Source organism: Lycorma delicatula, chromosome 12 (genome assembly GCF_047948215.1).
Source record: "Lycorma delicatula isolate Av1 chromosome 12, ASM4794821v1, whole genome shotgun sequence".
Taxonomy (NCBI): Eukaryota; Metazoa; Arthropoda; class Insecta; order Hemiptera; family Fulgoridae; genus Lycorma; species Lycorma delicatula.
The window spans coordinates 12,966,171-13,038,259 of record NC_134466.1 but is presented as its reverse complement, the minus strand read 5'-3'; the positions used below and the strand labels follow the sequence as shown (position 1 = coordinate 13,038,259).

Genomic DNA, 72,089 nt, shown 5'->3' with positions numbered 1-72,089 from the left:
ACTTAGTCATAACTTCAATCTATTAAATTCTGCAACATTTCTGCTAGAAATTAACTCGTGGTATTATTTTTCCAGTCGGTTCTCCATTTGTGCAAACAGTTGGGTGGCTGCATCCTATCTAGATTACAACTGATCTGGCCAACAATTTTGAGTTTTAAGATATGTCTCACAGAAATATTTGCACTAGTTCTCTCTCTATTACCTCCCGCATTCAAATACTGTTTGGGAGGATTAGATAGTGTAGAGGGCTCTTGAATTATAGAATTTATTAAATACCACATAATTTAAACACGTGCATAGAATTTTAACCACAGGGAGCAAAAAATATTTTTTTTCATTGCTAATTCTCTTTGTTAAAATTTGTTTTTATTGTATTCCAACATTTAAAAAAATGTTTGTTACTACATCACTCAATTTTTTTTCTTTTGTGTAAAACAAAAAGTTTTTACAGATTTTGTGATTGGATTCTGTTTTTATAAAACAATTACAAGAAACTGAGCTGTCCGAGTGTTCTCATCATAACCATAATTTTATTTTTTTTTTTACCCTAAGAGTGCTATGCTGTCATATAACTGTATAACTGTGCTATGCTGTCATATACGGTTAAGTCTTTATATAACGAAATCAAGAATCCCAGAAAAAATTTGTTAAATAGAGGTTTACATTAGAGGTAATAAGAATTCAATCTAATTTTTTTATGAATGTTTTATCCTGTTTTATAATGAATTAAAATTGAATACAGTTTTTCTTAATAGCGATATACAAAAAAAAGTGTATATTTTATGTTGTGCATTACATATTAATTATACATCCTGTATAAAATGTAGCATTGCAAAAATCCAAAATGCGGATTTAAAAGATTGACGGTTGAAGATACAAGAGTTTGCAAAAAATCAGTAGACCGTACTCGCATCTTACGCGAGCATTTGGATATAGATAGCTATCGGCACAATGGGTGCCGCGTTTTTAATGGTTGATCAGAAATGCAGACAAATGAACATTTCTCAGCAGTGTTTGGACATGTTCAACCGTAACTCGACTGAATTTTTGCAATGTTTCATTACTGCTGATGAAAAGCAGATTCATTATTACTGCCCTGAGACAAAGCAACAGTCTAAACAGTGGGTCGAAACCGATGGAAGGCTCCAAAGAAGGCAAAAAGTATTGGACCTGCAGGAAAGTCATGGCCACTGTTTTTTGGTATGTTCATGGTGTAATGTCATTGACTACTTGGAAAAAGAAAAAAAACAATCACCGGAGAATATTATGCGATTGAAGGAGGCCACTAAAAGACCAAACGTTCACATTTAGGCGAGAAAAAAGTGCTTTTTTACCTTGACAATGAACCTGCGCACACATTTTCTGTTGTTGCTGCTAAAATTCACAAACTGCGCTTTGAATTGCTTCCACATGCACCATATTTAACTCAGAGTGATTATTTCCTGTTCCTGAATTTGAAGAAATGGCTTGGTGGGTGAAGATTTGCATCAAATGACCGAGTCATAGCCAAGACAGATGCCTAGTTTGCAGAGCTTGAGAAATTGTATTTTACTGAAGGAATAAATAAGCTGGAAAAACGATGGACTAAATTTATTACTTTAAAAGGACTATGTTGAAAAATAAAAAAAATTTGGTAAGAAATTTTGTTTTCTTCCTTAGGTCGCAAACTTTCTGAACCGCCCTCATATGTATACACTGAACAATAGAGGAAGTATGTGTTAAATGTTTTCTGAGTATTTTTTTTTGTTATGTCTATGTACTGTAGACAAACGAATAAAAGTTTGCACAATAATATTAGTGCTCTGGATTAGTTGATGGATTTCAGGAAATTCTGCTACTTTAATATGTAAGCAGACAGTAACTGCACAACACATATTTAAATTTCTGTTACGGTTTTATTGTTAATGGCTTATAAGAGAATCTTGGAAATTTTTGCTTTACCATTTCAGTAAAAATAACTTGTCATTCTTGACTGTTTTCAAGAATACTTTGTGTTTGTATACATTTATAATTTCAGTGCAGAAATTAAAAGAATAACTATCTTAATAAACTCACAGAGATGTCCAAAATATTAAATTTAGTGTCACTGTTAAAAAACATTTCATAAAAGTTACTCATGTTGTATGTCACCATTTTGTTATATAGAGGTATGAATACGTTAAAGAGGTAAATTTATACTTAGTCTTATTAAAATGTCACAGTGCAGAAAAACAATTTGTAAAATCAAAGTACTGACTAATTTTTTGGATTTTCACATAATGAAAAAAACTACAGATTTTAAAATCAATAAACAGGCTATCTCAATAATGAATTTATTATGTAATAATGAAATTACTCTTAAAAATATAATTGATAAAAATACATGAATCAGAGCTGCTTTACTAGCAGCTGTAGTGGAGGCCTGTACTTGTTTGTAACAAACCCTATAGAAATTAACTTTTCCAATTCATTGTAATGAATGGGTAAATTTTTCAACCCTGCATATATATATATATATATAGGTACATATAGATATATATATATGCAGGATGTCCCTGCCTATGGAAATATGGAGAAACTTTCAGGAAATGTTCTACTGGGGAAAATAATGGAAAAAAATTCATATAAACATAGCTAGATTTCACCCTGATTTCAGCTCGACATCTGTGCTAAATAAGATTGATTTTCATTAATACTAAAATAAAATAAATTTTTAAATTGAGAGCAATGTTTAATGAAATTAAAAATGAATAGTAACTGTGTAATAAACATTTTAATATTTTATTTTTGGAACACTATTTTTTACATTTTACACCATTATCAATAATAAATAAATAACAATAAATATATTAAAGCATACATGATATTCAATTATCAGTACAATTAATTTTTAAGGTCACCACACCAACCATCTCAACAAAAGTAAAATAAACAGAAAGACTCTTATAATTAAATCTTAAATAAATATAACCAGTAATACATATTACATATCTTTATCAAATTCATGCAAAAATAGCATTATTAACAAACTTCATAACTAATATTTTTGTTAAGTCCAATCATGTTTATGTATTATAGTAAAAATATCACAATTACGAGGGTTTTTTTTTCAAGATCCGATTGGTCACGACATTAAAACCACAATGAAAATAAAAAAAATTTTTATTTGTTACAAGTACTTTACACAGTTACGCTATTTCTCTATATAGTCTCAAGCTTCTTCACTGCAGGAGTCCTGGATGACTCGGATTTTCTCCTTGTAATCCGTTACCACAACTAGACCCTTGCTGGTCTCTTAAGGCCGTTTTGGCTGTCACAAAGGGCAGCCTGTAAGTACTTCTTGACATCGACATTTGTCTTGGTGGAACCCTCTAGCTTGTTGACAAACAACACCTCGGGTTTCTTGGCCTGGCTGGCCTCCCTTTTACCACAGACGACCTCAACATAGCGCCGGGCTGTTCTGGGGCAGGAATTGGCTTCTGAAGCACTTTGACCTCCTTGGGCTTGGAGGCCAAGGTCTTGTACCCCTCTAGGACAGCAGAGAGGGCCTCTTTTAATTTTCGCTAATTGAGGAAGAATTTTCTTCCTTGCACCTGAGCCCACGCTACCGGGGAGCTCCAGAAACTCAATGAGTTTCTGGAAGTCGCCCAAGGGTGCCTTGATCAACGGGACAGAACTGCCGGGTCTGTCCTTCGCTTTCTTAAAAGCTCAACTACAGGATTGGGTTTAACCTGGGTGGGTGTCCCTGTATCAATGTCGGAAACCTTGTCCTCCGACAAAGTCGAAGGAACAGGCTCCGGCTTCCTCTTCCACCCAGACTTCTTTACTACAACTTGGAATACTGCTTCTTGCATGGCTGAAGATTCCCTGACCTGACTAGCCATGACTAACGCTATTCTCGCTGTCTTCCTCCTAGGTAAACTTTGGGCAAGCCCACAGTTGTGACGACTGCCCACAGCAAGTACGGGCAGCTGGGGACCTAAGATATTCCCCTGTCTCTCTTTGTATCTCTTAGCAGCTTCTGGATCAGTTATAAAATAACCACGGATTATGTCCCTCGTTCTGATAAGAACACAAGTAGGACTAGCAGGAAGAATTCCCTTACTCGTTAAAGGGGGCATACAACCAGAAGTCATTGCCACCTCTTTGCTGTAAAATATTTCACAGTGGTATGTATATATATATATATAATAAATATTATAAGTTATAAGTTATTTTATATATAAAATATTTCACAGTGGTATGTATATATATATATATATATATATATATATATATACCACTGTGAAATATTTTTAAATTAAAAGTAATTGATTTTGAGCCGGTACAGGTACAAAATTTATATTGAAATATTCCAATACAGAAATGTTTATGTACTTAATGCAAATGAAAATTATTAAATAATTAAAAATTTTTTAATAGCAAAATTTAAATAAGTTAAAAGTTAAGTAATTTAGATAAAGACATAATTATAACTAATTAATTACTATTCACTTTCTAAATACCTGTAGGTATGCTTTCAGAAGATCTTTTCAGAACCTATGTTCAGAACATATGTTTTTATAGTGTAGTAGATGGAAATCATTTTCAAACGGCTGAAGACCCCATTCAATATGAGGATAAATGGTGTGCACATAATCAGTGTTGTGTTTGTTAATTTCATTTGTTGTTTTTATTTACTGATTTCTTTAGCAAATTATAAAGAAATATACTAAATTAATAAGCATGCCAAAAAAGTATATAAAAAGTAAATAGATAAGTAAAATAAAAGTATTTGATCACACACTTATAGAGTTTTCTAATTAAGATAAGTGTTATGTAAGTGATACCACAGTGGTATTACCTAAGTAGCACTAAGTGATATTATATAAAACTTATCTTAAATAACAGCTTCACAGTTATGCAATGATAATGATATATCTAGATATTTAGAAATATTTATAAGTTAATTTATTAAATTAAACCAATTATAAATTCATTTTATCATGCTGATATAAATGATACTGTTATGCTAATTTATATTTTTAGATTCAGAAGAAATATTTGTAGGTTGTAAATGTTTCTTAACCTTCACAAAACAAGCTGAGAAACAAAAAACAATAATTATAATTTACAAATCTACAAAATATAATATATTATAATTTAAGTTCTAATCGCAAATTGAATATTATTATATGATTTTTAATGCTAATAATATTTCTATAACATCTAATTTACCTAAAAACATATGCAGCATATTAATTCTTAAAATATAATTAAGGTAAAAATCAAAACTAATGAGAATTTATTTTAAATATCTTCAATTATTTACTTATTCTATTCACAAATTATTTTTTACAACATTTATTATTAAGTATTTATTATTATAAATTATACATAAATAAAAATTAGTTCAATTAAACTATTTACCCAAAAATGTATCGCTTCATAAACACAATTAAATAAAATACATCTTTTAGATACAGTAGTTTCATTTAAAAATTGTTTATTTTTTGTGTTTAAAAATCTGTTTATAATGAGAAATTGCATAACTATATTATAATAATTATACAAATTATAGCACAATTTCTTATATATTTGTATGTTAATAGTTAAAAATATAAGTATGCTTTGTTTATCTGAATTCAAGATACATACATTTATTTACAAAAGAATATTACATTAGTGTAATTAGTATGATGCATGTATTGGATATTATGTTTACATATATATATAAAACACCTATGGACGGCTTAATAAAAAAGGTGCTTAATTAAAAAAGCACCTTTTTTGTTTCTTTATATGCTTAATTAAAATTTTATGATAAATTTATTTAATGATATATAACTTAGACTTATTATTTTTTTAAATTTATTAGTACTATGTTAACAATTATAAATTGTTTTATATATAACTTGTATTTTTTTATTTATTACATGTGAATAGAGCTTTTGTTGCATTTAAATATATATATATTTTTAATTTATCGTTCTATATCATCTATTTTTAAATTTCTTATTGGTCATACGCAAGTATTGAGTGATTAATATTGTGCATTTCAGTGTATTCATTGCAAAGTAGATAAATGAAATCTTTCCTGATCACAGTTATTCTAACAATTCAAAACTTTTCTATTTCATTTTAAAAAACTGTCCATACATAAAGCTAGAATAAAAAAAGTTGTCAGTAATTATTAAAGTCTAATACTTAACTAATAAAGACGATTTAATAATAGTAGGAGCAAAGTAGCCTATTTAACAGACATTTTTTAATATGCTCATGGTTCTTCAATGTGGGAATAGATTAAATTAAAAGAGGTGGAGATAAATTAAAAAAAAAAAAAATCAAATTATTATTTTGGGTAAAGGATCTAGAATATGAGATTAAGTAGTTTAAGAAAATAGATAAACATAAGTAAAGGAAGCAAGTGACAATGAAAAATAGACATGAGTGAAGGTTCACTATTAGGAAAATATTGGCTTGCAAGATATGCAGACTTAACCGATAAATAACTAAAGGCTAAATCAATATTCATTATTGTCATTGTTAAAAACTGAGAAGAATATTTTATACACAAATAAAGCATATGGTAGACTGATAATGTAGACATTAAAATCCAGTTTAAATAATACAGCTAGTATGAATGTATTGGATATGCAAGTTTAAATGTCTCTTAAACAATAATTTTAATTTTATCAACAATTTAATTAAATTAATATCATATTATTATTGTTATTAAGCGTATAATATTATATAGTGTCTAGATGTTACAAATCTACTCAAAAAAACTTATTTCAACATTTTTCAAATTTATATTTCTTATGTGAATCTTATTTCACTGGCATTCTTTACAAATATATTTTAACTGCAACATGTTGTTTTTGGTAAAGTTAGTATTTTTTTTTAAAATCTCGTACTGTTTAAGAGTTGTAATATTACAAACTGTGTGAAAAATCTGCATATTGTGTTTTGTGTTTAATGTCTTTGTATGTATCCAATTTTATGAGGTAATTTGAAAACCTGATTTTGCTGTTGGGAATAGAGCTTGTATATATATGTTCTTTTATTTGTGAGTGAATGTTTGTTGATGAACTACGCATGTAATTGGACGTGTAGAAAGAAGTATGTACCATACCGTATACCACAAAATTTTCAAAAACAAAATAATGAAAATCATAACTCTGATCCAATAACAGAGGAATGAGTGAAAAGTCATTACTTTTCAGCCATTTGCATTTTGTTTCAGAGCAGTGCATGCTCTGTCAAATGTTTTCAGTGTAGACATTGCATCTACACTTCCCTACTACTAAATTTCCACTCTTGTTGAATTGTGTGCACTTGTTCTTTATAAGTAGCCATTGCCACAGAGTCATGTGCACCTGCTATGTCAATATATTTAAATAATCTACAGTTAGCATGAGCTAATAAAACTAACAGGAAAAGGATTTCATTTATTTGTGAAACATGTCATCATTATATTATGTATAATTTATAAGAGATGAACAGTGTCAGTACAATATATAATATTATATATCAGCTGAAAGTCAAAAGGTGTTACAGTGTGTACGTATGTGTGTGTGTTATTATGTTGAACAGTTATTTTTATAAAATGAAAATGTGTAAATAGTGAAACATAAAGACTTTTTTAACTATTGTTTTGTAACTAAAAACTATTGTTTTTTAACTATTGGTCCTTGTATAAATTTGGTTAATTTATATTCTTCAGCTTAGTATAACATTATGATAGACCTACAAAAAGTAACAGTTACCCTGAAATCACAAGGAGTTTGTTTTCAATAGTAAGAGTTTGTTTCATTGTTTTCAATAGTAAGTATCATGGGAGATTCAACTGGGTAAAAAAACAGGTTCTATCTGCAAGCTCACGAGACAGTAATTGTTGGAACAGCTGCCTCCTTGGTGAAGTTTGACAATCTGATAACTTCACCTGCAGAATTTAAAAACTCCAAAACAAGTTCAACCCCTATTCTGAGTTGCTCAAAAAAAAACCCACCTGTTGTGACAATGTTGAAAAGTTATATGTAGTGCTGCAGGTCAGATAGAGAAATTATGTATCATTATCATGCCCATGTGCCCAAGAAGTTTCTAATATGCCTGCCTAGTAGTAAACATATATCATAGTTATAGTACAGATATTTAACATTAAAAGCTGCTATTGAAATTTACTAATAACAGCAACATTACCCATAAACAAAGACAGTGGTAACAAATTGTCACTTGCGTATATTAAAAAAGACCAATTCTCAATTGGAAAATCCTCATTAAAAAAAGAACAATAAAAATGAAGGAAAATATCCCAAAATTTTGAAAATATTTTTCTTTGATAGATTTAGCTAATTAACAAAGTGTTTTACTGTTTTTAAATAAAATTAATAAAATGACACTTTTTTTTCAAAGAACTGTACCTTTGATAATTCTTAATTCTTCTCTTATAAATCATTTTACAGTTTTCAATGTAAACTTTAATTAATATTTTACTTTTAATTAATATTAACTAGGAAAATATATTTAAAATTTCTTCATCAATCTACTTTACAATAAATCAATAATTAAGGTTATAAATCATAATTTAAGATTTTGACTATTCTTATACCATAATATTATTTATTAAAAATATTAATACATTTTCTTACATTTACAAGATTATTTTTTTAGTTCATAACCTTAATTTGTAATAATAAAAGTTGTACAATTGATGATTATATAGTATTCTTAATAATAATATATTTTTCATAGTTACAGTATATACACAAACATTATTGTATATTTTATATTTATTCATATGTTTAAGTATTGCATTATAAAGCTTTAAAGATATTTGTATTATATTGTGAAAATATTGGTGTTTCACGTTAACATAGTGACTTTGTAAATTTAGGTAAACAAACTCATCTTACTTACAGGTTTTTTTTTACAATTATGAATATTTAAATATAATAATAATTAATACCTACTATTAATAACATTTTTATAAATCATATTCTCTTAAAAATATAGTACAGATTGATAAAATATTTATAGTTAATATTATTTTTTTTTTTTATAATTAGAACTTTGGTAGAACTGACAAGTCTATATTGATTGGTATTTTATGAGTAATACATAAAAAGTTAAATTAAAATTTATATTTACATAAAAATATACAATTTGTTGTTGTAATGAACAAAATACTGATGTACAAAAAATCACATGAATTAGTACAGTAATAAAAATGAGTAATCAAAAACCAGTAAGAGAAATGCATTTGAAAATGTATAAAAGAATAATCTCTAAGTTAACTAAATAAATAGCAGTGTGTGTGTGTTAGGCAACATATCTTTATAGTTACAGTTACTTGTTGCGAGACACAAGTCACTCCTAAAAATTACAAAGCCATTCTAAAAAGTAACGAGTACCCTGAGTCAGGCTTATTAGGGAAATGACAAATGAAGTGGTTTTCCATTGTCTTCTTCACAGAGCATAAAATACTATTGCTATTACCATGCCAAGCACACCAAAATTAATATTATATTCAGCTGTATAATATAATAACTTCTTTACTCTTTTGATCACAGGGACAGACTAAATGGAGGAGTTGGCTTGGGATGCGTCAAGCACCGGAAACTGGACCGCCAGACTGATCCCACAGGTCGACAGATGGGTACAGAGAAGTTTTGGTGAGGTAGACTTTCATCTATCCCAACTGCTTAACGAACATGGTGAGTTTGAGGCCTATCTGCACCGATTTGGCAAGTGAGCTACGCTGACATGTAGGTATTGTGATGAAAATGATATGGCCGAATATACAATCTATATTTGTAGCAGATGGGACCAGATTTGTCAAAGAATGGGACTTCCTAATGTAACACCAGAAGAGACTGTCCCATTTATGAAGAAAGGTAGAAATGAATGGGATCAGGCTACAACAATGGTCATGAAAATACTAGGCACTAAAGCAGAGGAAGCTAGGGAATGGGATGGTGAGTGATCTGCAGGTAGGGATTTCCAAGGGCAGCCTTGCTCATGAGAGGATGGTTCACTGAGGTGGGCTGCTCTTGACGACTGACCAAAGATCCTCATGTTCATGGATAAATAAAAGACCGTAGTCCCGGCCGGGTATCTCCCTCACAGGTGGGACCTGGTTTGAGGCTTGGCAAAGAAAAGACAAGAGTCCCAATCTGCTGGGTGAGCGACCCCCATGGGGTACAACTTTGTTGGTCTCAAGGGTTTGAGGCGATGCACCTGCTGAGGTTGTGCATTGTATTCGAAGCAGGTCCATCCAAACCTCAGTGGAAAGGAAAAAAGGGATACAAACAACAAAAAATAATTTTTTTTATGAAATAGTTTCATTGTATAATGTTTATATTCCAATATTACCCATGTGTAAATGTTTAACTGCGTATCTGACTGCTGTGCTACAAATAATGGTTCAAAATTAAAGCGTACACAACTTTTTTTTCTAAAAAAAAGTAAATAAATGATAATCTTACATCATTCTTTTGAATTTTTAAATGCTTATTTTTAAGCACATTATTTTGATAATTAGTAATATTAAAATATATATTTTTATACAAAATTATTGAAATTTTCTGAACATTTAGATGTTTATTAGCACTGAATTAACAAACTGTTGAAAAAAATGAATAAACACATTTTTGTTTTAGCACCTTTGTTTGATTGTATTCTGGAACAGACTGTGTGATTTTTGTACAAAACCATTTATCTTACAAAAAATAAATGGTTAGCAATAACATAATTTAAACAAGTTGTAACTTAAATTTTATTTTACAATTTGTTTCAAATTTTACAAGTCCCTCTAAATACATAATTAAACATTTTTTGTATTAGAAAAACAAATGCTAACATAAATTGTGTCACTGATGTATTATTTCAAATTATTGTAAAAACCCCTTTGAAATTATTTGGCAAAGAAAGAATGAAAATGTTGGTACATTCATCTTTGTTACTGATGCAGAAGGCATCAGTAACCCGATTCAGAACTGGCATAACCCAATTCAGATTATTTATAGATGATAATTTTAAAATAATTTCTAGTTAAAATGGATTTCTTAGTTGTGGTAAGATCTTTCTTTATTCCTTGCTTGAATCATTGTAAAAAGCGCATTATGACTAATATGCAAAAAAGTAAAACAGGAAAGAGAAGAAAATAGAAATAGATGCTTTTTTGTTTATTTTTTCTGTTATATTATTAAATAAATTTTATTTATTTTTTTAGTGCAATAAAAGAAATAAAAAAATTATAAATATATACTATAGTAACACAATAGCATTAATAATATTGGTGTTACTTACATCGGTACGAATATCAACCGTTCTCATTTTGCTTTAATATTCTTGAAATTTTGGTCTTTCTTAGGTTTTGCCCTATAGAAAAATCAAGTAAAATGTTTTTGCTTTATCCACACCAATCCCAATATTTTCTCTTAATACAGTACAACAATTTTGATTAAATTAATTAGCACAGTATAATTAATTCAGTCAGAACACAGTCTTAATACAACACATTCCTTTCATTTTTTATTTTTTGCCATTATTTAGTTACTACTCACTTGCTCCTGCTTGCTTTTCATTTAAAATGATTGCGCATATTTGAATTTATTAATTACACAATTTAATTTATTTTATTTTATTAGTTTATTAATATTAATTAATAAATTACAATATATTTAACAATAATTTTTATAAGTTAATTTATTTTCTTAATAATTAATTTTAATTATTAGTTAAACATAATTAAATTTCATACTTATTATTATCATTTTTATTATTAGAAATATTTCCTGGTCAGACATGGCACTTTCACATGCTACAGAATTGTATTTTATCTCATCCTCTGAAGCATAGAACTGAAGAGAAAAAAATTATCTCAAAGACCTACACTACAAATTCTGATAAAAACTTGGCTTTGATGGAAATGGTGAACTGAAATAAGTGCGCAACTGAAAACACAACTGCTTGTATGAAAAATTCCTCGCAAAGATTCTTCCAACATATATTAAAAAAATTATTGCAAGCCATCAACTCCTATTAAGGAATTCTGTGACTAAGATTATGATCTTAGTTTTTAATTTTTAATATTGGCTTTAGAGGTTTAATATTAATATGAGTATTTTAATAATAAAGAAATTTGTATTTAACACTCGTAAAAAAAAAATCAACTTTATACAAAATTAAAATAAAATTTTTATAGAAATTAAAATTAAATGTTTAAGTTACATGAAGAATAAATATTGCATATAATTTCTTAATGGTTTCTGATTAAAAAATTAATTAATTTAATTCTTGAGAAAATATATAAAAAATAAGTGTAATACATACAGAAAAAATTAAATTTGATGTCATGACTTCAAAATATTAATAAAATATAACTATACACCATTCACTTATACTTATGTACAAGTAACCAATAAAACGACCAACTAAAATTGTTTGGTTAGGTTTCATTGAATAACTACAAACAAGAGAAAAATAAATTTTAAAAACAAATGTTTGCATAATGTAACGTAAATTATTTATAATAATAATCTACAATACATGACATTCACTCTCAGATTTCAAGATACATACTATTTATTTACTTCATACAATAGTTAATAAGTAATAGAAAATTATTTAATAAAAGTTTAACGTTTAACATGTAAACAATTTTAAATGCCATACATTTATTATTTTGTAGTTTTATATCAGTAATGTGGAAGTATTAATTTGTAAAAATCTGCTTTTGAATTATTTTTCATAGCTTTATAAAAACAAATTAGTAGTTTTCTTAGAACATTTATTTAAAAAAAATAATAAATTGATTGTAGCTAGTAATGTAAATACTTAATTTATAATCACCAAAATTATGGATAATTTATCAAATGTATTAGTTAAGCTTAAAAAAATATATAATAAAAGTAATAAACAAAAGAGGCTAATTAAAACAACTATAAAGGTGGTCAAAATCATCATACTGTCATACAATTTAATTACAAATTTTAGACACAAACATTAAAAATATTAAACAAATTGTATTGACATAATCTATATATAACATACTCCACACACACATGTTCGCGCGCACGCAAGAGAGAAAGAAATTAAAATAAGATTACAAAGTGTACAGTTAAGATATTTATAAAAGAGAGATATTTCAGTACGTTATGTAAATTGTTGACCTTTCTTAATAATAAACTACTGTAACACTTTATCAAAATAACATCAGCAGTACAAGAGATGCTGAAAAATACAAATTTAAAAAAATGTTCAATGATTTTTTTTTCTTTTATCTGTGGTAGTGTAGTTCTACATTATTATTTACTCTTACTTAGCAGCTTTTAGCTATGGTCCAGGTAGTACCTAACTGCCTAACATTCAATATAGTTAATTTTTTTTGTTTTACGTTTATTCTTGTCTGTGTAGTGCAGCTTACATGACAATTTCACTAATTATTTATTATTCAACCGCTGTAGTTTTCTTTACTCTTCAAACTACTCCAAAGGTTTCAAGAATCACTAATTAGACTTAGCATAGTTTTTGGTTTTATTACTATCATTCTTAATTAATCTTTCAGTTTTGTTAGGATTTCCCCGGTTGTATTTGCTACAACTGGCATTATCTACCACATCCCACACCTTTTCTGCAATTGGCTGATATTTATTAAAACAAATTAGAAGCACGGAGCCTGTGTCACACATGTTGCTCATGAACTCTTTAGAAACCAATTTATTAATGTTCAGCAGTGGCCTACAATGTTCATTACTTCCTTAGTTATTTAACCAGTGTTTTATATAAATCCTTATTTGGCATACTTTCCCCCTGACAAGTGAAATTTGAATACATAATTTTAAGGGTGATGGTATCTAAAGTAAGTAAAAACACTCAATGCAGTAATACAAACACTGCATTGGTTTGTATTAAATTTGTTGTTTAATTAACCCTTTCTAGATTGAGTGTTTAACATCCATTTTGATTAAAGCCTAAATACCTATAAAGTTCATGCTTGTGTAAAGTTTTAAACCAGGATTCTCCATACATGAACTCATATGCTGTCTGCTAAATCCATTTCCTACACCTTGTTTCAGTTATAAACACTTATTCACTCCAAATTTCATACTTTCATCAGTAGAAAAATGCTCCATATTTGTTATGACTTTTCAGATCTTTTCTTCATACTGTGTACAATTTAGATTTTACATTTATAGAGATGATGTGAAAGGTTTTGAGGTTTATGAAACTTTTAACAAACTACGTCCCTTACTCATAGATTCAGAATCTTCAAAAAACGGGTGACAAAATGAAACAACATAGTATTTGAATATCTCTAACTCCACTTTCCCGATATGAAATCCTTGAATTCTCACATTCATTAAATTAATAATACCACACACAATAATTGTTGGAGGTTGTGCTGGATATGAGAAATTCAATAATATCCTGGACATGGTTTATGGTTTTTATTATTGTTCAGAATTTCCTTGACAACAGTTAACTATTATTTTAAATTTATCAGGAAAGAATATATGGAAACAATTGTTGTGTAATAATGATAGCAGCAGCAACAACAATAATTGTATCAAACAACAAGCTTTAAATTATTAATCATCTGTAAATGGAGATGTTAAAGTTTTTGAACAAATGTCTGAAGTCCTTGGAACAGAAGATGAACTTAAGTTGGGTTGTTCATTCCTTCAAGGTGCAGAACATTCTCACAAATTGGCCCCTGTGGGTGATGAATTTAAAATGTATCACATTCTGCTAATAGATAAGTAAATCTATAAATAAATCAAGTTAACATGATGATGGACTTACGATAAATCAAGAAGATATTTATTAAAACAAATTAGAAGCACGGAGCCTGTGTCACACATGTTGCTCATGAACTCTTTAGAAACCAATTTATTAATGTTCAGCAGTGGCCTACAATGTTCATTACTTCCTTAGTTATTTAACCAGTGTTTTATATAAATCCTTATTTGGCATACTTTCCCCCTGACAAGTGAAATTTGAATACATAATTTTAAGGGTGATGGTATCTAAAGTAAGTAAAAACACTCAATGCAGTAATACAAACACTGCATTGGTTTGTATTAAATTTGTTGTTTAATTAACCCTTTCTAGATTGAGTGTTTAACATCCATTTTGATTAAAGCCTAAATACCTATAAAGTTCATGCTTGTGTAAAGTTTTAAACCAGGATTCTCCATACATGAACTCATATGCTGTCTGCTAAATCCATTTCCTACACCTTGTTTCAGTTATAAACACTTATTCACTCCAAATTTCATACTTTCATCAGTAGAAAAATGCTCCATATTTGTTATGACTTTTCAGATCTTTTCTTCATACTGTGTACAATTTAGATTTTACATTTATAGAGATGATGTGAAAGGTTTTGAGGTTTATGAAACTTTTAACAAACTACGTCCCTTACTCATAGATTCAGAATCTTCAAAAAACGGGTGACAAAATGAAACAACATAGTATTTGAATATCTCTAACTCCACTTTCCCGATATGAAATCCTTGAATTCTCACATTCATTAAATTAATAATACCACACACAATAATTGTTGGAGGTTGTGCTGGATATGAGAAATTCAATAATATCCTGGACATGGTTTATGGTTTTTATTATTGTTCAGAATTTCCTTGACAACAGTTAACTATTATTTTAAATTTATCAGGAAAGAATATATGGAAACAATTGTTGTGTAATAATGATAGCAGCAGCAACAACAATAATTGTATCAAACAACAAGCTTTAAATTATTAATCATCTGTAAATGGAGATGTTAAAGTTTTTGAACAAATGTCTGAAGTCCTTGGAACAGAAGATGAACTTAAGTTGGGTTGTTCATTCCTTCAAGGTGCAGAACATTCTCACAAATTGGCCCCTGTGGGTGATGAATTTAAAATGTATCACATTCTGCTAATAGATAAGTAAATCTATAAATAAATCAAGTTAACATGATGATGGACTTACGATTAAATCAAGACACTATTTATCGGTCTTTTAAATTTTGTAAATTTGTTTGTTTTATAATACATAATTGAGATATTAGTTTATGAAATTAAGTGTTATATGGAGCAACAGATTTCTTCTTAGGAATTCAGTAATTCAATTGCAAATGCACTTCACTTTTTGGACTTGAATTTAAACAATTTGCAAACACTTATACAATACTGGTGTACATAAATAATGTTCTGTTCTTTAAGCTAATGACCAAAAACAGGCATAAATAATTATTACTATGCTTCTTTCATAGTGCAAATTATGAAGAGATGCAGACACCAAAAAATACTGATAAAAATTAAAAAAGTAACTAGTTATGTTGTATCCAGTTTTAAAGTAGCTTAATTCTGAGAATTTATGTACATGGAGAGTGTAACTAAATTTTCAGTCTCATTATTTAAATTATATATTAAAAGGAAAGAATGATATTAAAGCTTATAACCATTCATTAAATAATTTTCTGTTAAAAAAGAAATGCTCAGGGTTTTGAGGAAGAAAACATTATTATGAAAATGAGATAACCTATCCTGATGAATGAACACTGCATTCTCATAATTGCTATACCATTATATCCTTGGCTGAAAAGTTACTAAATCTAAATATCTGTTTGATACAGACACTGAAAAAAAAATCAACAACTAAATCACCTTAATGTTACAGAATTTAAATTTAAATGAAGATGAATAGACTGTGAAATAAAATTGAAATTAATGCATTACTAATTTAATGGAAATTGAAGTGAATAATATCATATATGTGTAAAACAGAAGAACGTCCCTCAGCAGAATCATGGTACAATAATTTTAAAATCCTTAATAGTAACTGGCTACAACAAAGGGTAGTGTTTCTCCATTATCCCAGATCATGTGACATCTTATAGTTTCTTGAATTATTGAGAAAAAGTGTCTTTAAACTCCTATTTATTACTTAGTGTTGGTGCACTTGTTTTCCTGAGTAGGAAGTCAAGAGTGAGGCCAAGCTGGATCGGTTTTACTCTAATTCTATTTTCTCCTTGATAATGTCTCCAAGTCATCGCTTTATTGTCGACTTTTTATTAACAATACATACTGCTTTGGTCATCCAAGGATGTACAAACTTCAGGACATTCACGACATGTACAAAGAATACACCTGCCTGTTGATATAGGTAACTCAAATTTTTTGAGATTTCTGAAATACCAAATCATTTAATCACTGAGCTAGATAATTCTTAGTGTTAATAATGTTACAAGAAAACAAAAATTGCATTTGGATGAAAACAGTTGAAGAAAACTGAATTTAATAAAAATTATATGTGATGACTGACTTCATGTTAATGTCATGTAATTTTTTTTAAAAACGTAGTTTAGAGGAAGTAAATAGCAAGTGTTCTATACAAAGTGTTTTTAATAAGGTCAATGTTATGTATTAAATGAATGTTGGAATGAGTAAATTTGTTACAATACAGTAGTGGTTAGGTAAAAAACAATTTTACAGAAAGTTAAAAAGTTAAAATATTCCAAATAACTAAATCATATCACTGTGGCCTATACATCAAATCATAATAAACATCTAAATATTTTTAATTAATTTAGTGACTTTTAACATAACCCAATAAAGTTAAAATATGATTATTTTTGCTCTTATTGATTAGACACTTATACCATTACACTTTCTTCTGTAGCAGTTTGAGAAATATTTTGTAACAGTTTGAGTTGTAGAAATATTATGTTTATGTCATAATAAAACACAAATGAAAGCCTATGAAATCTTATCGCCAGTTTTTTAGTACCTGTATTTGAATTGACAAAGCAAGAAAAAAGAATTATCACAGTAGTTAACCTGCTAAAAATAGCTTTAAAAACTTATATAAAACTGTATCGCAAGCTTTCTGAAATCAATGGTGATAGGTGTGCAGTAATTTCTGTTAATCTGATCACCATCACCAAAAGTTTCAGGCAGGAAAAAAGATGGCTTAGTTTTTACTTACTTTTTTTAAATTGCTTACAAACAAATCTCAACAAGTGTATTTTTAAAGAAGAAAAGAAATTAACATTGTACATGTTAATACACCACAAGACTGAATTAAATTTTTTTTAAATTCAATTTTAATAAACAAATTGCACCATTTTGATAACATAATATTACCTAAAATAACATCTTTTTAATTGTTTAATTTTATTAATAAATTATTAAAAAACAATGTTTAATTAGAACATTAAACAGCGACTGATTATTATTTTTAGAATTCATTTTAAATTTAAAAAATATCTATGAAAGTAAGATTAAGAGGGGCTTTGGTTTTTTTTTAATAAGAACCAAAAAAACATGAATATGTTTATGTTTTATTTTATTTCTGGCAAAAATTATTTTGCAATTTTATATAACTAGATTTATTATCTATAATTTGCTTTTATAAATTAATTTTACTCAGAAAGAACCAAAGGATTGATGACAGATCAAAATAACCAGTTGATTGAGAATAAAAACTAAAATGACTTTAAATGTAAAAATATACTATTTTTAATAATATGCAGAGCGAGTCAAAAGTATGGAAAGCCCCTCAACAACTTTAAAACTGCTCCAGATAGAATAATGTAACTTTCAGAATAAGGTATTCGATCAACTACTTTAACTTTTGATGAGAAACTAATTTAATTAAAATAATTTAAAAGTTAAATTTAATTTAAAAAAAGTAAAAAAAATATTTTTTAACACAAAACATTGTTTTTGTTCCAATTTAATGAGTAAATAAATAAAAATACTGTCACCTAATTGTGTCGATCAGCTGATCATTGATGGTCTTAAAGAGTGTTTCATTACTACACTGTTAGTTTATGAGAATTTATTGGAATCGGTTGGCCGATTGATTTTGTCTACCTTTACCATATTTGTAAGCCACTGTGGGTGGTTATTTATGTTTTTTTACCTTATTATTTTTTACTGAATTAATTTTTGTGTGCTACCTGCTAACATTGTTATCATGTCACTTAGTGAACAAAATAGGGTCTCATTTTTAATGAAGAGGCGCTTTGGTGATATAGTTAGATTGTGCAATGAAGTTTGTGAATTGTTACTAACGTTAATAACGTATGTTAATCGTTAATAATGTAGTATTTATTGATAATTTACAAAGATCAACCGATCATATTAATAAGAAAATAAAAATGATTATATTGTTTCTTCTTCAACAAATGGAAAAATATCAGCAAACTGAAATCAGCAGGATTCAAAATGTTGCATTTAGCAGACTTAACCGATCTATTCAATGCATAGTAAGCTAAAATATCATTCGGTAATAAATAGTAAGGAAATATTTTTTGTTCACAAAATAAAAGTGAAATCTGTTTTATATAGAAGAGGATACTAGTATTAAATAATACTAATTGAAAATAACAGAATGTTTTTGAGGTAACTGAAAACAAAGAAAGTCGTATAACCAGAAACATGCACTTTTTCATAGGGCAGTTAACACAAGTTACTTAATCAACAATGAAGTTGAAAATCATATAATAAAAACTACAGCCATATTAAAAAAAAAAATCACAAACATTTTAAAACAATTTATTGAGTTATTAGTAACTAAAATGGGTGGTTATTTACAGATGGTTCTAAATTATTATTATTATATAATCATGAACTCATTGTGCATTTCTAATGATGAATTTCTTGAACTCTCTTACTTTTAATGCTTTATAATTAAGCTTTGTAATATAACTCTTGATTTATCTACAGATTGTATATTTCAGTATTTCATTTTTTTTTTAACTTACCATAATATCATTGACTTATGCAAGTAGATACTTAATTTATCATCTTTAATATTCTTATATCAGAACTTTACGACAAAAAGGCGTTTCTTGCTAAGATGTTGATCTAAATAGCAGATCAATAGCACTTCTGTATTTATTTCATCCAAGTTCCAAGTTCAAATCCCTGTCAGGATTGGCAGTTTAATAAGTACAAAATAAATCTTTAAAAAAAACAAAAAAAACAATAGGGTGACTAAGCATTACCCTACTAGCAACAAAAACAAATAAATAAATAAAGTTCTTATTTTGTTTAATCTAGAAATTCAGCTAAAACATTTTCATTAAATAGTTTTTTGCTTTTCAGGCTAACTAGCTGCTGATGGATACTGTTTATAATTTGAATGATCGGTGAACTTCTTAACAATTGATATAATCTCAATTCATTTTGCTAATCTGGGGAACAAATTGTTCTTGATATTATTCAATTATTGCTAGTTACAATTCCAGCTGCTATCTTCTTTTCCACCACTATACAACAAGTCTTTGTATATTCATTAATCTGACACTAACTTTTTCATTTTATGTATATCTTTTTATCATGTCACAATTGAATTAGCTATTAGACTCCTCTAACTACTTTACTGTCTTATTATTTTTATTTGTTTATTTATTTTTTTTTTATGAACAAGGTAAAGTAAATTTTCATAATTTTTTTTAAATTGTTTGAAAAGTATTATGATGCTAGTTTTTCTTAAACTGAAATGATTACAATAAAAAAATAAGCAGTGGTTACTTTAGTAACTTTAATGAAAGTTCATCAAAGTTGTAGCGATCACTAAGGAGTTGTAGATTTCTATCAGTAGCAGTCAGATTCAAAGTAAAAATTCATCTGTAAATGAACACTTATGTTTGTAGGTATCTCTTTTAGTGACCTAATTTTTTTTAAAACTTCATAAGGTTATGCATTTTCAGCATTCACCCTATCCCTGTCCAGCAACTAATGCTGATAAATTAATTCACATCCATATGTCTGTAAAAAAGGAAAAGCCTTTGAGAGAGGAAAAACATGGATATTATTATAACATTACTTTTTGTAATATGTAAAATATATACACGGTAAACTATTTTCTTTATAAGTATTGTAATTTTCCAATTCTTGACTTACTCTGGAAATTAAAGCTAATAAATTCCACACATTTTCTAATTTAAAACTGTATTTATACTCTTCAGTCCTCATCCCTTTGTAGTGTGAAGTCTGATTTTAAATTGGATACTATACAAGAGATTGATTAGATTTAATCGGTTAAATGGTAGAAGCAAATGCAAAATTTCACTCTAGGTGTAAAAACCTAGAATATAGAGTGGAATTTCACAGTTGCCTGTCTACATGTCAACAGAGGAAAATGTAGGTGGCACTGATAATCATGAAAAGTACCAAAATGATATAAAAATGAACTATACGTCAGGAAATTGCAGTCTTATAATCTGTCAGCAAACTAATGAACCTTCTGTTTTCTAGCTATACATAGGATGTATTAATGATGATTGCATTAATCAATGAATGCTATTCAATTATAAGTAAAATAATTGACCTAATTCTATTTACAATTTAATATAATAATTTGCCAAAATATTTGAAATCTAAATAAAAAACATTTCATTGGTAATGCTGTAATAATATGATATATATTTAATTTTAAGAATAACTTATATTTAATTTTCAGAATACATTTAAAACTGATTTCCTGTACTTATATTAATGATGTCATTGACTTTTATTTAACCAAGATTGTGTTATAATGAATAAGACAGCTGTAAATAATGATAATTTTTACCTAATTTAAAAAATATTTGATTTGCTATTTTGGTATGATGAATGAAAAAATGAGATTCCACCTTATTTTAAGAGCTATCTAAAAAAAGTTCTAAATATTAAGAAAGTTTTTTTATCTCCAAAATGTTTTGAGGATAAAACAAAATCTTATAAATAGCAGAAATATTTCTGCACACACAATGTATGAAATTATTGTGATAAATTCGGTTTTCTTTCCACTTGACAGCATTAAAATGATAAAAGATCTAGTTTTACTCTTTGACTGAACAAAAAATGAACATGATAAAAATTCTTAAAGTTGCAAAATTGTAAGCTGTAATAGGTGTAACTTAGTACAAACTACTATTCAATGTAGAATGTATATCATATTTTGTAAATTTTTAGGCCTTTATAAACTTTAGATACCAGAAGGAAAAGTAATTGTTTATTACAACTGGATTTTAATCTGTGGTGGGAGATTTTTGAATAAAAATCACTAACCATTAGCACATTATGTATTCTATTATATAAAATAATTAATTATTTATTTTATATTTTTATTTAATTTTTTTATTTTTGTTTCCTGTTTATAAATCTGTAGACGATTTCACTGGAAAAACCTTATAATAACAAGTAAAAGTTATTAACTATTATTTTTTTAGAAGAAAGTGTTATCCTTATAAAGTTAAACAATAAAATAACTCATTAGTTTAAAAATGTCAACACAATACAGTTTAAAAATGTTTAAATAATATTTTATTTTACCTGTTCCTGAATGCTTGTTAACTTATCTTCCAATCTCTGTAACCTTTCTTCAAGTGTATCATACCGTGAACTCATATCTGACACAATCTCATACACTGTTGTTTGAAAAAATAATTAAACAAGATATACATTAAACAATGAAGTTAGATAAGCAATATTCTACATCAAACAATAAAATTAAAAAGTGAAAATGAAACTTCAACTTTAAGGATAAAAAAATAAATATTTGTTATTTATATGTTATATAAATTATGTAATAAAAAGTGTATCTGAAAAATTATTTTGGGATTCTACATAACAAATAATGCTCAATGAAAAAAACTGATTTCCCATGGAACCTGAGTGCTATCACATCTGACACTATACATATCAAAGAGAATTAATATTTGGACTGGACACTGTATCAACCAGATGCCTGTAATGAAAGCATCGCATTTCTGGATGGTTGTAATCTGGCTTGCCACTGTATGAAATGATAAAATATTGCACTCTTTTTTTTCTTTATTATATGTCAACCGAAGTTATTTTATACTCAAGTGATTCAAGGTCATCCAGAAAGTAAAAACCATTTTTGTTATATTACAAATTTATTGTGTTTAATACATACATCATAAGCTACATTTTTTTACACTACTTTTTCACAATTACCTCCTAAGTTCAATCACTTGTGCAATCATGGCACTATTTTTTATGACGACATCAAACAACTCTGCTGCCAGTCCATTACCACTCATTAACAGCTGTCTTGATGTTGTCAACACTTTGATGGTGGTTCCCACCAAAAAAACTTGTTCAGTTTTGTAAACTGGTAGAAATTGCTTGGACCAAGATCTGGATTGTACGGCGTATGATCAAAAACATGCCATCTGAAGCTTTTGAGAAGTTCACAAGTTTTTTGCAACATGCATTGTCATGAAGAAACATACTCCTCAAGTCCTCGATGGTGCCCTTGAATTGCGTGATGAAGTTTCATAAAAATTTCCTTAAAATCAGCATTAACTGTCTCTTCGCGAGACAATCATTTTTGGTGATCCAAAAAACTGTGGCCACCACCTTTGCGTTGTGACAGTGTTTGAATATTTTTGGCTTTGAATACGATCGAGAATGATGTCACTGAAGTGACTGATGATGCTGTGGACCATGTCCTTTATGCTTGTCCCCGGAAGAAGGCTAAGCGTACCAGAGTTGTTAGGAAGCTCAAGAGAGTGAATTTCTTCTTTGATCTGTGAGTCTTCCAGCTGACTCGCAGATAATGGACTGTTGTGGCTGGATTCCTCAGTTTCCTCACCCTGAACAGGATGACTGAAGAGGTATAGTAGATCCCAGCTGGCTAGGGACCACCTGAGTAGTTGATTGGCTGGAGGTAGGCATGTTGATATTGAGACAGGGTCAGTTAGAAATTAGTGGTGATTGTTACTAAATGTTAGCTGTTGGCGGAACAACAACTGCACTGCAGAGGGTATGGGTTACCATGCAGTCGCGAGGTGTAGCGTTGTTTTGACGAGGGCAGGTTTTGATTGAGTAGACATCACTGTCGGCGGGATGGTGACTGCACTGTCGAGGCATGGATCCCATGCATCCATGAGGTGTAGCGGCATCTCGATGATGGTAGTGGACATTTACTTTCATAGTAAATGTCACGCAGGTCTCTGCGATGAAGCTGAGTGGGAGTAGGAGGTCTGTCCACCTCTCCCTGGTAGACCAGACTGGAGTCCACCCACAAATGAAACTAAGTCAGCAGTATGAACTGAATGTTGAGTTCAATAAGGGAAGTAGGACTAAATTTCATTGTTGTGAATAACATTTTTGGTGGTATGATATTATTCTATTGGTTCGATTTTGAGATATTTACGCACAAATTGGCTCTGTAAAATGTAGAACTAGGCACAGGGTTCATGCTTCCGTGAACTTGGTTAGCTAGTTCAGAGGGAAACGATGTAGAACATTCTAGCTGTCCTGATGAGGCCTGAAGCGAAAGCAAAAGCTGAGTTTAAAAAGCACCGATGCAAATGTCTACCAAGATATTTACATTGGTGACATCCCAACGAGGCCTAGCTTAGCACTATGAGATGTACAAAGTTAGAGGACGAAAGACAACTCCCATTAAAGCCCATCAGGGCAAGGAATGGGGGGGGGGGGCTGGTGTGTTCGTAAGGCAGGTGTCTTCCCCTATGGGGTTGGGATGAAGTGATTGACGTTTACAAGCAGATGTGTAATACGAATCCCACGTTTCATGATCATTTCTATTGCATCGCTCCAGGAACGACAGAGCAGCAGACATGTGATGCGTTCTTTCTAGTGATTGTCTATCAACATTCGTGGGACCCTTCGGGCAAAAATTTTACTGTATTTTAGGTGTCAGTCATAATTTTATGTAACAGAGATCGTGAACGTACAGAAAATTTATTACTAAGTTCGTCTAACACAAAACACCAGTTCTCTTAATATATCATTCAGTCAGCTCTTTCAGCTGTTTAATGAGAGTAAGCCATCCTGAGCATTGCTTGTCATGAACAATGTTTCCCTGCTGGAAATCAATGACACTATTTCTTTAAGTTTCCTTAATTCATTACACTGTCACCATATATGGCAGTAATTTGACGACGAATTTCCACAGGACTTTGTGCATTCAAAAATCGTACGACTGATCGTACCTTACAGTTGGCAGGATTTTCAACTTTTTCAATTCATGATAAATACACACAAAATCACTCATTGTTACAGCACAGCTCTGAGATTTCGTACAGCGCTAGCAAAACAACTGAGACCAGCTGGTCTTGACCCATTGTTATCAGTGAAGCAGTGTGCATATGACGAGGCAAACTATTCTTACTTTCTGGAGGACCATACTACATGAAAGTAGAGCTTTCATGTAGTATGGTCCTCCAGCTTTACAGCTTTATAATAATGTGATTTTCTTAGAGTGTTTAGTTGATTTAACTTATTTTTCATCTTAATTATTAAATTATGTATGAAACATGAACATGTAATTGAGAACATATTGTTTGACATATAAATATTTGAGAACAGTATATTTAGAGCTTTTCTTTCAGCGATACTTTTTTATATATGAAAATGTAAATGATAATATTACTTCAGACAAATATAAATGCCAAGTAATTTTAAGGAACAATTAAACAATTAAATTTATGTATTTAAACAGAAAATATGAACAAAAACATTTTTAAATAATAGAAAGATGTTTAGTGTAATAAGATAGACACTAATAATGACAACTATATGCAAAAATTATGTCCTATTTTATGACAAGGTGATGATCAAAGAATTATTATATCAACAGTTTAAGCACAAGTTTTATTTATTATATGAACAGTTTCTGCTGGCTAATATTTTGTAAAGTTCTATGAAAATAATTATGGAATCTGCTCAGGCTCTGGCTGCTCCAGCCTGAGCAGATTCCACAAGATAAAGGAGCTAGTTGCCAGTCATATGTAGAGACCTACTAATTACCAACCAAACAATATGATAAATGATTGCTTCCCTTGAAATTTTCTTTTTACTTAGTGCTCATGTGTTAGTCTGAGAATACATTCTTATGTGATACTATGCACATATTATTTATACATATACATATATATATATATATATATAATTTATTTATTTATTTTTTTGTTTTTGTGAGAAAATAAGTTCTATTTTAAAAATATTTCAATTTCAGTTAATTTCTTAAAATAGTAACAATTAATTTTGAACAAACATTTAGAATAGAGTACAAAAATGAAATAACAAAAATTACATGTTAATAGAAAAAGGCATGTTAATTAATTTTGGCAGCCAGAATATACATAGTAAATATTGTGGATACATTTATACTAGCTCCCCATCGCAGCTTCACATGCGCTATTTATTACTTACATTTCCCGTAGCAGTCTATCTTTTTATTTTATGTTTATTAGTCACAGGAGGCAGGTGCAGCCAGTTCTACATACAGTAATAGTGGCAGTGGCTTTGGTGGTTGAGCCACAGCACCGCATATCTTCGCACCCCTTAAAAATATCAGAATTTAAAAACCCGAAAATGATTTTTAAATATATATCTGAAGAGTATTTGCAAACCCAGATCTACTGAAAATCTTGTTTACTATAGCCATGATTGGGAAAATTTACAATCATTGTTCAAAAATTTTTTTACCTTTCTTCATCCCCTTTCAAGGTTGAATTTCAAAAATCTAGAAATTGGTTTATTGACATGAAGATTACACTCACCAAAAATCAAATTTATTTCTTCATTTGTTACCCAGAAATTAAAAAAATAACAGGGTTTCAAAAAAAAATAAAAAATAAATTTTAACCCTTGAAACTAGGAATTTTAGATATTCATAATCAATCGGTTCAAACCCAGCTCACACAGTGACAGACACTCACAGTTCACAATTCATTAAAGTTTCTGCTTCAACCAGCAATTCTCCACTACTACTACATATATATATATATATTTTAGAGATGAGATTTTTCGAGATGAAATATATCCAAAAAACCTCTCAGTTATGTCAAGAAACATTGATAAAAATTTAGTCGTAAAAGATGGGGTAGTGTTTTTGTTTATCCCGAACAAACAAAAACCCTCTTTCTCTTTATATAATAGTATAAGTATAATGAAATAAAAATATTGTTTATAACACTATTTGAAATTCATTATAAATATTTATGATTAATTTATTTATATGTAATTTGATATAGTATTAAGTAATATAATAATTGTTGTTTAATGGTTTAAAATCTATTCACTAATTATACAATAATACGTTTTTGGCTATGGATAATTGATTATATCAAGAGCACTTCTGTGTATGCATATTTTTTTTTGTAAATATTCACCCTTTCTTTCTCTGCTTAGCCTCCAGAACTACCATAAGGTATTACTTCAGAGGAAGAATGAGGATGATATGGTATGAATGTAAATGAAGTGTAATCTTGTACAGTCTCAGGTCAACCATTCCTGAGATGTGTGGTTAATTGAAACCCAACTAACAAAGAACACCAGTATCCATAATCTAGTATTCAAATCTGTATAAAAGTATCTGCCTTTACTAGAAAAGTAAACCCTGCTCCCTGCTAATTGTTCTCTATAAGACTTTTAATAAAACTCAATTAACATAAAAACTGTCAACATCATGTGTAAACTTTTGAGGGGAACGGGATAGTCTCATTATTCTTTGTGAATGTGCCTCACTAATCCTATGGAGGCTTCTTACAATAGCTGATAGTAGATAATGGTAGCTGGTTTTATCTAATGAAGAAAACACCATCTTTTAAGCAGAAAACCATTTATATTTACACTTAGGAGATATTAGTGTAAAACTTAACTTAGAATGTACTTCTTTCTCATGTTAAATTCTAATTATTCTTTTTACAAGAATATATTAAAACAAAAGGAGTTTAACCTGTACTATTCATGTTGTTTGATTTTTCTTAACTTACATCAGTTACCAGCTATTCTTTTGAGTTAATCGATTATGTTTGGATTTTAAAGCTAACCATTCAAATAATAACTGATGAAAATGATTCTATCAAGTGAAATATGGTGGCCAATTCCACTTATGGTAATTATTCTTATGACAACATGTCGATCTTCATGGTGGAGTGATTACATCTCTGCCTTTCCTCTAAAAGGTTTGGGATTTAAATCCACATAGCTTAATATCTCCAAAAGCTACAAAATTCATTTATTTTTATAAATAAAAAGTAACTAAATAAAATAGGAAGAGAGTAATTGTAATTTGGTTTTAGTCTGCAGATTCTGGAGAAAAATAGAAAATTACTTACTTTTGCCATATCTGTAATAGTATTAGCATTGTCCATAAGTTCTTTGGTCCATCTTAACCTTCCGTAAGCTAAAATATTAAAAAAATGAATTTAAATTAAGTCTTTTATCAGTAAAAGAAAAGTAACTGAAGACTAAAATATCACAATAATAGATAAAGAGTAAATTATATTCTAGTACAGCAATTCAATTAGAAAAAAATTCTTCACCGATATAATTTTTAATAATAGACTTTTCCAAACATTTATAAATAATGTGTTAATTGTTCTGTTTAGTTGAAAATCAAACACAAAGAAAAGTAAAGTAATTTAACCAATTAAAAAGTAAAATATACTTTTTTTATATGCCTTGCAAATTCACATGGTTTATTTGACTTTATTTTTGAGGTTATAACCCCTTCTTTTTTTTTTGTCTTCAGTCATTTGACTGGTTTGATGCAGCTCTCCACGATTCCCTATCTAGTGCTAGTCGTTTCATTTCAGTATACCCTCTACATCCTACATCCCTAACAATTTGTTTTACATATTCCAAACGTGGCCTGCCTACACAATTTTTTCCTCCTACTTGACCTTCCAATATTAAAGCGACTATTCCAGGATGCCTTAGTATGTGGCCTATAAGCCTGTCTCTTCTTTTAACTATATTTTTCCAAATGCTTCTTTCTTCATCTATTTGCCGCAATACCTCTTCATAATAATAACCCCATAACCAGGTTAAATTATAAAAAATACATTAAAATACATAAACAAATGGTATAGTTTGCTGTCTTGTCTTCTGTGACCATGGTCATGTTGCTTACATACAGTATGAATTATAATGTTGCTGGATACAATTTGATAAAATATTTGAAACTAATGTCATTGAACTGTTCTTCTTCACTTTATGATGTGTGCTGATGGCTGTATCATAAAAGCTAACCGATTAGAAAAAAATCTATTATTTGGAAGTTGTTTTTCAATTTCAAATTCATTTAAACATCTGTACATTTACTTTTAAAGCGTTATATCAGATTTTAAGATTTTTTTAGAGAAATTTGTGTAGTTTTGATTATGTGTAATTAATTGATGAGGAATCGATTAATTAATTAATTAATTCAGGAGGAATCGCACTGCTATGCACACAATGCAACTGCTGCATGACTGTGCACCACATTCTCATAGACTGCATATGTTATGCGGCGTTGCGTCGTAAATTTAATCTACCCAGAAATATCTGTGATATCTTGTACAATAATAATGAAATTTTGAACCGGATGTTTCTGTTTTTGCATAGTACCAGGTTACTGCAAAAAATTTAATATTATCATACGTATTTTTACGCTGGAAGAGTTTTTGATCATTTTTAACCTTTACTTTCAATTTTTATTTTTTTGGTTTAATTTTATTATCCGAGAAGTGAGCCTTTTGCAAAACCTATCGGAATTAGGTAAGTTTTATATAGTTTATTTATTCTATTTTTTAACTTTTATATTTTAAAGACTCCTTCTGCGATATTAGTTTTGAGTTTTAATTTACTTTTTTGACTTTTGTGTTAATAAATTTTTATTATATGATTTATATTAATGTTACACCTTATAAGTTTTATTATTTTAGAGTTATTTTACCCTTTTATTAATAAAATTCCGGGCGATGATAACGCTCAGGTGTTTTTTGAAAAAAAAAAAAAATTGATGAGAATGTGAAGCATTCTCATCAATTCATAATTCATTACAGCTATTAGAACTGGACTCTACTTCATTCTTCAACGATGAAGAAAGCTGTTACTTGATGAAAATCCACCATAACAAAAAAAAAAAATATGTTATTTGATTTGCACAAAATTTATTTAAAAAAATGTGCACAAAAATTTTAAAAATCTTCTTATCTTTATGATCTTATCTCTCTATTATTTCTCTTTATCTTTATATAGTTTATCTTTTTTTGTTGAATGTGTTCATCTTTTTCTTTATATTGTACTTTTAAACTTTAGTATTCAGTTTATATCATCTGAGGAAGGTACTGTGTACCAACTTTCTTTTTGTTAATTAATTAAGTAACGTGTGTATTAACAAAGGAACTCTATAAGTTATAGTACAATAAGAACAAACCTTTTTTTTATTATTAATAAAATGTCTGTATGTTAAATACATACCCAGAACCTTATTAATATAACCCATAAAAGAACTTTCTTTTACATGCATAAAAAGTATCTAAATAAAACATTGACTAATGTAAATAAATATTTACTAACAAAGTTAATAACTTAATCAGTTAGAAAAATAGGAATTTTTCTATTGGAAATCAACTTTAAAATTATAACCCGTGAATAACCACACAGATAAGTTAAAAGATGAATTATTAACCTACAACTGATAATGAACACATTATCTATGTTTACAATACAGAAGCATAATCACTCCACCTACTCCACAAAAAAATTCTCTGCATGAAGGCAAAAGATCAAAACATAAAGAAATTATATAGAATCCCGTATTTTTATTACATAAATTCTTGTGAAACAGGTTACAGAGTATTCTAAAGATATTTTCATTAGAATTATCCAGTATAGTTTGTTTTACTAAATCATCAATTCAAGATGGTCGCTGTAAAGAATGGAGGCATATAATATTGATTATGTCACTTTCAGAACGTTTTTATTAAAAATATTTTTAAAAAAATCATAAAAACATATTTCAATTGCTGTTCAAGTATTTTCTTTTTATTTTGCAGCCATGAAAGAGGAAATATTTTTGTTACCAATAAAGATACTTTTTCACTGAACTATTTGTTTTTACAATGCAGTCAGTCATGTTCATTCATTTAATAGTGGGATTAAAAAGGAGTTGTGAAGTAAAAAAACTTCCATTAAAATGGGTAGGATGCTTCAATCATCTGTAAGGAAAGAGTGATGTCATTTCAAAGTGTTTCAAGTAATCTCATACGGTTAGACATAGTATTTGATAAGTATTGAATAAGTCGATTAGTATTTTTAGTTGGATAAATTATTCTACGGTTGTATTGTAGTAACCTTCATTTTTATAAAGTAAATTTCCCTTTTTTAAGTATTATCAGTTATCAAAATATTTTATTAGCATACTAACTTGCCGATTAAAAAACTAATGCCTTAACTTTTCTTATTTTAGAGAATTTTTTGCATAGTACAATTTTTTCACAAAGTGTATGCATGATGTTTCAAATTCATTTGTAATATGGTCATTAAAAAAAAAGAACATTTTGATTAAGATAATTATACAGATATTTTTTATAGAAATTTATAAATACTTACGCATGGATAGCAAGAAGGAACTTGCGCTGATGTGTGCGCACCCGGCCGGCATTAACTCTTTTTACAAGACGTGTGTGTGCTTATATATCAACCACGTTTCACCCAGAACATTCGCTGCTGCGTTTTTTTAGCTAAAAATATTATTAAAATTAAAAAATAAATAAATAATATCTACAAAACAAATTTATATGCTGGTTCAATTTCGTTATTTCAAAACTTAGCTGCATCAGTGTACAACTACCGCTACCTGTTTCTAGGTCTATATGACAATAAAACAAGCTATTAATAAGATTTAAAAAACAGTTTTCACTAAAAACATGAATAACAAATCATAATTTCTATGTCAACCTCAATGATGTCATGTTAAAAACTACAGTATGACATGAACTTTCAAAAGTTTGGTTAAACATAAATTCTAAAACAAAAATATTAAATTAAAAAATGTAAAAAATCAATAGCCTTACAAAATATATTAAATAATATATCATAAAATAATGCTCTGGATATATTATGGAATAATACATTACTAATTAATTATTACAAGTAGTTCATTTCATAGTAAAAGAGTTAACAAAGTTGGTTATAGTTATATCTTTAACTCAATTTCTCATCTTAAAATTTTCACAGAATATGAGAAAACAAACATTTTCAAACCGAGATTTAAAAAAAAAAAATGGAAAAACTACGTTGGAACTTATTTTTATTTTTTTAGATCATATATTTGAAGATCTTTTTACCCATTATGCCATTAATCATGTTTATAGAGAAGTAATTTTTTTTCATTTTTGGCTTCTAGAATTTTGTTTTACTTAAAAACTGGTTGGTGAGATGAATAAAATGCTCTTAACATAATTTCATAAGTGTAGATGCATTTGATATTTTAATTTTAAATCTTATACACTGTTTCAAGACAAGAGACAAGAAACAAGACAAAAAAAAAAACAAGAAACAAGACAAGAGATCTTCTGCTGCCCCCTCTCAAAAGGACTTATACAGAATCATGGTGTGATATGATAGTGTCTCGTCCTACAGGACTTCCCACTCCCCCTGGGTCTCAAGAACGTAACACCAATATAGGAGGCAGACTCACCTCTGTTGAAAGTACAAGCGTAACCTTGATTAAGGCAGGTGAATCCCGCCTCAGCGATCGTCTTGTAGACAGTACCACAGCAGTAACTCACCATTCTGCCCCACAAAAGGTTATTAGCATTGAAATTGCCTCATTTTAACATTAACTGACTGTCTACCTACCTCCTCCAGTAAACCATCCAGGTAATGTTTGAAAGCATCGAATAAACAGTTCAGCAAGATACAGCAACTGAACAACAGGGCCTTCAAAGTGTCTAGCCAGGCACAGCCTGAACCTCTGCCACGGCAAATTATCTGCAAGACACTAGAGTCCTTGATAATGGTGGTGCTGCTGTCAGCATCACAGACCCACTCACTCTCAGTGGCCAATGCTATACTTAGCTCGTTGCAGAGCATGAAGTCTGGTTTTTCCTTTCTTGCAATCTCTGATACCAAATCATAGACTCTCCAGCTCCTGTTTGTATTGATTTGGAAGATTTTCATTTACTTTTATGGCACTCTTTACTACCAGTAGTGTAGCTCAACTTCCCAGGCTGCACATTTTGTATTTCTTTGCACTTCGACAAAAAGTGCTGATTGGTCAGGCCTCTTGCAGTTTACGGGCAAGATGGCTTGTATCCCAGCATCTAAAACATTTGGATTCTTCCTCCTTCTGGTGACATGGCAACTGGCTTACCAGATTTGGATCCTGCCAATAGTGTGGAGCTGACGAGCAGCATGCAGCATCCACTAGCAGCTCCATGGTTGTCTTCTGGGTACTGCAAAGAGCCAGCCTGAGGGACATAACCAACACTGAGGTTTTATCTCCTACATCACTACATAACCAACACTGAAGTTTTATCCCCTAAATCACTTGCACATCTCGGTACATGATCTCACCAATAAAGTCCTTTATGTGGGTGAAAAACTTCTAATCGACCTACCCTTTGAAGGTCACATCAGCTCTCACAATCTTTTTCTTTATAGTTTTCCATAATGACTCGGCAGCATTGCCCGCATATCTTTAAACAAGGATACTAAAATTTCAATATACAGAAATCAAAACAAAAATTTAGTTAAATATTTTAGCAGAGATGGTTTAATTTGTTCCTGCTATGATATTAAGGGGCCAATGTCTGAACTGGACATTGAATATGTTATTCATGATTGGTGTTTTATCTATACTCATCAAAAAGAATCTTAAAGGCAGTGTTGTTGCATTACTCGAATAAGTTTTCTTCTATACCAGTAGCACATGCTGTAGAAATGGAAGAAACAAGAAAAATATCAAAAATTTTAAAACTCATGGCGAATTCATGGCTGACCTAAGTGATATGGCTTCTCAAGTCTCTTTATAAAATATATATTTCTTGTATTTGTGTGGTGGTCTGGCTGGAGATAAACGTTACACAGTTAAAGACTGGCCAAAAATAAATCAGTTTACCCCACGAAAGGAGAATGTTGTCAATATCCCCTTTGTCAAAGCAGACTATTATTTTACAACCTCTTTACATAGACTTGAGGATTTTGTAAAAGCATTAGATAAAGATGGAAGTGGGTTTAAATATTTAACTGGGAGTTTTTCACAATTAAGTAAAGCCAAATTCACTCTTAGTGAACTACAAAAATTTAGGCTACAGAATGTCATTGAAAATTCTTTTTTTTACATTCTGCATTTTTTCCTTTTACAGTTGGAGAAGGTTCCACCATGATATATTGCAGATGGAACAACATTATCAAGGCAGATGGGATGAATCTATGATGAATGACTTGCTGTTTGATAAAAAGAGAATTCACTCAACGCAAAAAGAAAATAAGAAAAAAGAAATGAAAAACATAAATGTCTATAAATAAAGGTACGAATTTTACTGTAATTATTATTTTTGTATTCTATTATGTCAGGGAGTAATACACCCAAATTAAAAAAAAATTTCCTTCAATGCAAAACACCTGTAACCTTGGTAAATAATTCCTATTGTACAAGCATATTACTCACCAGAAAAACGTCAACAACTCTCATAATTTCAGAACATCATATGTTACTTTTTCACCAGGTCTAATGATTTTTTTTTTTGAATGTAGGGATAATGTATAAACTATAGTATATTTTTTTAATTTCTACCTGTATTAAAAAAAAAATTACATAAAAAATAAACTAGAAATGACTAAAAATGAAACTAGTATCCACATTACTAAATTACATTTTAAGATTTTTCACTGACATTGTGTGCGCCCTTGGGTATATCATTCCAACAATGAGATCAACTAATCTGATATATTGGGGCAACATATCTTAAAAACTATTGTGTTGAGTGGTGTGTGGATATTGTCATTATGACTTCCGGGTTTTTCACCATTAGCCAAGACTCATGTAGAAACACCTACTCTCATTGCCTACAAACATTTCATGCGCTTTGGTTCTTGTTCAGTGGAGGCAGAGGTGTAAGGTAGCCATTATTACCTGTTTCACGTCCTTACTAATATTTGAAAAAACTGCAGTTTTATAAAATCTTGTTAATTTAATAGCATTGCTTTCTTTTAAGTTCCCATAGGTTTTACCAGTTATGTTACTTTTTGAGCACAAGTTTTTATTAATTTTCTCAGAGCTGTAGCCAGATGTACATGCCTGTTTTTTTTTTTAATTTAGTTTTGCTACCATACACATTCAAACTGAAGATTCGCCAACAACAGTGGATTACCGTAACTTATAGGAAAAAAACAGCTTCCACAGAATCTCTGCAGCAACAGTCTCCATATTTGGGGACTACCCATCATAATTTTGGATACATTCAGGCTGATGCCCCTTATACTTAGAAGAAAAACTCAGGCCTGTTTTCTCCTAACTGATTTTTAGTTACGGCACAACTTTGACAATAGTGTAACACTATAGCATAGTGTTAACACTAATTATATTATGTTAATTAATTAACATACACCCAACTCCATAATTTGATGTACCCTCTCTTATGCCATGTACCATCATAGCTAATAGCAACATCTAAAGTTTTGTTAGCAACAAGCTAACAAAGACTGGATTCAAATTAAATTTACAAGCTGAATAAATTACATGCGATTGTGAAAAGTTTGGTGGGGAATTATTTGACAAAATTTCTCTACACCATTGTGGTTTATTTTTCTCAGAATTATAAGTATTCTTTTCTTTTTTGGTAGACTGTTTTTGACCCATAATGAAAGAGCAACTGTACTACTACCAAAAACCTACTGATATGTTTGATGAAAAACTAAATCTGTAAATAAACTACAACAAATATTTAGTTTGGTAATTGTGGTTGGCAGTTACATTTGAAAACACATGAGGACCAAAAAAAAGAAAACATGCCTACCAAACATAACCTAACTTGGCTACTTTCGTTTTCAGTTTAGCCTCTGGAACCACCATAAGGTATTACTTCAGAGGATGAATGAGGATAATATGTATCCATATAAAAGGTCCATTATAAGGATTTGAACCTTTAATTCTTGACTTTGAAATCAGGTGATTTGTGATGAGTTCACCAGTAGACTAACCCCGTGGAGTGGGTTAACCTAATTTACTAACGCACTAATAATTGACCACGAATTAGAAAGGAAAGACCTCGAATTACACAATACACTATTAACATTCACAATAAAGACGAAATTTTGCTATTTTCGACAAAAAACAATTTGTTTTGCTATCCAATACAGTAAACAAACAGATGCAGAACAGTAACTGAATGCTAAACTAATTCATAAAGAAACAATCTTTAAAATGATTTTAATTAAACCACCTGTCTTATCCTAGATCAAAAATTAGATTTCAAAAATCTGTTTTTTACTGTTTTTACCGGATCTTTTGACTGTTGCTGATCAGTAATTATTTTTTGTCCTTGAAATATTAATTTAAAAAATGAATCTTATCACAAGATTAAGTACACAAGTATAAAAATCAATGGAAAAATTTTATGAAAAAAGTTTTTTGCAAAATATCAAGGTTGATATTCTTAAGTCCCTTAAGAAGTTATTTTAAAGAGTCATAATTAAAAATCTCAGGGCGATGTAGAATAAAAATTTCATTTTAAGAATCAGCATAAAAAATACATTCTGATTCACCTACTTTTATCAAGTTCAATTATTTTTTTTTTGTTGACTTGTGTGTAAACTTTTACAACACAGATCAATGTATTCACCTGATCAATAGCAAAAGACAAACTGGGTATTAGTTTTTATTTCCCTTTACAAATTACAAACTCTGTTTTAATGTAAATTATTTTTCAATATTAATATTATTTATTATTATACATTTTTATGGTTTCAATACGATCTTACTGTACTACAATATTTTCAATATATTAGATTATTATAATTTATTATACAACATTAATAAAATTATTCCAGTTGAGATTGCTTCAAGTTATTTAATTTTATTCAGAACGAAATGAAAACTGGTTTTTTAAACTAGTGACTTACTTCGAGAAAGTTACTTCATCAAAGTTTGTTTTAACTTTGTTATTTATGAATGGATTTGAATAAATAAGGTGTTATTTTCTTTGTCATGAGAGGCTTAACATTTTTTTTAAAGAACATTTAAATAAACCAGTGGTTGTAAATATATTAATTAAAAAGTTTTTGGGGCCATAATTTGTAGGTTCAAATGAAAAACCCATTTTTTTCTTTCATTACACATTAACATTTGTACCTAGAGAACTTCTAGGTACTCTAGCAGTTTTCAGCTTAATACAATTAACCGCTCAATTTATATGTTAAAAATACAAAATGGCAGATTTTGTATATGTTGGGAACATAATATAACTTTGGAACATAACATCCTCTGAATTTCTGAAGGTTTTTTCTTACAAACCAAAAATCCTATATAAATATATAAACAAAGTTATTTTATTCCAACCCAAAAATGTCTATTTTCTGACAAAACGGTTTTGTGTTCTACCTTCTTAAAACCTAAGCAGGACAGAGGTATGGGACCACTTTATTCAATTTCTTAGATAAAAAACATAAGGAAGCACCAAAATTATCCCTAGATTTGTATTGTAAGAATTTTAGTAAAATTGTTTAATTTCACAGAGCGAACAAAAAGCAGAGCTAAATTTTTTGCAAGCCAAAACCCACTAATGAACAATTTTCCTATTTTTGGCTATGGAATCATCTTCCAAGAGACTGATTTGCAATTTTGAATCACTCTGTTTATCAAAATTTCTTTAATAAATGACTAATTAGCATTAAACAGTAATGATGAAATAAATATACTATTTACAATGTATGTTATGCCTCGAAAAATGAAAGTGAAGAAAAACCAACTTATTTATACAGATATAAAATAAAATTTATTTATACAGAAAATAAAATTCTAAACATCGAATGAAAAATAATTACTGAACAACTTTCAATATCATGTAACACTGTTTTCAGTACAATTTGTCAATCTTTTGATTAGAAAATTCCACTTTAAAATAAACAGAATAAATAAAAATGAATCCTTATAATATAAGATAAATAAACAAGACAAAATATAATACTATCTCAATTTACAAGATATTGATTTTTTGAACTACCAACTAACAACTAAGTAAAAACCTTAAAATTTGGCCTACCTTCAACATTTAAGGCATACATCTTTTATTTAAGTTAACCTAAAAAAATAAAAAAATTTCAACCCAACTGTTTGCACCAAAGCCTAAGTATGAAGGCTTTGGGGTGCAAATATGACATAAGGTCATTGTCAAACAAAAAATGATACCACAGAACAATTTTTATTTTGAATGGAAAGTTGATTATCATGCCACATTCCATGAAATCAATTGATTAGATTCTTCTTCTGATCCAAAATAATTATCAGAATTTTCTGATATTTTGTGTCAACAATTTGTAGACAGTATCAAGGTTTTCTCTATGATTAAAGTACAGCCCTGACTCCACAGACAGATTTTTTTACCTTTTATGTTTATATATGAAGCCAAAATATAATACTATCTAATTTACAAAATATTGTTTTTTTGAACTACCAACTAACAACTAAGTAAAAACCTTAAAATTTGGCCCACCTTCGAAATTTAAATTTATTTATGGGCCGTGTCTCACTGCCCATATTAATTTCACCTTCATTTCAATCCTGTAATACTGGACTGAAAATTTTTACTGGCTTGTGAAAATTTCAAAACCCAGTAGGCACAAAACTTATACCCTAACCATTACTAAGATTTCTTTAAGTGCATAAGACCGACAAAAAAATATCATCAATCTTCTTAGCTAATTCATTACTATCTAGACAGCCAGCCACTTCAGTCTTTATCATAACTTCAGTTCATTTCCATACACGCTGTACATTTGTACCATTATACCCAACTCTTCATAAACTTTACAATGTGACAAATGGATTTCCAGTTTCTAGCTAACTGAAATCTTACTGAAGAATACACTTCGCAAATGGCTTTCAACTGCAGCTAACTTTACACATTTGTTATTAAATAATAGCACAGACCTCTTTTTCACCATTGTTACATATGCACTGAATACACTAGTAGACTACAGTATACAATAGTAGACCTGCTGCACTAAAAAGGCAGCAACACTACATATGCTAGTTCTACAGCTGAATTTAATTTTAAATTATTTAATCCAAACTCCTTTTTAAAAGGTAAATTGCTTTAAAAAAATGATTTTTTTTCTTAGTTAAATCAACAAACGAGACATTTCTGTGGAGGGAAAATGCAACTATAAACTCAAATTCCACTCAATAGGAGCAGTAAGAGTATAAAAATAAACTTAAGGATAAATAAACTAAGAGGATTTAATAAAACAAATGAATTAAATAAATTCTACAAAATGACAATACTTTCCAGGATAGTCGTTTTTTTATTTAATGTTAAGAGAATATAATAATCACAGTCAAATTGCTTTAAATTTCAGGATTGGATATAGTAAGAGGAAACATTACCCTGCCAGATTAAATAAATTCTACAAAATGACAATACTTTCCAGGATAGTCGTTTTTTTATTTAATGTTAAGAGAATATAATAATCACAGTCAAATTGCTTTAAATTTCAGGATTGGATATAGTAAGAGGAAACATTACCCTGCCAGATTGTACCACTCTTAATTCAAAAGCTTGAAGTGGAAGAAGTGATTAGTAGCTAGAAAGATGAAGATGAATTCTATAGTAATTATATAGTAACATATATATAGTAAGTAACAGAGAGAGAGTAAAGAGTAACAGAGAGTAAGAAACTTTTAATATTAATTAACAATTAATTAAACATGTCTTTCCAATTCAGAAACTTAAAACAAGTATCAATACGACCAAAAGAAAAATAATTTATAACCGTAATAACAAGTTTTATAAATCACAAATAGATTGTAATGAACGTTTTACATAACTATTTATATTTGATTATTTGTCAACAAAAAATTACAGTTATAGTTACTGCACTAAGATTGATAACAGAAATATAAGTAAGTAAAATTTGCAATGAAAGATTTATAGTGTTTGGTTTATTTACACTATGTTAGTAGAAATTTACACTTAGTTTCACGTGGTGAAAACTGGTTTCGACCTATTAAAGAATTTTACCTTTTACAATAAAGATTAAAGTAAATATTTTTTTGGAACCATTTATGTCTTAAAAACAATTTTAGATTACAGAGAGGTTGACTATCAGAAATAGTTTGACTGTATTTCAAAACTATACTATACCTGAAGTTCAAGATCACCCATAGCAGGTCGGTGACACTTTCTGCTTGTTGACAAGTTAACTCTGATCCTTTTTCCATTTACAACACACCCATTTAATCTTTTGACGCAGTTGTTGACATCATTTGATATAATGCTAGAATGCAAATTAAAAACTAAAATGACAATGCAATTTCTAAAGTTAATTTCTAAATTTATTCTAATAGTTTCTAAATTTATTCTAATAAATTCACCACCACCACCACCACCACCATAATCAAAGCATCCTAAAAAAATAAAAAATGCTATTTAAAACAAAGAATATTTTGACCCATGGGTAACCCAAAATATCTCCCTTAGAAGCAATTGCATGATTACTAATGTGCTTAACACAGAAAGAAAAAAAACCTGGATAGATATAGTATGGTGCTTTATTTGTCTAATGAATAGCAAATGTACTGTTCTACTGCAATGAAATGAAATACTGATTTGCTGTCATCTAGGTTAAGTATGACAAAGTCTGCAATCAAGGCGCTCAGATAAACCGGGTACTTGACACAATATAAGAGATGGATAACATTCCTGTGGTTGATGCAGTAGGATATCACCCAAGGAAATGTACACACAGAATGAGATTTATAGTGGTCCAGGAAGTCCACTTGGCAGGAGTCAAAGCTCAGGAAATATGATACTTAATTTAAGCTCAAAATTAAAATAAATATATATTTACTTACCACAAAACCATAGTTGTGCAATATATCACATTCAACCACAATGCCATATTTAGCAAACAAAGCTGTCACTTGTGGTGCTTTAGTTTTATCAGATAGATTACCGACGAACAATTTAGTAGTAGCAGTCTGAGGTCCCTTACAACTAGTAGCAACACTTTTAACAATCATAGCAGTTCCCTTTAAGATACACTTTAAGATTTTGAATGGCATCATAACCAAATTCCTGATTTTCCATATGCTGTAACACAATCACAGTATAACATATAATTCTTTATAATCAAATATGAACTGAGCAGCTTTTTATTTTTATTTTTTTTATTATATTATTATTTTTCCAAAAAATGTAACTCTGCATTTTCATTTAACAAAGATGGAGGCACCTTCCTTGGTACAATATTCCAGAGGTAAACTAGTCTCCTGTTTGGATCTCCAGATAGGGGACTACTAGGAAAGGGGTCACCAGAAAATTAAAAAATTAACATTCGAGTCGGAGCATGGAATGTTAGAAGTCAAAATTTAAAGAGGAAATGTGTAGGATAAATGTAGATATAGTAGGAATTACTGAAGTTCAGTTGGAAGAAGAAAACGACTTTTGGTCAGGTGATTTTAGAATTATCTCAGCTTGGGCAGGCAGGCAGTAGGTTAATGAACAAGAAGGTAGGGAGAAGAGAGTAGGGCATTTCAAAATGCCTAGTGATAGAATCATTGTAATAGATAAAATAAAAAACCTAAACCGACATTATTAATTTCTATATGCCTACAAGCACCCATGATGATGAGGTAGAGTGTGCAGACAAAGAAATTGATGAAGCAATTGAAAGGGGATGAAAATTTAATAATAGTTGGAGATTGGAATGCAAGCATTGGAAAAGGCAAGGAAGGAAATAGTGGGTGAATACAGGCTGGGCAAAAGTAATGAAAGAGGGGACCTCTTTGCTAATATTTACAGCAACCAAACAGCAACAGTAATAATTATTATTATTAACATAAAAAACATAAAAAAGAAGTCGTAATAAAAAAAAGTGTCAAGGATGTTCCCTATCCCCCATTACTTTTTAAGAACAATTTAGATCCAGAGTAACAGTACAAGGTGAAAAGATAAAGATGCTACGATTTGCTCATATAGTAATTCTAGCCGAGAGCAAAAAAGATTTAGAAGAACAATGAACGGCATGGAAGAAGTCCTACTCAAGAACAACTGCATGAATACAAACAACAAAACAAAATAATGAAATGTAGTAGAAGTAACGAAGATGTATTACTGAATGTAAAAATAGGAAGAGAAGATTATGAAGAGAAGAATTTTGTTATTTGGCAAGTAGAATTACTAAAGATGGATGAAGCAGGAGCAATATAAAATGCCGAATAGCACAGGCAAAACAAGCCTTCAGTCAGAAATATAATTTGTTTACATCAAAAATTAATTTAAACGTCAAGAAACGATTTTTGAAAGTATATTGAGTGTAGCTTTATATGGAAGTGAAACTTGGAACAACCTGGGTACCTGAGAAGAAAGATTAAAAGCTTTTGAAATGCGGTGTTACAGGAGAATGTTAAAAATCAGATGGGAGGATAAAGTGACAAATGAAAAGGTGTGGCAAATTGATGAAGAAAGAAGAATTAGGAAAAATATAGTTAAAAGAAAAGCCAGACTTATAGGCCACATATTAAGGCATCCTGGAATAGTTGTTTTAATATTGGAGGGACTGGTAGAAGGAAAAAAATTGTGAAGGCAGGCAACGTTTAGAATACGTATAACTGTTAGGGATGTATGATATAGGGGATGGTATATACCAAAATGAAACGACTAGCACTAAATAGGGAATCTTGGAGAGCTGCATCAAACCAGTAAAATGACTGAAGAAAAAAAAAGATAGAAGTTAAAACCGTTGAAGTAAAATTTATTTTAATCACATCAGAAATAAGAATGTTATTTTATGAATACCTGAAGAATCTGAAGGGTACTGGGAGAAAGAAAAAGAAACATGTGGATATGCTTTGGGGAAACATATGGGCATTTGGACTTGCATGTTTATGTTAAGAGAAAGACTTTGGGAAGCGGCTCTGTAAATGTTACAGACTGTAACTTTGTCTATTCTTGTGGAATTAGCTAGTTTTCATATGAAGCTCATAATATTGCAGAATACTTATAGCCTTGAAGGAAATTTAAATCATGAGACTTATGAAAAAGGTAGTTGCAATTAAAAAATTTACAACCATAACTTGTTCAAGCCCAGTAGGAAGGAAAAATGGTTTTTTGCTCTTGTTCAAGAGTTTCTTTTTATACAGTTTCATTTATCATAAATCTTTATTCTGCGCCTAATTAGGCACAGGGTTCACACATCCACAAATGGTTGATAAATTATTCATGTCTGAAGAAGCCTAAGGAAATGTGAAAGCTGATAATAAATTGCTGATAAAATTGTCTACTGAGGTAGGTTTTGCATCAGTAGCATCCTGAAAGAGGTCTAGCTGATGAATCCAATATGTAATCGGTCTTGACTTGTTTTGCTGACCCTCAGTCAATAAGTTGTACTGTACTATGGTGTACTGTCAGGTTGGCTCATTAGGGTTAGGAACAGAGGTGATGTAGAAATCAGAATCACAACAAGGTGGGGGTATCTTCTCCCTAAGCAGTCAGGATGGTGACTATTAATCCAAACATATATTACAACATACCACTGGTTTTTTAACATCTAATCACAATATATTAATGTTTATATTGCTATTATTTAATGGCAGTGTATCTAATGAGCAGATACTATCAAGTTGTTGATTAATGCTATTTTTGTTTAAGCAAGATTTTTTTCATTTATTATTATTATTAATTAATACATCACTGGAAATTCTGTAATCAAAGTATGAAATTTCTATTCCCTAAATAATAAAAATCACACATTTTCAATCAAGTGAAAGTTGCCAAAACATTTTCTGGCTAAACAGATAAGGAAAAGCAAAGCAATCACTAATAATATGTAAAAACATGTTCTTGCAAAACAAAAATAATGAAAGATTACTATTAAAATTAATGAACATTGTAAAGAAAATGCAAAAGATGAAAGTACATGTCAGAAAGGACAATCCAATTTTTCACAGTAAACATAGGTACAAATATTTATTAACATACCTGATGTATTATTTTCACCAATACCAGGCAACAATACAAATTACACTATGTTACTGAATCGGTCAAAAAAATGAATTATATTGATGAAAACTTAAAAATTAGTAAATCATCTACTTAGTTGTGTTCAATCTATTAAGCTGTCCCTAATCATCAGGGAATGCTACATGGCTTCACTTTAAGCATGTCAAACATTATGCAATAATTTTGGATAGGTAGCAGTAAACTGTTGTATTAGTAACTAAGTAACCTTTATCCTTTGATAAAGGATATATCAAAGCATATTTAAAAACTTACTAAAAAATATATATCTGAGACTATGCAGCTGATATTTTTGGTATTTTCTGGCCGAAAAACAATTCTATGCTATCAGCCAAACATGATATATTTCTTGTAATAAACAAAGATATATCACAGTATATATCTCAAAATAATAAAATTACCATCTGCTTTATGGCAAATGGTATAAATAGCTGAAACGTTACAGTAATTCAAATATCTGAATATAAACATACGAGAGCAAGAGAGAGAGAGAGGGAGAGTGCTATCTGTCTCGCTCTCACTGTGAATAAGACACATGTACTAACAGAAAGCTCATGCACCCTTGTCCTACTGGATGGTGTGCAAATTGGACAAGTGCAAGAATTCAAATATTAGGGCTCACTGGTCCAGAAGAAAGTAGCTACAGTGAAAATCCAGTCAAATTGGTCAAGCAAATGCTGCATTTGCTTCCCTTTAGTGGTGTTTGTGAAAACAAAGCAACATCTCGCTGATGAACCAAGTGTGTCTTTTCCAAACCCTGATCCTGCCAATTTTATTGTATGGAACAGAAATCTGGACATTATTTAAGAAAGACCTGAGTAAACTTTAAATGTTCCAAATGCGATGCCTACACCAAATCATCAGTCTCGCTTCATCGCATTAAAAATGAGGATATCCACCTTTGCTGTGAACAGTAGCCAACAATCGAGGAACAGATTCCAAAACAGACTGCAATGGTTTGGCCAAATCTGCAGAATGAGTGGAAACCAACTACCATACAAACTCCACTGGCATAAACAACCCGCCCGTTGGAGAGTCCAACAAATAGCTCCAAAGAAAACATGGATCAAGCGCATCAATGATGATATAAAAAACAGTAGGCTAAACCTTAATGAGGCCAGGACAACAACAGCTATGGACCACCATGCGTGGAAGTGTTTTATTTGTTGAAATCAGAAAAACACTGGCATCCGCAGCAGCATACAGGCTTAGTAGTCAATCCGATCCAAATGCCAGCTAGGGATTAAAAAACCCAGTAATTATTTTCAGTGAGCAAAATTCAAGTTACCATTGAAAGTTATTTTTTTTTTTTTTTTATGTTATTCACATTCAGTAAAATAAGATGTATGAGTATTACACAGTCACATGAAAACTAGACAGTGTAATCTCCAGAAAAAACATGACATGCGAGTACACGGTCATACCAAAACAAGATTTGCAGAGGGTTCATTTTTGCTTATATAAATACTTTTGCTTCATTTTTTTATTTTATTTGAAGAATGCGTCTTTAAATGTCCAAAATGACATTTAAAGTTTTCACCTTTAAACTACTGACCTCTCAATAGTCTGGAGTGGTTCAAGCAACTAGTCTGGGCTGTACTGCAATTTTTTGTTTGATTGCTGCAGCAGTGTGTGATTAAGCATTGCTGTATAACATGGACATGTTATAAATGGTACACCAAGCTACCTTGATCTCAGTTAAAATTTCACTACAGCATGCAACATATATATCACTTCATAAACAGAATCATCGTACATAAACAATTTATAGTTATAAAATAGAAGGTAAATAGATTATAAAATGGAGTGATAAGTTAAGAAATAAAAAGCCAAAATACAATAGCAAGGATAGCTTAACCAACATCTTATCTCCTGATAAGCCTAATTGATATTGTAATATAAAAAACAAGAATATTCCTATTCAAAAACATGCCATGGCTGGTAAATATCAAAATTAACAGATTAGAAAATATCTAAATTAACAGAAAATATGAAAATGCCTTAAAAAAATCAACAGCTCCACTTGTCAACAGTCAATACACAAAGAAAATTTTGTTAATGTCAAATCACAATAGTCATAAGTAAGTTGCAACTTAGAAAAGATTGCAACTTATAAATTACAAAAGATTGCCAGATTAAACTTTTTTATTATTAGTGGAGGTAGATGCAAACTTTGCTTTTTTTAAATTTCTGCATCAAATTACTCATTAAAACATCAGTGTTGTGTAGATTTTACAATTAAAATCTTATCTGTAGTTTTATGATTTACTATAGCTCTGAACTGGGTTCTTATCTTATTGACCTTGTAAAGAACTCTCATACTCAATGTTCAAAATTGAAGAAGCTGATATTTTAATGTATTTTAAACTATTAGCTGGTATCATCTTTTTCCCACTCAAGCCCATTGCATGTAGATCCTTTGCAATTTCTCCAGAATCTTCTGGCTGAACGTTTCAGAAATAGAATACCAAAATATTGATAGTTACATGAATTTTTTTCCTGGTTAAAATAACAGGCGTTTAAAAAAGGATGCAACCACTTTGAAATGTATTGATTACAAAAATATTAATGTTAATAAAAGGCATACAACAATATTCAAAATTACCTATAATAACTTTGCAATAGATGTTCAAAATGGTTTCCTGTGATTGCAATGCAGGTTTATACACATTTCATAACATTTGCAACCACTTTTCAGAATGTTTGCTTAGTAATGTTTGAAATCTCACTTTCAAGTTGTCAAATGTAGAGGATTATTTTTAAAAACTAAGGTCTGCTGGTGTAAGATCTGGGAGGCCACAACACTTTTGATATCAAACTATGGCCAAAAAATTATCAAGCGTTAAAAAATATCCGTCATTTCATTAGCAGTATGACAACGTTGCGTTACCCTGCTACAACCAATATTCTCATTCATGTAAATCTGATGGCAATTAAGTTGCAATAAACCATACCATCTACAGATTGTCAAAAAATAAAGGGTTATAACACGATGCCACAAGATCGCACACCAAACACCAATTTTACATACGTGTAACATGTGTGTTATGGTAACCCATGAAACGAGTGAAGATTTTCAGCGCTACATATCCAGAGGTTTTGGCTTTAATGTAGCTATCTGAGGGAAACCATGCCTCATTACTGAAATAAACACGATCCAAAATTTCAATACAGTTGTCATCAACAAAAAAACAAAACTGTAAACAATTTCCACAGTCTACTTTCTTTCAGTTCTTGAACAACACAGATACAATAACCCTTTGTCACGAATTTTTTAGTAGCCCTGAAAGCAGTAGATAGTGAAAGCACAGCCTGAAGATAACTTTCTGAGCGACATAGTGGGCAAGCAAGTCACACAACATTCTTTCACATCCTACAGAACTTCTACCTTAACAGTAACAGTCGTCCTGTGCTTTGCCAATTGTGTACACTTCCCAGTCTAACAAAATTTATTAATTGAACGCAATACCTTATTAAGAACTGAGAATTGGAAAATTCTATCCGAAACTCGCCTTTTACTCGTCTATAAGATTTATATGTGCAATAAGTCTCAATATTAAACACGATATGTCTAACACAATAGATGAATTTATACGGTAAAGCACTTGTGCATAATAAGGATGTTACAACAGTTTTACAAGCTGTTAACTTGAGTACATAGTTGCCAACTGACAAGTAGGGAGAAATAAAATTTACCTAAGTGTGACTTCTATCTTAATCTAAGGGTTGTATCCTTTTTGAAAAACCTGTTATATTAAGAGGTAAATTTTTAATAAAAAAAAATAGTCGGGAAAACAAAGCTTCTACAGAAAACAAAGGTAGTCCTAGAGAAGGGTTGTGGGTGCAGGAGCTGATCTCCAGCAAAGCCAGCTCGTTCATTGGAATCAGACCGAGCTTCCCCTCAGTGGCAGTTGGCAATCATTATGTTCAGTTCATCATCATTTAAAGCACTAATAGACATCAATGAACCGACAACCTGCTTGTTCTTCATATTGTAATTTCTAACAAACAAATATAATATGGCATCAACTTTGTTACTATCATCCATATGCAAACAATGGAACACTTTTAATTAGATTGAGATATTTTTGGGTAGAAGGGTGGTTGTTTTTTCATATCTGACAACCATTTTCTCTTATCTCACTCTATGGAAACATCTAATAAATGAATGAATCCATATCATCATAACTACTGATCTAATGAATAATATGTTCTTTTAGAACTAAAATAAACTAAGCCTTTGTACCATTATCTTCCTTTAAATACTAAAATTGATTTGCTTTTTTTATATGTATAAATACTGTATGTTTTCAACCAACTACCTCTTTAATAATTTCTCTTTTCCAACAAGGGAAACCAAAAAATCAAAAACAGTACAAAAACATAAGACCTCCCTACTCTAGATTCAATATAAATAAAAGATTTGAACACACAACCACATTCAAATGAATGAACTCTACAAAATTAACTCTCTACTTGGTACTCCTCAAAATTAACTGGTCCACAGTGAAAAGATTAGGGAAAAGTTTGTATAATGCACCATCAACAGTAAATCAATAATTTTTTTTAAATGCATTAGTCATAATATTTTACTCTAATGATGAACACAATTTCATCTGCAAATTAAGCACAAAAGAATTTGCATTTACAAAGTTAAAATGAGAATTTATCAATAATGTAAAAAATTATAAAACAACTAATTTTTAAAAATTGCAGGAACACACTTCCTAGTTGGAGAACTAGGATTCTTCTGGTACACATGCCCAGATTACGTTCAATATGTTGAATTAAGATTTCTTCTTCACTAACAGAATATGGTTCTTGCTGTGCAGCAGTATATGAAGTAATATCAAAGCAGTGATGAAGTGGTATATAAGCACAAAAACATTCAAGCAAATTTTCTGTGGCTGGAAATCCTACCAATCCGAAATCTTTGATGATATTCTCTCTGTGCAACTCATGCATGTATTACCGCTGCACAACACAGAAATAAAGTGATGTATGTGTATTTGTTCAGTGGTGTTAACTGTGTTCATCATAATTGTCATATTTGGGGTAGCAAGAACCCTTATGCCATTCTACAAACACAATGTGATAGCCTGAAAACTAATAAAAAAATATTTTTTGGCCACTACAAGGTAGGTTAGTTATATACCAAATATAATCAAAAATAGTGATGCATTGATCATTTGTTGAATTAAAATGGAATGCACCAGCAATATATATTATTTACAGAGTAAGTAACTTGGCTTAAGTGAAATTCAACTGAGTTTGGTTAGGTTTAGGTCAAGGTTAAGTTAGTAACATTAAATTTGTACAAAATACATTATTTTTGATTAAATAATGTTTGTGATATATAATTATGAACTAGACATAATAGTTGGTCAATTTAATATTTAAGGTTAATTAGATGAAGTTGATGAGCAATGCAAGCATTAGGGTTATGTTTATATTGTACAAAGTTCAGTACACAGAATCATTAGTTACCTAACCTAACCTATCAATTGAATTTTCAAGTTATTTACTTTGTAAAACAATGTATTTTACAGTTATGCACTGTTAAATTACAAAACATTTGGAGGGTACTGTGTAATTTAGAGGGATGTAACTTGTGAGAAAGGAGTTTATGAAAAATCTCAATTGTAACGAATAACTTGGTTCTAAATAATGTATATTCCAAATTTTGTCATAACTGGAGGTGAAACTTTGAATTGTAAACAATTACCCTATGACTAATTATACATTATTATTGATAAAGCATATTTCACAATTGTTTATTTGCATACATTTTTTAACTAGTTTCTAACAAATTTTATAATAGTTTCAAAGAAATGTAGAACTACAGTCAACTGATCTGGTTTTCAGTATTTATGAGCAAATTCTACTTTATATATTTCTTTCAGTTCGACCATGTATCCTTTACTGAATTTACAGCACCTTATAAAGCCCACTCTTTTGACTAAATTTAATTTCATCTTTGGCACTTCTAGTGACAGAAACCAATTTCCTAAATCTAGCCAAAGTAACATTAAAAATCTTATTGTGAAAGTTTACAATTGTGATATACAAAATAATATCCCACCCTTCACATTTTATGATAGGAATATTTCTTTAGTTTAAGGTTCTTTTTTTTATTACTAGAGTGGTATGCATTAGATAATGGCAGGCAATCTGATTTGCAAGTTTCAATGGTTTAATGATTTTAAGCTAAATTTTTTTTGATGATTAAAATATAATTATAAATTTTTCCCTCTACTTATTCCTTAATTAACTGAAGACTTAACAACTGAAACAGTTTTCAGTTTTAAATTCTATGAAATATTTTTAATCCTTTCTGAGATTATAATGATAATTTCAATTCATTTTTAACTGTTTAGCATCCAGCTCTTTGCTTGTAATATGTGTAATGCTTCAATTCGACATGATATTAAGTGAATTAATTTGTTAAAAAATGAGTGGAAACAATATATTAAATGTGTTATGTTAGTTATACTGTTTTCATTAAGTTGAGAATATATGTTTCGTGAATTTATCTGAACACTTTGGGTTTGCTAACATTTCACTTGAATTATTAGCTGAACCAGCTTTATAAAACATTATCCCCACAAACAATCAACAAAATTTAATAAAACAAAGTTTGAAATGAAACAAAACCATTGTAAATTAATCGAATAAGTACAATAATAAGAAGCACAACGCATAATACATTAATGTTAACCACTGAAAAAAAACCATAGTTGGGTTAGATTTACAAAAATATTTCCAAGTAAAATTATTTTCATCAGCCTACTATTGTTTTTTTAACAATACGAGGCTTTCAAAAATCATCTTTGGTCAATAGTTCTGAACTCACTAACTTGAAAATTTGATGACCGACAGTCGTTTACAAAATGTTTTAAGGTGAAAAATTAACTAATCAAAGTCTAATGATACAAAACACATCAACTTACTCTTTGCGAAAATTTGTTAAAACTCACTTTATAACAACTTAACAAAGTACCCTCTGACAACAGCCTAAAGTCACAACAGATACCAGCAACGCACGGGAAGAAGCGACACAATGCTTTCTTATCCATTATCAACATTATTTCTATAAATGTTTCATAACAAAATGGTATAAATCTCTGAAAAATGTTTTCTTAATATTCAAAAAAATATTTAAAATTTCAAACCTTCAAAGAAAAAAATACATTTTTCAGGAAAAAACAAGGAAATACTAGTTGAGGTTATATTAATATATAGACTTACTATCCTAAAATAAATATAACTAATAAGAACTAATCTGAAATTAAATATCTCAACAAAAAAATTGTCTTCGATAGTATTACAGCTTTGTCATGTTGGTAATGATAGTAAATAAATATCAGCTGATATCCAATTTAATTAGTACACCTTGGGACTAAGCCGTTCATTTTTTTTTGTTCTAGAATAGTAAAATTCGTAAGAATTTTGGCATTATATTATTAATCGAGAAGTTTATTAAACGCATCGTTTAAATCTGTAATAAACCAGGAAGCATGTGAAACAAGAACATTATTTTTTTAACAAGTCAAAGGGTTTAGATTATAGGTGGGAACAAAATAGTTAGGAAGACCATAAAAATTGTGCTTTTTTCAAACTTGAAAAACATTTTTTTTTTCACAAAATTTACCGTTACCCTACAATCTACACCCAAGAGATACAGGTAATTTATTTTTATCTTTTTTGAATAACATTCTCATATTATTTATGTTTTAACAAAATGATCAATTTAAATATTGTTGAAACAGATTTACAAATATTTTTTCCTAGTTTACTCTCGCTCTTAATTGCTGACTGCAGCTTTATATTTACTTGGTATATTTGCAGAATAATTCTTATATGCTTTTTTTTACAGTATGTAAATATCGCCTGCAGTATTTATTTAAGCTTATGTATTTATCTTTGAATGCCGACTGGTCAAATGTATTAACAAACCACAAAACATCAACAAATTTTTTAATGATCTGCCTCAAAATCTTGAGCCATTTGTTGCAACCCTCTTCACAGACTACACAACTGTATCTATATTTGAAAATAATTATTTAAAAGAAATTTAAAATTTTATAACAGCAGGCCAAAAAATAATTCACTGGATGGATTGTAAACATTTAATTTTAATATGGATAGAACTGTTGCACTGTACTTCTCAGATACATATTGATGTCATGGGAATAGAATTTACATTAATGATAACAGTACTATTTTTGTTATCCATAAAGCAAAATTTCAGGGTGTTCCATTACATTATTTTTGGGTGAGGTGTTAAGTTCTTATGGGATGATCAAATTAATTTTGTTTCTTACAAAAAAAAAACCATTCTGTTTTGCTTTAAAGCATCTTAACCTTGAAACGGTAATCATTATTAAATATATATTATGCTTACATACATCTCCATCTAAAGTATAATTATTTTTGTGGTTCCATCTTCTTTAAGATTCAAAAATGGGCTGTCAAATCATTATCTAGTACCCACAAGTATGAATCTTGTAAATCAATTTTTAGAAATAAAAATGTTAACTTATCTTGTGTTTATGTTCATGAATATGCGATCATTGATAAAAAGAATGATCAGTTATTCTTAAAAAATAACAATTTCCCCTTCTACCAAACCACACGTATTGTTGAAACTCAACACAATACTTCGGCTTATCAAGAAAGAACCTTATTATCCTTCTGTTTTCATTTTCAATCAGTTAACAAACCATTTAAAAGATTTCCCCATGAATGCAAAGAAATTATTTTCTTTCTACCGATTTGAATATTGATATAATAAGAATAATAACAATTTGAAATATGTTATATTATCTAAGCATGTTAAAATTTTATAACCTGTATGTGTGTGTCCAATAACTAAATTATATTTTATCTTCACAAAGTTATTAGAAAAGTTGAATTTATCTATGTATGAATTGCCTTAATCAACTGTATGTTTTATATTATATTTTTAAATGTTTGAATTTTATATATTATACTATTTTAAAAAATGTTTTATCTTCAAAACATGTGTTTTTAATTTCTACTACTCTGAAATCTGATTGAATATTTATATTTAACTTCCAAAGCCAGAAAATATTCTACTATTACCTTTTTATTTAATAGAGTAATAATATTTTCAAAGATGCCCTGCATCAGTTCCTGCATGCAGTATTTAGTAAAACATTTTCTCATAAGTTTAAAATAGCCAATTAACTTTATCAACATTCAGATAAGAGTAATATGAATTATTGCTTCTGGTTTGACCGTTACAGTCAACCTGAAATTAAATTATTCTCTATAGAATAAAGTCTAATTTTTTTATCCACTTTAGTAAATTCTTTAATTAATGTATCTTTATATATTAATATATATAATAATTTTCCAAAATGTCCTGTTTCTACATTACTAATAATGTATAATTAATTTTAATTCTACTCATGTCTTGTTGCTTATTAGTTACCTTTTTTTTTGTTTTTTAATAAATGATGTGCTACATTACTGATATTTTTTAAATATTTAATTGCTCTCATGTGTTTTTGAAAATATATTTTTAAGATTTCCATGTCTTTCCATTATAAATGTACTAGCACAGATTTCATTTTATTCTATAAATTTCATTTGTATTATATCAGTTTTAAATATGTCGCAACACTGATGGTAAAAACCCTTGATACGTTCTAGTATCAGGTAAGGCTAATTACGTTTGTGTGCAACATATGCTAAAAATATAAATAAAGCCTTAAAAAGGATTCTGATGCTTACTTTTAAAACTGGTATTCTATTTAAATTATAAATATTTAAATACTAAAATAGTTTTTTTAATTTCTATTTGCTTATCTAAACCTTGACTAAATTTATGTAAAACTGTATTATCTTCTATTTTAATAATGCTCTCATGATTTCAATCACTGAATCTGTTAAGTTAACTAAAATAAGTTTGTTGCCCTAATACTATAAATAATACTAAGTCCAAAGTTGATGAACAGTAGTTTTAATGGTTTTGCTTTATTACAAAATCAGCTTCCATGAATATTTGAATTTGCAAAATCAGTTAGTATTCAGTTCAATTTCCTTTTTTTCCTCTTATAATATAATGTTAAGAATAACAGTTTTAAAGGTAAAACAGCAGAACCTGTTTTAAGGATTTAACAATATGCACATAAATGTCACTAGCCCTACCCAATATTAGAACATACTAAGAATTTGGAAGAGAGCAAAAACTCTGATAGTCACTAATGCAGCTTTGGATAGACGTGCATTCCAGAAGAACTTCTATTTCAGCAACGATATAAACCTACAATTATTGTCCCCTTTAACATACCTTGAGAATTTTAAGTGTAATATCTGACTTCAGTTCCACTGTATGTTTGTTTATGCCACTGTGGTTGTTTTTAATTTTGTGCATTAAATTTCCTGTGAGTTTGTCAATAACGATGTATTATTAGATGGTGTCACAGGAACTTTCATTTTGTAATTACGAGGCATATTCATAAGGTAAGGGCAGTCTGATCATTAACGTGATAAAAGGTTTTTAAACCTTAAATGGAGGGTGGTCAAAAAGTTTCCAAAGAAAATCTTGAATCGTCTTTTTGGTTAAGGCAGCAGTGTGTGCATTGTCGTGAAAAAGGATTATGCCAAACAACAGTTTCGCACGTCTCAATTTGGTAAGCGTTTTGCAGTAAATGTCAGCTGTAATTGTTGATCCACAATCCATGAAATCAACCAAAATGGCACCCCTTCATCCCAAAAAACGGTAGGCAACATTTTTCAACTCTAGTACAGAGATTGCTTAAACTTTTTCAGTTTTGGGGAATTTCAATGGCAATTTTACTTGTTTTTGCTCATGATAGTTGACAAAGAAAATTTGATACTATCTATTTTTTAAATGGCAAATCAAATTTAAAAAGTAATATTTTTATAATTTAATAATATATTTGAAACAGTTATTACAACATTCATAGTCATTCTTGTGGTCTTCTTTACAGACTAGTGTTGTGAATCTCACCTTTGCATCGGCTTATGTTATTACTAGCAGCTTTTTTGAGTTAGGCATTCATGTACTTAGAATGCGGTTAAAGTATGCTGGATTTTAAATAGGCTTATTCATTTAGGGCTTGAAGCTATCAACTATCAGTTCATAGATTCAAATAATTTGAAGTTTAACCAAATTTTCTAATTGTTCCTCCTTATAGAGTTCTGGTCTCATACTTTTAAGTCACCTCCCGTAATGAATTCAGATAAAAATTAGAGCTTTTGTGTAATACTTCAAATAGTTTTAACTAATCGCGTTTAAAATAAAGCTAAGAGATATAACTGTTGGGGCAAGTTACAAAAATAAAATTACACATAGCTCGTGTTTGCCAAAAGAATATTGGACTTTATTTTTTACATTATCACATTTTAATGCTTTGTTAAGACTGCACAAAATCTCCATGTGCGAAATTTATATACAACAAACCTTTGTAAAGTATAGGTAAATTTGTTACCTTTAATGTTTCATACACAAAGTATATAATAATACAGAGTATAATGATAATATCTTATTATTTAACGGACGATTACCTTACTATTTAGCAGGCGATTACAGTTCAATGAAAAACATTAATATCTTGCTATTCACTTACACAGGATGTAATCTGGACTATCATAACAAAGTTTAACAGATTACTGTACAAAGAAAAACATTAATATCTTGATATTCACTTGCACAAAATATAATCTCAAAATCGTGGATTTTATATATGTCTACATAAATTCCTTTGAGTTTAATACTTTCATAATTAATTGAAACACTTTTTAACAAGAAAACTTATAAAACTTTAACAAGACAGCTTAACAACTTGAGAGAGAATGTATCAAGAGAGTTTATTTTACAATGTCGTCAAAATACATAAAATTGAAAGAAAAAAGATGTACATGTGTAATTATGAAAAAAAAATTAAAGAAAACAATACAACAATCTCGGAATGTTTTTTCCTCTTCTTCATTAAAAGTTCTTATTATTACTATTCAAGATATAAACACATGAAGTAATACAGAGTTAAATCTTAATAAATAATCAATACTGAAGGCTTAAATGAAAAAATCAGCTGAGCATATAAATAATGTATGTTGAATGGAATGCATAAATTTCAGTGTATGAAAAATTTCTTAATTATAATTGAAATATTCATTACACTGAAATACTGTTAAATTTTAGATGAAAACAAGTCAAACACCAAACAAGTTGAATTAACTGATAACCGCTTTATGCATTGGCGTAAACATACTGGGGGGCGAGCGAGCAAAATCAAGCAGAGAAGACCAGAGGGTGAATCTTATTCACAGGAAGGAAGTTTGATATGAATACCTATGCATGACTGGGATCCGATGAATGAATACTATAATAACAGAGAGTTTAATAGAGGTTCTGGAGCAGAATTTGTTCCATTGTCTTGAGTACATCGTATGAAAAGTGTGTATGATGTATAATACAAATTTCAAGTGTGTGAAAGAGACACAACAGAGAGATTGACAGACACACACACACACACAGAGAGAGAGAGAGAGGAGAGAGATTGGAGTCAGAAAGTCTGAAGGAAAGTTTTCTAAGAGTGATGCCTGATTGGAGTTCCATTTTCTCAACTCAAAGCCACAAAGTGATAATTTTACCAGTTCGTCTATGAGTTGTTTTGCAGTGTCAATATCGGCAGAGCCAGTAGCCAAGTTATCAACATAGGTGTGATTCGATAAAGCATGAGCAACGAGAGGAAATTTCGATCCCTCATCAGTAACAAGTTGTTGAAGTATACGTTGGGCAAGATACGGATTATCGGAGAACCAAAATAAATAAAAATCTTTTTGTAAATTTTGGAATTCTTTGGTGTTTTGAAAATTTGCTACATATGCCCGTGCCCGCTAAATAAAAACGGTGTCATTCACACATCAATAATTATCACTCTATCAGGAAATGCAATGTTTTTGTGAAACTCATAGATAAGTTATTTTGTGCGAAAACTACACCTTGCATGAAAAAATGTATAGTTCCTGAACAAAGATTTTTGGGAGGTAAATTTAATTACACAAACAAACCTGTGTGTATAAATGGACGATACTGTTGATGCGCTAAATGATTGCTCTCAGCTTGATGCAATTTATATTGGTTTTTTTTGTGCTCTTCATGGAGTTAATATTAAATAATTTATTAGAAAAGTTGCTGCATGTGGATTTTTTTTTAGTGTTACCCATAAACATTAGAATATGTCCAGTACCATATGATAAACCTTTTTTAAATTAAATACATTTGGTACTGGATAGATCAATATTTAGTTTTCTTTTTCTGTTTAACCTCCGGAACCACAGTAAGGTGGTTCGGAGGTGGATTCAGAGGATGAATGAGGATATGTATGAATGTAGATGAAGTTTAGCTTTGTAGTCTCAGGTCGACCGTCCCTGAGATGTGCGGTTAATTGAAACCCAACTACCAAAGAATACCAGTATTGACAATCTAGTTTTCAAATGCTAATAAAAGTAACTGTCTCTACTAGGATTTGAAGCTTAGAACTCACGACTTCAAAATCAGTTAATTTTCCAAAATTATCCATCAATTACTAAGATGGATAATTTATGTTTCACTGTATGCAAAATCTAACGACAGCACCACTTCATTTTCAACATTTAAATTTTCTTATTTAACTAAATTGGTCTCTTCAATTATTAAAGCATCTTTTTTAATATCACCATTAATAATATCAATAATTTTTTTTTTTTTTTTTTGTTAAAATTACAGCTTCATTATATCACTACTATTACTACCAACATTGTAGAATAAACAAGCATTGCTCTTTGTCAGTTTACAATTCATACTTGTTATTCACAAAATCCATTACAACAATTAGTAATAAAATCAGCTGATTAGATGTTGTTTTTTAAAACTGATAAGCGATCCTGCAAAATGAAAACATTTAACACATGAAGACTTCAATAGATAATCCATTTATAATTTTTCAGTTTAGTAAAGTGATTTTGGGGCACTCTGTATAAATCACATAAAGAAAAATTCAAAACATGGTAAAAAATGCAATGAAGTCAAATTAAAGAATCGACATTAAGTGCATATATAAACTTTCATTCATATAATACTCCAATGTATACACCACTGAGAGGGCTAGAATAAACTTCATACATCACTATAATTATAAAATAGATCTCTTGCGATTGAAGATCTCTTCAATCGCAATAGATCTTCATTATACAACCATTAGCAAGTGGCTCCACTTTCACTTGCAAAGATTTACTATCCTAAAACATAAAATCAACATTTTAATGTTAAGTTTAATGATGTGATGACACTTCCTATATAATATAAACAAAAAATATAAATCAAATTATACTTACACAATCAGATGTAATATCATCTTCAATCGGGAGATGTGGTAAAACCAAACATGTATCCGCTGCAGTATCATCTTCAGTTTGTAGTTTGATACTTTTAGAGGACAGAGCTTCAAAGAGTGTAGATATTCTTTAAAGGTACATCCATTATCTTCAAAAATAAAAACATTCAAGATAAAATTTAAGTATTTATAATAAAAACAATAAAATCGCTGCTAACTGTAAAACATTTCATTCATTGAAATTTTTAAATCAATTTTATTTATATTTAGATTTTTTCAATATTTATGAAATACAATTTTGAAACAGCCTGAGAAAATTTTAAACCCGACTAAATAATCTGGCTTTTTTATTTCTTATTTCATTAAATACAAAATTTAAAAGTATTAAAATTTCAAAATGCCTTAAGCATTTTTTGCAAATAAAATTTTGCAAAATTAGAAATTCAAGGGTTTGCTAGGCCGCCACTACGCTTCAGCCAGGTCTGTATTCACACATTAAAAAAGTAGTGTTACACAAATTTTCACAGAGCATCAAATACCTAACCTAAAATGTTTAACAGCTCTCCTACTAATAATAGATATGCTTAGAATTAGTTAAATACAATATCTAAATGATAAATGGTTTGGACAGCAATGATCTGTAGAAGGTAAAAATCCAAGCTGAGGATATCAATATTTTAGTTAATTAACAATCAGTTTTGTGAGTTATGGTGACCTGTTAAGATAATAATCCATTCTGTGTTGAGAGGTTAGGGTTTAAGGTTAAGGCTAGAGTTCTGTGGAGAGAGGTTACAGTTTTGTAGTTAAAACTATAAACTACCTTAACAGTTATTCAGTCAGAGACTCAGTCAGTTGAAGATGACTGATGCCGCTCTTTGTAAGGTGATTATCCATCGTACACAAGACCAACAGTGTAGTCTCTCTCTGTAATAAGTATATTTCCATTAAAACATAAATTCAGCCAATTTTCCTACAACACAGAGTTAAGTATTACCAAACTTTGGTAATTTATCCCTAAATTCTCTCCACAAAAATCTAACCTTAACCCTAACCTCTCTCCACACAATGGATTAATATCTGAGAACATGTTTCAATAACTCACAAAACTGATAGTTAATTGACTATAGTACCGATAACGTGGCGTGGACTTTGACCTTGCATGGGTCACCCGCTGTCCAAATTGGTTTTTAAAATTTACATCTTGTGTTTAGCTGATCCTAAGCACATATTAAAGTATAAAACAAATTAATGTTGATCAAGTAATTGCTCAGGATTACCAAATAAAAAGAGATATGGTAATGGTTTTTAGATTTATAATTAATAAAAATAATTCTGAAATAATACACATCAAACTTTATCAGGACTGCAATCAATAAATACAAAAACAGAAATTGATAAATATATACACTTTTAAAAACCTTACAGTCCACTCGTAAGATATTTATTCTTCAACTCTGGCTGAATATAATTTCAAATTAGCAGCAACTTTATTCAAAAAGTAGTGGAAAAATAAAATCATTAAAAAAAGGGTTTTGTTTACATATGTATTTATATGTAAATAGATATAAGCTACAAGCGTTATGTTTATTGTAAGTTTTTTCAGTTTTTTAGTTCAATTCTTTGTTATTGAAATACAAATCTGGATAAATGTGTAAATAACTAAAAAAAAAACCATACACTAAGCACAAGCTTGTTTCCATACAGTCGCTAATTAAAATATTAGCGACTATAAGAGGGTATTCATAAAATATGTATTTAACATATAAGAGGGTATTCATAAAATATGTATTTAACATTAGTTATAAGAGGGTATTCATAAAATATGTATTTAACATTAGTTATAAGAGGGTATTCATAAAATATGTATTTAACATTAGTTATAAGAGGATAGCTTACGTAAGTTATGTTCGGTTAGGTTATGTTGATACAAGGTGTGGCATTTGCACCCCATCGGTTGGTCACATGGTGAACGCGTCTTCCCATATCAACTGATTTGGAAGTCGAGAGTTCCAGCGTTCAAATCCAAGTAAAGTCAGATTTGAATACTAGATTGTGGATATCGGTGTTCTTTGGTGGTTGGTTTCAATTAACCACCAAAGTATAAGTTTGTAAACAAATTATATTTCTGACTGAAGGCTCGTTTCGCCTGTGCTATTCAGCATTTTATATCGCTCCTGCTTCGTCCATCTTTAGTAATTCTACTTCCCAGATAATAAAATTCTTCTACCTCCGTAATCTTTTCTCCTCCTGTTTTCACATTCAGCGGTTCATCTTTGTTATTTCTACTAATTTCATTACTTTTGTTTATTTTCATGCAATAGTTCTTGGCTAGGTCTTCATCCATGACGTTCATTGTTTCTTCTAAATCCTTTTTACTCTCGGCTAGAATTAGTATATCATCAGCAAATCATACCATCTTTATCTTCTCACCTTGTACTGTTACTTCGGATCTAAATTGTTCTTTAACATCATTAAGTGCTAGTTCTATGTAATGATTAAAAAGTAACCGGGATAGGGAACATCCTTGTCGTACTCTCTTTCTTATTATGGCTTCTTTCTTATGTTCTTCGATTATTACTGTTGATGTTTGGTTCCTGTAAATGTTAGCAATCCTTCTATCTCTGTATTTGAACCCTAACTTTTTTTAAGTGCTGAACATTTTATTCCAGTCTACATTATCAAATGCCTTTTCTAGGTCTATAAATGCCGAGTATGTCGGTTTGTTTTTCTTTAATCTTCCTTCTACTATTAATCTGAGGCCTAAAATTACTTCCCTTGTCCCTATGCTTTTCCTAAAACCAAATTGGTCTTCTCCTAACACTTCTTCCACTCTCTTCTCAATTCTTCTGTATAGAATTCTAGTTAAGATTTTTGATGCATGAAAAAAAGGTTATGTTGATATAATATAACCTAGTCGGATGCGGTCCCTCGGACCCCCTCCCACCAAAAATGGTTTGACCCCTTTCTTGGGGGATTTCCCGCAAGCCAGAAATGCAACACTTGCTTATCGCAATCCAAACGCATGCGTAGACAGTTAACTGGCATTCCAAGAATCTTCATAAAGTTTTCAAGTTCTTTTGCTAGATCAGCTAGTGCTGAAAAAGGGGATGAACTAAAATTCTTAGCGATAAATTATGATAATAAATGTTCTGAATCTGTCCTCCAAGAGGAGTATCTTATTTGGTGCGAGGAGATGAAGTCATTAAATTTTAAATACGATTTAGAAATGATTGAAATATTTGATCGTTGCAATAAATAATATTTGCTGAATATTCATTTTCTCATTATTATTATGCTTTTACGGCCAACATGGGACCACTTAAGTCCATTTTAGTTGGATCTTTTCTGAGAAAAGCGTGTTATTTTACTCTTTCGAGCTGCCCAGTATTTCTTCATCCGTTCAGATCTTGCTTTCTTTTCTTCATCCGTAAACACCCTCTTCGTTGTATTTTGTCGTTTGTCTGTCTTTTGTTTAAATCTAATGCTTTTATCTTTTAGCTTTGTAATTTTTCCAGTTTTATTCTGTAGGTCAGTCAGGGAAATTCCCAATTCTTTCATATCTTCTCTAATTTCTTTGATCCATCCTACTTCTAGCTTTTGGAACCAGAGCTTTTCAATGATATTTCTTGACAGTCTTGTTTGCGGTGTCCTTATGAGATGACCGAAGAAAGAGATTCTTTTTTTCCGCATAGTATCAGTAACAGGCTCTATTTCTCGATACACCACCTCATTTGGCACAATCCACCATCGGCCTTCTCTTTGGTGTTTTTTATTGATACACGTTCTGACAATTCTCCTCTCTATTTTCAGAATTTTTTCAATTCAGTTTTTCTGAGTGATTTTGAAAAGTGTCTCGCTTCCGTAGGTGACTTCTGGCTGTACTACAGTTTTATAATGTTTAAGTTTTGTTTTAGCAGAAAGGCATTTTTTGTTATATGTTGACCAAGTTAATTTTTGGGATTTAATCATTTTATTTGTCCTGTTTTGTCATGTCACTTTTTCATTTAAATTATAAGTTATTATTTCCCCTTGATATTTAAATTGTTTTACTATTTTAATTTTCTGATTGTTTACCGTAATGTGCTCTATTACCAGAGGATCTATGGCCATTAGTTCAGTTTTTTCGAAAGAGATATGAAGCCCTATCTTTTGTGCTAGGTACAATATATATATATATATATATATATATATATATATATGTATATATATATATATATAATTAGGATAAAGATGCATGTTGCATCTTAACAAACTGTCATCGAATAGGATGAAACATAAACTGTACATTCCACTAGTAAAAATACAGAATACGAAGCCCTAAAGAAATTTTCACAGTTTTTTTTCAGCTGCTACATCTGTATTGATAAAGAGATACCTGCTTAACAAAGTATATAAATTGTTTTTTTTACACTTTGAAATACGATTTTTGGTACACGTATATATATATATATGAGAAACGACACAGAACATTTTTGTATTATTGTTAACTTATATACCATGCATGTTTATTTCCTTTTTGAATAAAAAAGAGAAAAGAAAGAAAGGATTTTTGAATATTTTTTGCCTAACAAAAAAATTGAAAACATCTATTGTTGGAAGAGAGCTTTATATTCTTTTCTACCTGAAAAGTAAGATGTGATCCGGTTTATTTAAGTAAATGGGTTCTTACCCCTTTTGAGGGATGTTTAGCTATTCTTTCTTTACATTTATTTACAGCTTTAAATAATAAAATATAACTATACAGATACGTAGATATATAACTAATTTTTTTCTAAGAATTGTTATGTCATAAATAACTCTGAATACTTTTCTATATTTTATTTATAACATTTCAAAAATCTTATTTGTATATTTTTTGATGATTCCTTTAAGTGCAACCGGTACCTTGTTTCTCAGTAATGTTATTTTTTCTAACTTTAAGACCAATTATCTCAAGTCACAATAAAAATTCAGCGAGGAAATTTTGCACAGTTGTTTTAAGGTTTTTCTTTCAGCTAGTGAATTTTTTCTCATACTTTTACTACAAAAATTTTTTCACTTACAATTTTTATTCAATTTTCCTATTTATTAAAGTTAATTTTTTGCACAAAAAGTTAACGTTTTAGAAAATATAAATAATCAGATTTTAAAAAACTCAGTTGTATCTTGCTTACACAAACACAATGTACAAATTTCATTTTCCTACCTAAGTGCATAAGATAATGGGTTTTTTTATTTAAAAAAACATGCAATTTTCGGAAAACGATAAAAAACATCATTTACTGCAGGTCAATGCATCCCAGCACCGTATTCTACATTGTATGGGGTTTCTTCTGCTCATCCTTATATTCTGGTCGAGTACTTTTCCTGTTTTTCTCAGTACTATATTAATAAACTATTTTTGCTTCCTAATCAGCACTTTTTATTCGATGATACTCCGTGATGTTTCACGGACAAACCCGCGTGAAGGGTTTTCATTTGGCGTGATTTTATTGAAAAAATAGCCCATATAGCCGCTTCAAGTCTTTTATACTACGTCTATTTTTTTGTTATAGGAACATCATAGTAACTCTGAATTTCAGTGATAAGTTTACCTCTCGATTGACCTTTTACTGAAAATTGCACGGCTTAAACGCATAACTTAATTAAAAATATTTATAATTTTATTTTAATTTAATATTTTTTTCGTTTATTTTATTTACGATTCTAACTAAAGAGCGCGCACTGAACTAATTCGTGCGGGTGTGGCGGTGATAGCGGCGACGGTCGGCAAACCGGTGTAGCCGCGAGGCTTAACGCACCAGGTATCGGATAGACCGGAATATCGAGTTCGAGATCCAGTCAGACAAAGTGTTACTTTTTTACATTTTAAATAGTATTTATTTAATTCTTCCCCTCACCTGTGACGTCAAAACGTAGCGAACTATAACTATATAATTTTTTGAGGTGGGTTTTGCAAAAACATTTTTATAAATATTGTTGTTTTTTTAATTAACAAATATGACCTTAATTAGGCGAAATCTCAAGATACTGTGGGCGATCTTCCTCTACAGCCTTATCCCCTTGACCTTTTTTGAAAATTTAATGTCGTCAATGTGCTGCTATATGTAGAAGTAATCTGGTGGTCAAAATCGGTCCCGTAGTTTTGGAAATATAAGGTTATTTAGAGGCAAATACCGAACACACGTACATATGAACATTAACATGCGGAAAATTTCCATCCGGTTTTTTGGGTTTCTTAAGTGTCAAAAACATCAAAATCCGGTGAAAACCGCACATGCCCATATTGGAGCGAATACAATACTTCCCCTTCTAAAGCTATGGCGCTATCTACACGGGAAAGTAAAACTAGTGGTGAGTGAATAAAATTCGAAGCAAAGGGATTTTAAGATAAATAAAAGAGAGTAGAAATTTCTGGCAGGGTCTTGCCAAAACGAACTAGATCGATGGCCGTTTAATAAGAAATTCTGATTAAGTTAGTTAGGCTATGGGAGACATGTTGAGGGGGGGCAAACAAAGAGTTAACATGTAAAATAGAAAATTGGGGGTGTAGAATGTAGTAATTATGTTAAATTAAAAGATTTATAAAATTAGCAACCGACTGTTGCATAGATAAATTACTTAAGTGCGCGCGCCCACACACACAATGACCTGATAGTTCCTGAAATGTACTCAGGGAATGGCATTGTGAAAATTGTAGGAAAAGTATAAAATGTGAATTACCGAATCCTTACATCGCAGACATTAATCATGAATATGGTTGCAGTTTAAAAAATAAAAAAATAGTTTTCATTACATAATATTTTTTTCTTTACAGAACAAATGATATGGTTGTAAATTCGAATGAAACCTTGTCTGACACTTGTAAAGAAGAGATGAACTCGACCTGTGCATTGGGACCTACACAGAGACATAAACTGTTTGGAGGTGGAATTCTTAATATTAATCCCTGGCACCAAACAGTAAGTATATGTTTATCAGATATAATATTTAAACACCTTATTTATGTTTTTTCATTAGATTAGACAGTAGCAGCTTTAAGTTACCCGATATTAATTGATAAATGTTAGTAAAGCTCGTTCTTTTAATTTCAACAGATAAAAAATGAGATCAAATAAGCATACGTTTATTATGGTGCCAGCAAACTAAAAATTTCAATTATCGAAAGAACAGATCTCTATACTTATAGTTCAATACACACTGTCATGTTGATAATGATTTAACTTCGAATGTATCTCATATTAAGAAAGAAGTAATCAAGGATGATAAATAGTGTAGATAATGCGGGAAGTAGATGATCGACCCAAAAAGAATTACAATCTAATTCTGTTTAATATTATAGAAATCTCCAGATGTCTAGTTAAATCTTTTATCGGTTTTGGTTGGAACGACAGATAGCTTAGCATTCCTTAATCATGTAGCGAGTGTATTTATACCTCAAATCATCAAGCTAATACGATTTAATAATTTAAATGTAAATAGATTCCAACAGGGTAACCGGTAGACGGTATCAAGAAACTGTCATTAAATCACTATCATGAAAATGACCGGTCCAGCTGAGTTTTGAGATGTCTACTTCCATAGTAAGTCAACCAATAACCCTTTTTGCCATTCTGACAAAAATCTAATAGAAGATGAGCACATTTTCTTACAAAAGACCTATTTAACCAATTATCACTATGAATCTCTTTTTATCATTATGTTCTTCCAAATTTGAGGCAGGGCACATAGTACATTGAATCATATCAAGAAAGATTCTATGTGTCTGTGTGTGCGTCCCCCTTAGCTTAGCATTGGAATGTACCGATCACTAGCGAAAAATCTCGATTCGTTAGTACATGTCTCATGGTCAGGTCTATACTTGTTTTATTATTATACCGTATACATAACGATATATAAGCGAAATATATATCGACGTTCTGGGAAAATTTAGTACTTTTTAACCGGATCCGAATTTTTGGATGAAAATTGCAAATATCTCGAAAACGGTCAGTCCTAACCCTCTGGAAAAATTTTTCGACCCCCTCGACGATTTCCCATTAAATAATTATAAATAATTTAATTTGGTGTAAGATGTAGCAAGCAAGCACGCTTTCAGTGACTTGGACGGGGCGACATTACATGTCTATTGTTAATTACACTACTCGATTTTTTTAAATTTCTGCTTTAAATTAAAATAAAAAATTGTAATTTTTGGCAAAAAAAATAACTGAAGCGCGCACCCGAATGTGCTTTTATGTATATGTGCAATCATCATGTTTACGTGCGCGGTTGTAATTATATATATACATACTGAATATTACATAAAATTAAATAATTGAAGGCCTCATCATTTATGTACATTTATGTACTGTTGGCTATGTTATTTAGCTAATCATGCAGGTGAATTTTAAAAGTTGGATTCATTGTACAATTGTAAGTTATCACGCTTAATAAAAAATATTTAAAAAAATCAAAATAAATTTTTGTTGCAAAAAAAAATAATAATAAATATGACCACCTAACATAAAAACCGACCGTTTTGATCTGCAAAACACATCAATGTAAGTTTAAAAAAGCGAGAAAATATTTTTAAAGTATTTCATGTAACAATAAAGGCCATTTTACCTTTTTAAAATATATAGCTAATTTATTAATCATCAAATGCAGACACAGATAAAAGATTTTGTTATTAACAGAAATCTAGATTTTTTTTAAAAACAAAAAACAGAATTTAAATAAAATATTGACACCCGAAATAATTAATAAGTAGCAATTATTAGAGGACATTTAAATAGAAATTAAATACAAAAAAATTAGTCTACAAAAGAATCGGAAACCTCTCTTTTAGTGTATACTAAAAGAAAGGTTTCCGATTCTTTTAATTGTAATGTATAACTTACTTGAAAGCAAATTATTTTTATTATGTATAAAGTAATCTATATATAAATTTTATAAGAATTTTAAAAGAACTTACCTGGTTTACATGTTGAATTCTTTTCTGAACGGTCGTTTAGATTCGTTTAAAATATTCCTAAATATTAATAATGTTCGCCAAATACAAATAAACAAGTAAAGAAAATTTGATACGGCTTTGATAACGACGCTACAAATCGTAAAGAAATATTATTTGGTGTATTTGACAACTTTAATCGTTAATAACAATAATATTAATTTAACAAATTATAGAAAGAAAAGATTAGATATATATATAAGTTTGGTTTATTTTTTCTACATTGCTTTATGTAATGGAACAGGTAATAATATTATAAACAAATATAATTTTTCATCAACGTAACACATTTTGACACACGTAGTTCTTTTTTGTTGACGAATTATGGCGCGAACAGATGGAAGGACGAGAGTCGGAACATTCTAGAAATTTTGCTATCTGGTCCCATTCACGTGCACACTCCCTCACAATCCACTACGTACAAAGTTATCACAGGAAGTAAATTTTGTTCAGAGCCATCTTTTTATTTTACTAATGTTAGTTTTTTATTTATTATTACTTCCTTATATTAATAATACAGATTACTGAATTCATTAGTTTTAATTTTCGAGTTAATAGTTTTTAATTCCTTGTACGAAGTAAAGAAAGTATATTATGATCGTGAAAAATTTTCAGATTTCAATGGAAATATCCGTTTTGACCATCCCTGAATCCATTTTTACTAGTTTTGGCGTGACGTCTGTTTGTATGTATCTCGCATAACTCAAAAACGATTAGCTTTAGATGATTGTAATTTTTTATTTAGGACTGTTGTAACATCTAGTTGTACACTATCCCTTTTGATTGCAATCGACTGAACAAAACGTGCCGAAAATCAAAAAAATTGGGAGTAATAAGCCCTCACTGAGAGCTTTTCAACGATATATCATAAGTATATATATATTTCACTTATTTTATATTATGGACGATAACTGCCGTAATTTTGCGCCAATCACTTTCAAATTGATACATAAAATATAACTGCCCAAAATCTCGATCGATTTCGTTAATGGGAAAAATCGGACTATGGGAGTGGAAATGGGGTGGGTTTTTCGAAAAAACAAAACATCGCTATAACTTTCTTATTAAGTAAAATATTGAACTTCTGTTCAAGTTCATATAAGGGCCTAAAATATATGTAAGTAAAGTTTTTTGATATCACCAACGATTGGCCCATGGGGTGGAAAAAATGGGGTTTTGAAGACAAAAAAAAATCATACCTCCCTTAATAGGCACAATTATCGAATCGGTTTAAAGTGATCGTTATTCCTCTAAACATTACCTAAAACTTTTGTCCGAAATAATTTTTGATATGACCAACCCTTACTTACGGCAAGGGACGACCAAAATATTGCCGGAATTGCAAGATGGGCTAAAATTGTTGTACGCTAAACATGTGAAACTTTTTTTCACGTGCAAATTATTTTTGTATCGAGTAAATATGAAGTTTTTCTTAACATTAAGGTGGAAATCTTTTTTATCCCCTATTTAGCACCGGTGAAATCTAAATTCGCCTTCCGGTTTGCCGAAAAGTTTTTTTATATTATAACACTTTTAAACTACTTTCAATATAATTTATTATAAACGTATTTTTTAATTGTAATCAATAATTAAAAAAAAAAAAAATTGCTTTAAACTTTAATTTATATTAGAATTACATTATTTTAAATGAATTTTTTTTGTTGTTTTCCGAGAAAAATAAATGACGATTATAAAAAAAGTAATCAATTATACTAAGTATAATCGGCCTCCGTGACGCGAATGGTAGTAGCGTCTCGGCCTTTCATCCGGAGATCCCGGGTTCGAATCCCGGTCAGGCATGCCATTTTCACACACGCTACAAATCATTCATCCTATTCTCTGAAAGTAATACCTAACTGTGATCCCGGAGGTTAAAAAAAAAAAAAGTAATAATAACTATGTTTCTTTCCAAACCGTTAACTGCCATCCTTATTTCATTATTAAAGAGAAAATATAACTGGATATTAATATTGTCAATTTACATTAATAAATTATTTAAAATAAAATAGATTATGAATATTTGTTTTTATAATACGTGATGAAGATAAAAGTTCCTTGCCGCCCTGTCTCATCAGCGTTTTGTTGCTGTACACAGTTATGTAACCGTTCCTCACTCCAGTCACGTACGTTCAAGGTTAACAGAGTCTTATCGCTTTTATATATCCCTTTACCCAGTGGCAGGAAATAAAGTCAAAAATATAAAATAAAACAACTTGAAGCAACTTTAAGCTTTGTGTTCGCTTTCACCGTCTGATGGTTTTTGATTTGTTTGTTTTTGAATTTCTTGTCGGGTTAAGAATTATTTTTATGTGCAAATTAAGAATGAAATATTAAAAAAAACTAAAAAAAACGTTAATTCAAAGAGCCGAACCCAGTACCTACAGTTTTTTTAATCGGGTTAACCTTTTTCTGTTTAGCCTCCGGTAATTACCGTTTAGATAATACTTCAGAGGATGATATGTACGAGTGTAAATGAAGTGTAGTCTTGTACAGTCGCAGGCCGACCATTTCTAAGGTCCTATTTTCTAGATGTAACCGGGTATCGAATCTGGAACTTTTAGTCTAGCAGGTAAAGTAGCTACCTCTCTAATAGCACGGAAGTCATGCTACATCTAAAAAAGATTAATACTGTTTTTTTTTTTTTAATTCCTGATTTGATATTTAAAAAATATAATAACACTTAATAACAAAATTGTATTGTACTATATATTGAACTTGATTACGTATATAAAATGATTATTACATGCAATTAAATAATAAGTAAAAATCTCGTTATAACCCCTTTGTGTACGGTTGGCTGTGTTGTAGTATATGTCCATTTATAGTTTTAAGTGAAAATTTATTCTCTTTAATATTTTATCTAATTATAAGTCGGGCGAGATCGATAGTAAATTTTAAAAACAATTTAATATTAGAGGACGTGTAACCGATGGTCTTATGTTAAAAAAAAATTGACGGTGAAAGAAACAGTTTGCGAACCGAATTTTAGATGTAATAATTTTTCATTATAATTTTCTTGTTGTTGTTTAAAACAAGTAAGTGGTTGTGTCTATCGATGACGGTTGATTCCGTTGGTGAGCCCGGGGGGGGGGGGGGTGATGGAGAAGCGCATCATGAGTGTAAACTAACGAAATTCACCGAGATGTTTTGTCTTGTAGTTAGTTATTGGCGGGAATTATCGGTAGATAGGCGACTGAATACGTAGTGCCTTCACATAACAGTGTTGTTTAGTCTAACCTAATCCACATGTAACGTTATCCAAATTTCATCTTTTTATTGAGATATTCCTTATTACTGATTTAAGGTGAGTTTTATTTATTTTGTTAATATTATTACATTTTTTAAACAATAATTAGCAGTTGTTTTATTCTGTGTATGTATTATTCAAATTATTTATTAGATTAAAAATGTTAGATTCCAGTTAACGCCGATTGATTTTTACAAACTAAATTTAATAATAATAAATAAATAAATTTGTTGTATTTATCAATTAATAATTTATCCAAGTACTAAATGGCGGGTAAACACCATCGAAAAAAATAAATAAAGAGAAACAAGTTTATGGTAGTATTTTAGGTTATTTGGCCATTAACGGTGTATATATTTAACTAAACTGATATAAGCAAAGGGTATTTCGTGAGTGATATATTAGATATATTAAGTTTTAAGTCTGGTAACGAGAATGAATCGGTGCTAAGCGAGAAAATAATTCGCGTCTGTATCGTTATAAAGAATTACTGATTTACTGGAGCTTTTTGGGTTCGACACCCAAAATAGCTTACCGTTTCTTCACCGATCTCAGTTAATGTCGTTAAATATTCATAAATGAATGTATTCTCGGGAATAACACAAAAATTTGAAAAAAATAATTTTTGATAGGAAAGAAAGCTACAAATAATCATTTTAATAAATTCGTAAAAATATTTTTAGAAATCTATAGTATTTTTTATTTAACATATATATTTAACAATAATTAATCGTAAGAAAAGAAAAAAACATCGGTAGCGAGTTTGTAGAAGGCGACCGATATTTATGTGAGGTTCTGAGTTCACCGGGTAATTGTCATATATCTTAATAATTATGCGTACATAGTATTTAAAGCAGAAATTATTCGTAAAAAGTACGACATATATACAACAAACAGTTCATTACAAATTTTTATATTTAACATTTCCCGTGTTTACTTTATATTTTTTAAGCTAAATTAAAAAAAATCACAACATTGTTGATCTAACATTGTTCATCTAATTCTTTACGTACAATTATAAACGACGCAAAATAAAGAAATTACAAAAAAAACTATGTTTATTTGGCTGATCAAAGGAGCACTGAAATTAAAAAAAAAATTGAAGTAACATAATTTAACGATGTACTCGTATTTTCGAAATAAAATTCTATACGCGTAATTTTTTATTACTACAAACGACGTTGTAACTTTTCTTCTCGTCGGGAAAAATCTTTGGATCTGAGGTTAAATTTTACGTAAATTTTTCATTTACAGTTACCGTTTTTTTGTTATAATTCCAACGAGAAATTTTTTAAAGCTTTTTCACGAACGGAAAGGCATTAATAAATTTAAAAAGTGTCGAAAACCTTAACGGTCAATTTTTTTATTACAAAGTTTTTGTAAAAATGCACTTTGAGTGAGAAAATTGAAAAAATACAAACATGTTTAAGTAGCCCACCGCATACAGCGAGAGAGATTGACGGAGGGGGAGAGTGAGAGAGTGACTGGGAGAGAGAGGGGTCGAGTGAGAGACAGAGCGGGTAGTGTGAGAGAGCGAGGGTG

At 29.8% G+C, this 72,089-nt stretch overlaps 1 protein-coding gene across 5 annotated transcripts; it reads right to left on the bottom strand.

Annotated features, from left to right (window-relative positions):
* Positions 1 to 19,311: 19,311 nt before the first annotated feature.
* LOC142333249 (RNA-binding protein lark-like) lies at positions 19,312 to 51,054 on the bottom strand. 5 transcript variants are annotated; one of them, XM_075380248.1, is made up of 7 exons: positions 50,908 to 51,054; positions 40,792 to 41,029; positions 40,082 to 40,214; positions 31,326 to 31,456; positions 28,064 to 28,131; positions 22,278 to 22,372; positions 19,312 to 19,920 (listed from the first exon to the last, which is right to left on the bottom strand). In XM_075380248.1, the coding sequence occupies exons 1-2, from the start codon at positions 51,040 to 51,042 to the stop codon at positions 40,949 to 40,951; spliced, it is 216 nt and encodes a 71-aa protein (XP_075236363.1). In that variant the 5' UTR covers positions 51,043 to 51,054; the 3' UTR covers positions 19,312 to 19,920; positions 22,278 to 22,372; positions 28,064 to 28,131; positions 31,326 to 31,456; positions 40,082 to 40,214; positions 40,792 to 40,948. The 5 variants fall into 4 exon arrangements, with proteins under 5 accessions (XP_075236360.1, XP_075236363.1, XP_075236364.1 ...); XM_075380245.1 differs by having other exon boundaries at positions 50,815 to 51,054; XM_075380246.1 differs by having other exon boundaries at positions 50,935 to 51,044.
* Positions 51,055 to 72,089: the final 21,035 nt, after the last annotated feature.

Bases quoted from the DNA above. Each gene is read 5' to 3' on its own strand.
- LOC142333249 (XM_075380245.1), bottom strand. From the start codon at position 41,004: ATGATGCCATTCAAAATCTTAAAGTGTATCTTAAAGGGAACTGCTATG.